The sequence below is a fragment of the Gastrolobium bilobum genome, unplaced genomic scaffold (genome assembly GCF_033153095.1).
Source record: "Gastrolobium bilobum isolate Gb01-03AN ecotype WA unplaced genomic scaffold, APGP_CSIRO_Gbil_v1 utg5259, whole genome shotgun sequence".
Taxonomy (NCBI): domain Eukaryota; kingdom Viridiplantae; phylum Streptophyta; class Magnoliopsida; order Fabales; family Fabaceae; genus Gastrolobium; species Gastrolobium bilobum.
The window spans coordinates 73,273-144,418 of NW_026898073.1; the positions used below are offsets into that span (position 1 = coordinate 73,273).

Consider the following 71,146-nt stretch of genomic DNA (forward strand, 5'->3'; position numbering starts at 1 on the left):
ATATTAATGCTTATATAAAAATCAATATATAATAAATAAATAAATAAATAAATAATAAATAAATAAGATAAGAATAATTAAATCAGAATTTAAAAATTGGATAAAAATAAATTTAAACATAATAAAATTTATTTATTTATTTTTTTACCTAATCTCAAATATTTTTTATGTCTATTTAAATATTAATATATTATAGAAAAATAAGATAGGAAGAATAGAATTAAAATTTAAAAATTAATTACAAAGTAAATTTAAACATGACAAAATTTAATTTATTTTTTAATCAATCTCAATATATTTGATACCTATTTAAATATCAATATCATTATATCAACATAAAACAAATAAAATTAATTATATTTGATAATCAAATTAATTGTATCTTTATATTATATTATATTTATCAATCGTTGATCTTTTTTTATCTAACGACTCTTAGATGAGATGTCAAATTTGAAATTTGACACTGATGTCAAAAAATAATGTCTCATATATATATATATATATATATATATATATATATATATATATATATATAAAATTTAGCCTCCTCGTAAAATATCCCAACCCCACTGTGGGCTGGCTGTACGAGTATTGTCATTTATTGTAACGGATCCTCTGCAAGCTAATAAATGATACAAATATTTTTAGTGTTCAAAAAACACAAGTTATGTCTTTTTAGTGATTTAAGTAGAGTACGATCGGTTCTACTCTGTGTAATTCTGAAAAAGTGAATTTTTTTTTCACTTTACACGTCAGTGATGTGACTTAGGAAAGAGAAAAAAAAGTAACTTTTCAATTTTACACAAAATCCTACCGGTCGTACTTTGTGTAAAACACCTAAAATGACACCAGCGTCATTTAAAAGGATACTTTTTTTCCCCATATTTTCATCAAAACCATCCTTATTTATTTTATATTCTCTAATTCCGGTTGATTCATAAGACCCATCATTTATTAGTATTCTCTCCTTTTTCTCACACGATACAAAATGATTCCAATTCTCTCTCTCTCTTTTCTTGGTTATTTTGTTGGTTTGAATTTTTATTTTATTACTTATAGTTTAATCGATGTTATTTAAACATTATATAATAATTCATTGGATATAAGCATTAACCTGACAATGCATCAAATGGTTTAATTCATGTTACCACTTACCAGGGGCAATTGTCTTGCTGACCATTCCTTTTCTTAAAATATTTTTTTGTGTGTGTTTCCTCTCACATTAATGACTATAAGATTTTCTTTTCTCGAAATAATAAATATGAGATTTTTTTTCCTAATCCACACAAACAAAAAGAGTTGAGGACGCTTATAAACTTCTACTGTTTATAATCATGAGATTATGGATCTGAATTCTCTTATGTGAAAATTAACATGACTATGTCTGCATAGATTTTAACCAAAAATTAATTACGCGCCATATCCTTTTTCATGATAAATGATATTTCTCAAACTATTAGAACCGTCCCTAATTTACAGGTAAACAACATTTCAATTTTCAAACCACAGTTTTAATATTTAATTTCCCAACTGAAAGATAGCAAAAAGAGAATAAAATAAATAAAGAGAAATATGAGTATTATGTTACATGACACATTTTGTGTCATGTCATAGACACAACAAGATGTGAATTTCATTAAAAAAATAAAATAAAAACAATTAAAAAGATATGGATCCCATTTTTTGTGTCTATGATATGGCACAAGATATGTCATGTATCATACACTCACACTTTTTGTAAATAAAAAAATCTCAATAGAATTATTCTCAAAACCCAATTTAAAGATTTTATTTTGAACTCATATATTTAAATAAATAATTGAGGACAAAAATGTGGGAGCATGACCGTAAACAAACCATACTAAACAAACATACCACACATTAATTACTATTTATATGTTATTATATGAGTAACTAAAAACCAAAAGAAGGTCAACGAGGAAAATCTATAAGTCTCGTTGTTAATGTAATTTATGACCCCTGATTGTTGCCATTAGCCACAAACAAAGGAGTCCCAGATAACAAAATCAAGTTTTGTTTGACCTACACGCACACGCACACACACCCCACTTTATAAACAGAGAGCATCTTCTACATAGTCTTCCACGAACTATAAAACCTGTCTGTCTCTCTGTCTCTCTGTCTCTTTGTTTCTGCTTAATCTTTTTTTTTTTTTTTTTTCTGGGTTTCTCCACCCAAAAGTATAGGTTTTTTTTTTTTGGCAAGGTGAAGAGGGTCGTTGTAATCTATGACTGAGAATTGGAATTGCTTCACGGTGGACTTTATCGTCCTCAATGTGGCTCTGGCTTGCTTCGATGGCATTCTTGCCATTATTGCATTTGCTCAGGTTTCGATCTTCATTTGTTTGTACCTTGGTTGTTAGCTTTCCATTATAATGTCCTGTGATTTTTAACAGTCAATGTGCTTCAAATATTGTCAATGGTTTGGTGTTTAAGTAGTATGTTGGGGAGGGGGGATAGTTTTTTTTTTTTTTTTCCCCTTCAAAATCCCATTTTTCAGAGGTACATCATTCGGGGTATCTTTTAGATGCTGGAATTTGGAAACAAGGCAAATAGGATTTTTTTTTTTTTTTTTTTTTGGGATGAAAAAAGAAAAGTTCATTCACTTGACTATGTAGTATCCCCTTGTATAAAATTCCATCCCTTCTTCATTATAATATTGCCCACGTGTTTCTCCCAAGAAAAAGGGGAGTAAGAAAAACTTTACTTATTATGTGATACTAGCACTCCCTTGATCACTAGTTGAAGTATCTGAGGTGGCAGTTCTGTGGTCTTGCTAACATGTATAAATAAATATGTATAAAATATTTTTCACAATTCTGCTTGTAGTGTTGATTTTACTGGATGCTCATAAGCTTGATTAGTCAATGAAACACAAAACATGAATATGAAACGTTTTTAATATTGATTTTTCAAGTTCCAAATCTTGTTGCTTTTACTAACTTGATATTAATATATTATGTCTGCTAGTCAGGAGTTTTCTTCTTTTCCTTTCTTTTTCCTCTTGTAATAGCATAAAAGGGTGAAAAAGCTTAACTAACTGCAAGTAAGCTTGGAGTTATTCTTTTCGTTTTATTTTTCTTATTTGCATGTCCTAACTAAATCAATGATACAATTACTCTTGCTTCTGTTGTTGCCACTATGTTATGTGACATTCAACCCAAGTTAAATAATATTCAAGAATAATTAATTTTCCAAAATTATTTCTTGTTTCATTCTCCCAGTATGACATAATTTAGCATCATCACATGGCAGGTCCTCAGGATTCATTTGCGAAGTCAACAAAATGTCTGGACACGCCAAAAAGTTTGTGGCATCTTATCAACTTATTTTCAAATTATCTTTATTGATTCTGATGTTTGAAGTACATTCTAATAATTTTCTGTCATGAATATCATATTAGCATTTATAAATGGATAGCTTATTTTGAGTAGCTTATTTGGTGTCTTTGGTGAAACCTGGTGTGTCCTCTTGACTTGGAGTAATTTCTTTTGATTACCTTTAGAAGATTTAGTAGGTCGTCTAAGGAGGGAAGGGTTTTTCTTCATTTTGCTGTCTATGCTTCTTTTTGGTGTATTTGGCCTGAGAAAAATGCTTCAAGAATTAAACTCAGCCTTTACATTTGAATATGGGACAACATAGTTTTTGGACAATGATTTTTATATAAATGGATTGGAAAGGTTATTGTTTTGATGTCTTTGTTTGAATTCCCTTTGTTTCTTTGTTGTTCCTTGCACAGGAGAAATTCTTGCCCTCCACTTTTTTCATAATATCTCTTTCATCTCTCTAATATTGTTATTTTCATCCATAAAATAGGTTCTTTGACATTTGACAATATTGTCTGCTATTTTTCAGGTACTTCATCTCATGGTCGGCACTTCCAACTTGGGTATGGTTGAGATTCTCTGTTTGATGCAACGAACAATATCCCCTGTTTCACATTTCATGATCATTGAACTCATTTCTGACATTTTTGTGTGTGGCAAAAATGGATCATTTTAAAGATAGAATCCCTTTTTTCTTGTTTTACTATTAAAAACTATTGAAACTTAGTTTTATGAGACACTTCACCATGCTGTGTTGCTAGCTTGCATCATAATGCAATATGTCTAAAGTTAAGGAATAGGAAGCTCTGCATGTTAGCGTACTCGGTTCATTCAACTCCATTATATTTTTATCAAATTTTACAAACTTTCTTTGGCAGTTCTAGTGAAGATGTTTACTAAGGTATATCAAGTTGATTTTAAAGAAACATGTAGAGATTCTCATGTTTTATCACCCTGTTGTGACGTAGATGTAATATAATTTTTTAACAACGTTGATCTTGTTGCCAACTGCAACTACAATAATTTTTTAGAATAATTTACATCTGGGCCAAGCTTGAGGTTGTCATTTCCCCGTATTTCTTAGAATGCAAGGTCATGCATGTGAATCTATTTTTGTCATGACTGGATGACTCTTACTAGAGATTACAAACATGGGATTCAATATTTGTGTTGTTAAAGAGAGATAATGTATAGAAAATTGACAGCAGCAGTTGACTATTTTTTCCCATCTATTCACAGGGTACTTTATCTATTTTACAAGTACTGTTTTTGCTATTTGTAATGGGTGGCTTTGTTGGTCTGGTGCTTGCGGTTTTATTCTTATGGGTATGTTTTATTTAATCTTGAACGTATGTGTAACCAAAATTTATGTTTCAAAGTCTGTTTGTTTAGACTTGATTGTCTACCCTTCATTCTTACTAATGAATTATTGCTGCAGCCTCCCCCAAAGTTCTGTTTTTGGCTGCATTTCTCCTCCTGCTATCATTCTGGTATGTCACAGTATCGTTCTTGTATGTTCATATATATATATATATATATATATATTGTCCCGACTTCCAATGTTCCATGCCCATATTACTAGTAGGTAATAGTAAGATCGGTGATCAACAAAAAGAATGACGTAGGACAATTTTGCTATGGAAAAAAGATTGATTGTTCCTTTATGATAGAATATCAGGTGGAAGATAGATAGTTTGAAAATCTGTATAGGTAAAATGGGCTAAGGATGACTTGGAGAGATAGAGATTAGAGCAGGAAGTGGAAGTATGTTTGGAACTTATATCGTATCTTGGTGTAATTTATATTCTAGACTATAATCCAACTTTATGTTCTGGTGATTGGAGATTAGATAGTTCGCATTTTTAAGGATTTTGAAAGGTCAGAAAGCAGAAGATATTTGACAAGGTTTGGGGTGATATGAAAGGAGCAGAAGATTCAGCAATCTTCTTTCCTAGGCAGTCAGAAAGCATCACTCTGGAGGTGTGATGTGCTCTTTTAATGATTTCTTATACTCCGTCTTTGTCATATGAAGCTACAGAAAACAGAAAGAGGACAAAAGAAAAGATTAGTATCTTTGTGATATCGATGTTGCTTTGCTTTGGAATTAGTTTTACAATGCGTGTCCTTTTTAGTATTTTCTCATATGGCCCACTAAATTTGAAATTTGTGATATAACTATTGTAATTAGGATTGTTAGAATATTAGATATGATATGATTAGATATGATTGGATTCCGTCTTATCCGTAAATATTCTGACTGTATCCTGACTGTATTAGGATTAGGTTTGGGCCTTTCACTTAAGCCCATTAGGGTCTCTATATATTGTAACTCTCTGACACAGATCAATACACAACATATTATTCTTCTATTATTTTATATTCAAGTTGGTATCAGAGCTCTTTCGTTCTAGGAACCCTCGCTTCCGCTTAGAAACCTTGTTTTTTGCTTTAAAACCTAAGCCCACTGCTTAGGAGTCCTCTTTCTTGCCGTGCGTCCTTCTGGCAAGCCTTCTAGGGCTGTAAACAGCCTTTGAGTGATTTTTCCAAACGCGTTAGCACCTCCGACGGCCACCGGAACCACCGCCCGCTGTCAGAATCACTGTTCAGGCAACCGGAGACTTTTTCCGGCGACTTTTCCGACCAAACTTCACGCGATCAGGACCCTCTCTTCCCGGCGACCAGGTCTGTGGTGGTCCGGTCAGCAACGCATCTCCCACGCGCCGTCACGCGCCACCTGTCTTCTCTGCGCGTGGGCTTCACGCGCCACCTTCTGCCGGCGCGTGAGCACTATTCCGGCGACTTTTTCCGGCCGGTCTTGGACAGAGAAGCTCGCCTTCTCCTCCCCTTTCTGGATCTGTGATTGTTTCTCTGTGGGTCTGACCTTAGACGCGTGGTTCTTCTTGATTGGATATCGTTTGCCTTCGTTTACGGCTTTTATATTTTATCTTTAAATGGCAGCAGCATCTCCTGATCTCTCGGAGGTTAACTCTCCTTCTATTGTTGCAAATATAGCTCAGTCAGACAATGCATCATTTGGTTCAGGTTCGGACTATGCTGCACTCCAAACCCCTCTCAGGAAGGCTTCTCCTCAGTCTCAGCCTTATACTGGTAATCCTGTTGCTTGTGTTTCTCATTCTACATCACTTGGCACTTGGATATTTGACTCCGGTGCTACCGATCATCTCTGTGGTAATAAGGAACTCTTTACATCTCTTACTTATTCTGATCATTTACCGTCTTTTATCCTTGCGGATGGAACCAAAGCCCCAGTTCGTGGGATTGGACAAGCTCGTCCGACCCCTACCTTGGCCCTGACATCTGTCTATTACATTCCTGGCATCCCTTATAACTTAATTTCTATTAGTAAGTTGATCCACTCCCTCACTTGCACCATTACTTTCTCTAACCATTCTGTTTCTGTGCAGGATCCGGGTACGGGGAAAATGATTGGAGTGGGTCGTGAGTCACGGGGGCTTTATTATCTGGATGTGCCTCGTCCTTCAGTAGCATGCTCTCTCACAGAATCTCCACAACTTATCCACAGTCGCCTTGGTCATCCAAGTCTTTCAAAGTTGCAGAAAATGGTTCCTCTTTTGTCCGGTCTTCAGTCTTTAGATTGTGTGTCATGTCAACAAGGGAAGCATACACGCTCCTCTTTTGCCAGTCGAGTCAATAAACGAGCTGATGCCCCTTTCTCTCTTATTCATTCAGATATCTGGGGTCCAAGTCGTACCTTGTCTGTCTTAGGTTTTCGGTATTTCGTTACCTTTATTGATGATTTTTCCCGTTGCACTTGGACCTATTTAATGAAAAATCGTTCCGAGCTATTTTCCATTTATAAAAAGTTTTCTACTGAGAGCCATACTCAATTTGGTGTTTCTATTCGTATTCTACGTAGTGATAATGCTAAGGAATATGTTTCTATTGATTTTTCTAATTTCTTGGCCACACAAGGTACTTTACATCAAACTACTTGTCCTCACACTCCACAACAAAATGGGGTGGCTGAACGTAAAAACAGACATCTCATTGAAACTGCCCATACCTTTCTTATTCATATGCAGGTTCCCCTTCACTTCTGGGCAGATGCTGTACTCATCTCTTGTTTTCTCATCAATCGCATGCCTTCATTTGTGCTCCACAATGACATTCCTCATAATCTATTGCTTCCAGATGTTCCTCTTTATCCTCTAACTCCACATGTCTTTGGTTGTACTTGTTTTGTTCATGATCTCACTCCTGGTAAGGATAAGTTAACATCTAAGGCCTTTCAGTGTATCTTTCTTGGTTATTCTCGTCTTCAAAAGGGTTATCGTTGTTATTCTCCCGACCTTAAGCGTTACTTAGTTTCCGCTGATGTCACTTTTCTTGATCAACAACCCTTTAATTCTATCCCATCTCAGATGTCACAGGTTGATCATGTACTTCCTGTCCCTTTTCTTGACTTGTCTTTGCCAACTGCAGGTGCTTCTATTCCAGATGAGCAACCTATTACTTCTATACCTGTGGACCGTCCACTTCTCACCTATCAGCGTCGCAAAACTGTGCCTCCTGTCGACTCAACTCTTGCTGACTCATCACCCACTGCTGTTGCTTCTTCCCCTCCGGATCCTTCATCAGAGACTCTTCTCATTGCTCAAAGAAAAGATACACGTACTACTCGTAACCCTTATCCTCTTTATACCTTTTTGAGTTATGACCGTCTTTCTTCACCTCATTTCACCTTTGTTTCTAGTCTTTCTTCTATTTCTATTCCTAAGACCACAGGTGAAGCACTTTCCCATCCAGGGTGGCGCCAAGCAATGCTTGATGAGATGACTGCACTTCATTCCAATGGCACTTGGGACCTTGTTTCTGCTCCTCCAGAGAAGTCTATAGTTGGTTGTCACTGGGTTTTTACTGTGAAAGTTGGACCTGATGGCCATATTGATCGTCTCAAGGCACGTTTAGTTGCCAAGGGTTTTACTCAAATCTTTGGCCTTGATTATAGCGATACATTTTCTCCGGTCGCTAAGATGGCGTCAGTCCGCCTCTTTCTTGCCCTTGCTGCTGTTCGTCACTGGCCACTCCTTCAACTTGACATCAAAAATGCCTTTCTTCATGGTGATTTACAAGAAGTTTACATGGAGCAACCACCTGGTTTTGTTGCTCAGGGGGAGTCTGGAAAGGTGTGTCGTCTTCGGAAATCCTTATATGGTCTCAAGCAGTCTCCTCGAGCATGGTTCAGTCGCTTCAGTTCTGCTGTTCAGGCGTTTGGCTTAATCCGCAGTAAAGTTGACCATTCTGTGTTTTATAGGATTACATCTCCTGATAAGTGTATCTATTTGTTAGTCTATGTTAACGACATTATTATCACCGGAAGTGATCAAGACGGAATTCGTGAGTTAAAACAGCATTTGTTTAGTACATTTCAAACAAAGGACCTTGGGAAGCTGCGTTACTTCTTGGGAATTGAGGTGGCGCAATCCAGACAGGGCATTTCTATCTGTCAAAGGAAATATGCCGTGGATATCCTAGAAGAAACTGGTATGTTGGGGAGTAAACCAGTTGATACACTTATGGATCCTAATGTCAAGTTATTGCCCGGACAGGGGGAGCCGTTATCTGATCCTGGACGTTATTGGAGGCTAATTGGGAAGCTCAACTATCTTACTGTGACTAGGCCAGATATTTCTTTCGCTGTTAGTACGGCTAGTCAGTTTCTTGATTCCCCTTGTGATTCACATTGGGATGCTGCTGTGAGGATCCTCCGATACATCAAAGGAGCACTAGGAAAAGGTTTGTTGTATTCAGATCAGGAAAATACAGAAATTTGTGGTTATTCAGATGCTGATTGGGCAGGATCACTCTCGGACTGGCGCTCTACTTCTGGCTATTGTGTCTTCTTTGGAGGAAACTTAATTTCGTGGAAGAGCAAGAAACAACCTGTTGTTGCTCGATCCAGTGCAGAAGCTGAGTATCGTGCAATGGCAAATGCTACCTGTGAGTTAGTCTGGTTAAAGCAGTTGATTCAGGAGCTTCATCTTTGTGAACAGAAACAACCCATGACACTCATCTGTGATAATCAAGTTGCGCTACATATATCCTCTAATCCTGTCTTTCATGAGAGGACCAAACATATAGAGATTGATTGTCACTTCATTCGAGAAAAGATTCAGTCAGGAGAAATCAAGACTGCTTTCGTCAACTCCTCTGATCAACTAGCGGATGTTTTCACTAAAGCTCTTAGAGGTCCTCGGGTTGAATACATTTGTAACAAGCTTGGTGCTCATAATATATACGCATCAGCTTGAGGGGGAGTGTTAGAATATTAGATATGATATGATTAGATATGATTGGATTCCGTCTTATCCGTAAATATTTCTGACTGTATCCTGACTGTATTAGGATTAGGTTTGGGCCTTTCACTTAAGCCCATTAGGGTCTCTATATATTGTAACTCTCTGACACAGATCAATACACAACATATTATTCTTCTATTATTTTATATTCAAGTAGGATATAACTTTATTTTATAAGTTTTGATTACTTAGGACTTCAAATATTTCTATATTTTTACTGACAATTCCATCTTATTAGAATCCATCATCGTGTTGATGACAATGATAATTTTGTTTCTGAATTTATACAATTAAATGTATTTTTTTTGCTCCAAGCTTTTCTTCAAAATATCAATGAACTAAAAAATATATTGTACTGCACATAACATTTGTTTGATGCTTTGCAAACTGTACATGATTTATGCCTCATATGAAACTCCTTCTATTATGGAACAGTAATTTATGAATTGTATGTATGCTTCTATGGGCAATAATTTTGTAGGGTCGACCTTTTCCATCAGGAAAATGAAGAAGAGGAGGAAGAGGATAATGTTGAGAATAGGACCCAGCAGGCCTTGTTGGAAGGTATCAAGAGGGAACGTGATTCATCTCCCATGAGAGAACACCGAAGATGCTGCTCAATCCAACGCATTGGTAGCCGTCAAAAATATGCCATAGTGGTAGATGAGATGGATCTAGGAATTGTCTTCTTATGAATAAGTTTAATCACTATATTTTTTATCCGAAAAACAAAGAATAAATTCTTCATGTCATGTGATTTTGAAGCTTTTCGTCCTCCAGATTGTGGTTCTTATCTTTGGTGTGATGATGTCATTCGCTATGCTGATATGGATGGGAGATAACAAAATTCCAATAAATCCTTCATTAGTTGCTCGGGTATGAGACGCTTCTCCATGCATCATCTAGCTTTTTATCTTGTGGGAGATATCTAAATTAATTTCATGAGTTTGTCTCTGTTGTGAATGCTGAACATTTCATACAAGGTTGTTGCCTATCGTAGCATATGATTTCTGGTAGAGAATAAGGGTGTTAATAAATAAACACATAAAGAAGGTTATTGGCACATTTAACATTTACAAGTTGGAAAACTTGCACTTTCACCATAGAAGAAAGAACTTGGGTTTAACTGGTTTCATGGTTTTTTCTAAAATCATCTTTTGATGTACAGATTTCGCTGTACTGCTTTGATTTAGAAGCTACTTGTGTCATATCACCTGCCTAATTGATATTTGAGTCATATGGATAGGCATGTAGGAGTAAAGACCATAAGGCACTTGACCACCACATGGATAGTATGGTGGCTAAAGGAATATTCACTATGGGAATAACTGTATTCTCTCACATGGCAGGGAAGAGTGGGGGAAGGTGTGAGTTTGGTTAGAGAAAATGATTAAGAGGAGAGAGAGAGAGGGGAAGTAGGCATAAATTGAGAGGTTTTGTGCATCTGCAGAGCTCTAGTTTTATCTTTTATTTTCTGCATTTTTCTGTTCTTATAAGGAGCTAGTTTCCATTGCTTTTTACTTTTTATCAGTAAAAATTAGTTCCAATTACATGACGATGCATTGGTGTATTAGGGATTACATTCTTTACCTCGGATTACGTTCTTTACCGCATAGAATAGTTCAAATATATAGAAGCAATTGAATAATTGGCTTGAGTAGAGGACAGCTATGTTTTTGCATTCATAATTGAGACTTGAGGGTGGTAGAAGTTATGTGGAACCATATACGGTGAAGTGAGAAGCAACCATGGGGAAAAAAGTTAGATTTATTTGGTGGTTTAGAGTTTCAATTAAGGATGTACGTTTAACTTACATATAAATACATTTGGTGTCTGTTAAATCACTGAGGGTATAAATTCTTTTGCTTATATCCAAAACTTCATAGATAAAATTCATTGCATTCCATCTGGATTGGCATGACAGCTTTACTGAAGTGCTAAAAACTCAATCTACTATAAAAGCAAAAAACAGCTTCAAAGCTTAGTATGAAAAGCATTAATATTATCAATATAATTTGAGACAAGCACATTATCAATTTTCAAACTGTAGCCTGTTATTTCTCTTTTTTATAGTCAATTTACACATTATTATGCATAAAAATCAACTTCAAAGCTTCCCAGGGCTTACAAAGAAAAAGGATTTAATGTTTGTCTTTTGTTGGTGAAATTAACCATAGTGTTGTTGGAAGGCCTTTGTATGCCAGTTATTATCTGTCAGTTATTGCAACTTTTGTAGGTATATGAAACATTTCTGGCTGTAATGGTACTTATATTGGCTGGAGCATTAGGCTACTATGGTAAGCTACCGAGTGTTCTTGCTCTCCCTTACAACCATTTGAGTCAGTAATTTTCTTCTTCATTAATCTATTCCCCTCTATAGGTCTCCTTTTATTCTTCAGATTAAGGAATGTACGATCTGAGAAAGCTTCATCAGAAATGTGGAAGGTTAGTTGCAGAACCCATGCTTGTTAACTTAATTTGCGCTTAATCTATATGCGTTTTACATGTTCCACTCCTATTGAAAATTATAATTACTTAAAATGTAGGTATAGCCACTTTCTGAATAGATTGTTGTAATGACAAATTTGCTTCACACGCAGGTTGTCAGTTTAGCAATTATTTCAGTTATATGTTTTTCATCAAGTGCACTAGTAGCTCTGAACACAGATATTCCTGTAAGTAGTTGGTTGACTTCATTTTTGTTTTTTTCTTTTCTGGTTTCATTAATAGTAAGTTTCTGTACTTATGCTGTTTTAACTTTGTGCCTTTTGACAGCTTTTCTATCATTGGCATTTGAAGATCATATATGGAGTTAAAGCTTTTGTTTTCTTGATCTTGTACTATTTTATTGGTAATCACTCTGCCTTTCATAATCTTACTGAATGTTAGTAGTATGGAAACATTCTACTAAATTCTGTGGAAGCATTACTGAGACTTCATACTTTGCCTTTCACTGTCCCCTGTTCTTACAGCTTCTCTTCCACTAAATTCGCCCTCAAGTCTGTTTTTCAAATCTTCAGTTTATTTTGTTTAGCAGCTGCAATTCCTGCTCAAATTTTGAAATGTTTATAAAATTATGCAACCATAAGATTGGTTTAATATAAAATTTTATGATAAATGCAAGTTTTAACCCATTTCTTTGCCTGACTGAAATCTACCTCTCCTCAATTACTTGGTTTATGAAGCAATACAATAACTATAAGCTCTTATAAATTATCTGTAGATTGCCAGGCCATGAAATCTCTAAACTGAACCCACTCTCTTAGTGTGACTGCTATGTTTCCTTGCTTTCTCTTGGTGATGTTGTACAGCATCTTTAACAATATACCTTAAGAAAAACAAATAAAGCTACACTACTTCAGATTTCATAGACCTTCCTTCATTGTGCTAGTGTTTATTTGAGCTTTGATTGCTATGCACAATACCAGCAAACTACTAAAGGATTTGCAGGTTCTTATTTCTTACTAATTATGGCAATTGGAAAGTGACTTTTTTTGTTAAATTTGTTAGGTTCTACTTTGCCGTCAGCTTATTTGTTATGGATCATTAGAGAATTGCCACCTGCTGTCACAGATAGTATACCAGAACAACCAAGAACAATTACTTTCATCAGCCATGCGGACGGGGCATCTGACTCAAATCAAACTTTGTTATGGGTTACTAGAACAAGTTCAAAGAATCAGGTTCCTTTATTATCTATCTATTGCCTTTTAAATAGACTATCTGAATTGAAGTTTCCATACAGCAGCCGAGCTTCATCCAATCGTATAATAAAATTTCATTATAAAATTTGGTTCACAATATTAAATACATATGTACTGCATTTTTTTATGATACTTTCTACCACATGATACACTGCCTGAACCAAATTCTTTAACAATTTGGGGATAACTGAACATGACAAGTATACTGCCTGAAAACAAGGTGGTATATGCTACATTAATATTACTAGTCTCCATATCTGGTCAATGATGTATCTTTGTGAATTATGAAGACTGGCAAGCTGCAGTGATCACTTCATTTTTTAGTTTGAGTGTATCAAGTATAGCAGCATTTCCATTAACTTTTCCCTCTTAACCAACTTAAACTAGATCAAGTTATTTTTTGAAATGGTATTGAAACCTGTTTATTTAGATAATCTAGAGTTTTGTGGTTGTCACCTCCAACTTTATACTTAAATTTCGGTATGATATAGTGGTGAACTGAAGATGCTATAGTTGTGAGACTTGGTGTGAATCTGTTTTGTCCAAATTACAAGGCCAGTGGGATTTTACTTTAAGTGGGGGCTATTTGCATGTTATTACTTGCTGTTATTTGAGAATGGCTATACACAACCTTTTATTCAGGGTTGTGTGCACAACAAATGGTAGAGCCGTTTGGTTATATATGGATCTATGAAGTGAAGTTCTGATGAAACTCCTGCACAGATCTGCATGTAATCCAATGGTGCAGAAAGGAGTGTAGGAATAGATATATAGATATCATTGTAGGCTTAGAACTACTCCTGTTATAATCATAGTCTCTTGCAAATCATGCAGACTACATGCAGTCATGTTGAGGATATCACATGACCTATCTATGTTGCAGATGTCAAGAGCGAGCCCAATATGAGTTAACTTTGTGAATGATTGAGCTCCTCATGCTTCAACTGCTGAACAAATATTCTAATGACATACATGACCTGACAAAGTGATGAAATTGTGACTCTGACATGGCACGAGATGCTGCACAGATTAGGCTGGCTTCCTACATTCAAGTGAAGATGCATGGCTACCTTATACTTCTCCTGATATGTGTTAGCGTGCGTGCATGGATTAATGGAAATATATATTTGTATATAGGTTATAAATTTCTGCTCATCTCTTGTTTAAAGCTCCTATGAGTCTATCATTGCATGCCCACATTGTACATTGTGTATGCATGTAATTTAAAGTAAATGCTTTGTAAATTGATAGTGAAGAACATTATTGAAGCACACAAAAGAGGGTCACTTTCTTCATGTCCATGATTGAACAACCCATGCGTCAAATATCATGTTTGGTATGTATATACCCCACGTTAATAGAATTACTGATTTCTCATAAAAATGTTTAACTCTACTTACTCTCTTGCCATCTTTTAGATTCAGGTTTTCTTTTTCTTTTTCTTTTTGAATTTTTGATGAAGTAAAATTCTTCTACAACATAACAACAGTTGTACTTTCCTTCAAAAATTTATCTAGTGAACCAAAATTTTGTAATGGCACTGTTTGACCGGATTGCTATGGTATGGTGACCAAAGTATGAGAACAGAGTAATTGTTACCAAAGTTTCATATTAACCACGGTTACATTTTTATTTTGTTAAAATAATTTTTCATATTTTGAAAAGTTTTAATCATTGGTTTTTTTTTTTTTTAGCATTCAGTCTGTGTTTGTCGTTACGTGTACAACAAGTATATAATTGTAATGAATACAGGGGGCATCGTATTTATTTCTTTTCGTCGTGCAACATAGTATGTCAATATATATAATTTATTATGTCAGTAGTTAAGACAAGCATTATATATTCATTTAGAAGTGGAACGCGCGGAACGGTAAGATGTTGATTCTAAACCAACATTCAACCCGCCTAAATGATCAGTATAATTATAATTGAACTTCTAATACTTAGGAGAGATTTTTTTTTTTTTTTTACTCCGAATAAAATTAAAAAGTCTTACTTTTGGTTTTAGCCATTAATTTTAATCCATCTAATAATTGTAATTTATTTAGAATTAATATTTAATTAATTGATATAATTCAATAAATTATAACCGTTAGATAGACAGAAATTAACGACTAAGATAAGGAATAAGACTTTTTAGTTTTACATCAGAATAAAAGGATCATTCATCTTCATTTATAATAATATATCAATTCAGACATATTTATTTATTCTTGAAAGATAAAAAAAAATAAGAAATAAAATTATTTTCTGAAATCTCAAAAGTGATGTAATCCATAACAAATTCTGGATTAAATAATCCAAAATTTTCAACTCATATAATAATAGATAATTTCAATACTAATTATGTAAAAGGGAAATTGTTTCTCACGTTGCTGGAAACACATTGTAAAAATTATTTATCAAGTTTTTTTTTGTTTTTTTGTATATATGATGGTGAGCTTCACATATTTTGTCTCTATTACATAATACAACAAGTCTCTTGAAATAGGAGATTTATATTTCCCTTATTTAAAAAAAATAAGGAAAGTTGCCAAGTTTGTGTGGATTCATACTTTAATAAAAAAAATTATGCTTAAAATCAAAGTACCTATTTCTTCCCCAATTGGTGGGTTTTTTTGGCCCTCAAAACCAGAATGGTAATCTAGGGGCTTATGCCCTCTTTTTTAACCAAAAAACAGAAAAGAAAAAGCAGAATGGTACTCTGAATCTGAAACGTAGGTTTAATCAAAGCGTAATGACAAAATTACCCCTCAGAACCGTTGGAATTTTGAATCCTGGAGCCGTAGTTAAACATTGATTAAGGCATCACATTATCCATTAAAAAAGGAAAGAGAAAAAAATCTGGGAACCTAGTATAGCTGATAACTGTCATCTATAATATATGCATTTTTCAATAAGTTGACAACTAAAAGCTTCTGACTTTTTAACACATTTAATGCGAAAGGGAAATTTAGCTATTGCTGCTGGGCATGAATTAATTTTTAATAATGACATATTAAACTTCCCTACTTTCCCTTTTATCCCTTCCTTTTTTCACATTTTATGGTTATTTTTTTAAAAGTTTTTTCTTACTAGATTTGCACATACTGGGTAACCTTTTTCTTTTCACCCTCAAAACATTTATTCCAGGATTGAACCTATCAAGGACAAGCAGTGACAAGCAACACTAGGAAAGAAAATTAAAATTTATTTAATGCCCGCATTTTAGATAATAATCTTATCCAAATATCCAAGAGGACGATGGATTAAGATTATGCTTTAATTAATGTACTTTTCAAGCTCGTTGCATTAACTGATCTTAATCTTTTTATATACATAATTCTATTAAATGTACATTAAATATATAACTAATTTTACGTTAGCCATGGTAATGCATAAGCCTGCTAAGTTGCACAGCCATTACATTCTGCAGCAGAAAAGTGTTTCCTACAAGAATTTGGGCTCAATGTACACAATACTAGAATAAATATGTTTAATATTTTATAAAGAGAAATAGTTTTCTCATTTTATATGAGAAAATTTTCTCATGCTACACTCTCAATACATGAGTGGGTCCCATCTTGACTTTTTTGTCTTCTCACCTTTTTGTGGATCCCACTCATGTATTGAGAGTGTAGCATGAGAAAATTTTCTCATGTAAAATGAAAAAATTAATTCCCTTTTATAAATCCCTTCAATTTTGGGTTGTGTCCAAAACCAAAATCCAAATTGAATCTGGCAATGTGAAGGGGAAAAATACTAAAGAAGGGACAGGGAGATGATGCCAAGTTTTAAGATTTGCATTAAGATTTTTCTTTTTCACACAAATAGGACTTTTTTTTCTTCTTCTTTTTTGGTACAACACAAATAGGACAGATTGGTAAGCAGACATGATGACATCATAGTAAACTAGATTTGGGGCTTAGCTCCCCCTTGTTGGATTGAGGTTGACCTTGTCTCTCTCTCTCTTCATAACATCCTCTTTCTTTCTCTCTCTTAACTTTACTTTTGTTGCTCATTCATTACAATTTTTTTTTTTTTTTTGCTACCATCCATAAATGCAATCACTGTTCATTTTTCATATTTTTGCTTTTCCTTTACTGTTTCTCTCTCACACTGGTTTCCTCTATTACAAACCAAGCTTCCTTTCCAGCTGGTTCTGGTCCTGCCCACCAACCATTTTACCATCTCTTTCTCTCTCTCTCTATCTGCATTTTTTTTTTTTCAATCAAAATAAGATTTGTGTGTGGCATTCCTTTCCAAGTTTTGTTTTTTTAATATCTTAACCCTGTGAGCTTTTCTTCTCTTTTCTTTTCTTTTTTGTGGCCCACTTGTTACCTACTAGTGTGCCACTGCATCTTTTGCAGCATCTGAAATTTGTTGTAGGGTTTTGTGTGTTGCTGAGGTATTCCTGCGCCTATGTATGCACATTGAGTTTCTTGTCGGTTCAAAAAGAAGTGTGAAGACTGTTGCTTCTTTGGTTGCTCAAGGCAGAGGATCCAGAAGGCTAGCTACCTTAGATCAACACAAAGGTAAATGCTTTGTCTTTCTCAGCTACTTTTTTGGATAATTCACATTTCACTTTCTCTTTTGTTTACTTGGATCATAAGTGATGCTTTCCTACTTCCCTTTTCTTTTGATTATAATTGTTTTGATAATCTAACAGGTGCTTTTACTCAGTGTGCCTTTTTCATTGTTAAATGCGTTAAGTATTACATTTTTTTTTTCTCATTCTAATAACTGGATTCTTTTTTATTGAATGCCATTGCCATTTGAACCTGAGAAATTAAGATCTTGAAATTTAGCATACAGAAAATTTTGTATTCTGGAATTATCTTGAGTCATGATAAAGCTGCAATTAGTGATTGGTTGAATTGGTGGTTCTGGTTTTTGTTTATGGGGTTGTTGCAAGAACTGAAATCTTGGCTGTAAATTAGAATGTTTAGATGTGCGTTTCAAAGCCTTGAGTAAAGGGAGTACTTAACTAGATTCTTGTGCTCAGGTGGGAATGTCTTAACTCTACCAGTTGAAGAACTTGGGGGAGGAAATTGATTGACCTGTAGCAACCGGGATTATGTCATCCAACAGTTCTTTGAATGTGGAATTGTCAAAGAAGACGTCATTTTTTGGTTTGAAAAGATGGGTTTTGATTGGGATAGGTGTTGGTGCATTTATAGTGCTGATTCTTTGTATATTATCTGTATGGGTGATGTTTCGGAGAAAGTCTAGGTCTAGGAGATCTCTAGAGAAGTACTCTCTATCCCAAATACCAAATGTCTCAAAAGATATCGATGTTGACAAGGTTGGGGTGCAGAGTTCTCATGATCAACCAGAAAATGTGTTTATTCCAGTTCATGACAATGCGAATGATAAGAATTCTGATAAGGTATCAGTTCATTTGGGGATGAGCAAATCCAGTGATCCTGATAACGTCAGTCAGTGCAGCTCAATTTATCATCACGAGAGAGGATTTAGTTCGCTTTCAGGGGAAGAAGGAAGCTCTGGGCATGTTAGAAAGCAGTCTACATTGTCTTATGGAGGGTTGGTGACTGCCTCGCCATTAATTGGCTTGCCGGAATTTTCTCATCTTGGGTGGGGCCACTGGTTTACACTTAGAGATCTGGAACAAGCAACTAATCGTTTCTCAGCTGAGAACATTCTTGGTGAGGGTGGATATGGGGTTGTTTATAGGGGCAGACTGATAAATGGAACCGAGGTGGCAGTGAAGAAACTTCTTAACAACTTGTAAGGATATTTTATAATAAATTTTTTTCTCTAGTACTATTTGACACTATTGGTAAACAATGACTTCTTTTTAATCTTTTTATGTGATTGAGTTCTATATTGAGTTCATAGGGGACAAGCAGAGAAAGAATTCAGAGTTGAAGTGGAGGCTATTGGCCATGTTAGACATAAGCATCTTGTGCGCCTGCTTGGATATTGTGTAGAAGGAGTTCACAGGTAAATTTTTTTTATTTTTTTTACAAAATTATTCATTTTATGTTATAGTTGTGCTCTCACAAATCCATTGTCAATAATAGCATAAGCTTTGGGTTTATGATAATTCTATTCTCCTTGGTCTGAAATTGAACAGAAGCTTTTTTCTATGTTATGTTTCTTTCTCCATTATCATGAATGTACTTTCCAATTGATATTCAGGCTGCTGGTGTATGAATATGTGAACAATGGTAACTTAGAACAGTGGTTACATGGGGGCATGCAACATGGCACACTTACCTGGGAGGCCCGCATTAAAGTTATACTTGGCACAGCCAAAGCGTAAGTTCAGCTTGCAACTTAAAAATATGGGCCATGGTAGTCATATGTATTGTATGTTACCAAATTACTTGGTATGATTGTCTTAAATCTCTCGTCTCTGAATGGCTATGATTGTAAAACTGTTTCATGCTCCTTTAATTTATGTTACTACTATTAGAATTTTGTGCATGCCAAAATATATCATAGATGTTATTGACTGCTTATTTTGGTTTCTTGATAATATTTTGTTATAGACTTTATATTTTCATATATTTTGCAATATATTTAAGCCCATTAGGTTTCTGAACAAAGCAACAACACTCTCTTCCCCCATTGGACCACCAACTGAACTCCCTAATCTCAGTGAGCGTGTGACCAACTGAAGTTTTAATATTTTACTTCTTAACTACTTATCAACTTTACTTTTCTTGAACATTGGACCTAAACTGTCTGATTAAACTCTTGTTTTACGGTGACTGGTGGCAGGCTTTCTTACTTACATGAAGCAATAGAACCAAAAGTTATTCACCGGGATATAAAGTCTAGCAACATATTGATTGATGATGAGTTCAATGCAAAGGTTTCTGATTTTGGTTTGGCCAAACTTTTGGATTCAGGAGAAAGTCACATAACCACTAGAGTAATGGGAACGTTTGGGTACACGGAAAATTTCATTATCTCTTTCCTTATATTTTATTTAAAGGATTTGTACATATGTGAAACTTACTTCTATTGTGGATTTCAGTTATGTGGCACCAGAATATGCTAACAGTGGTTTATTAAATGAGAAGAGTGACATTTACAGCTTTGGTGTCCTCCTACTGGAAGCAGTTACAGGAAGGGACCCTGTAGACTATGTGCGTCCCGCTAATGAGGTGCCTAATTCTTAGAACGCTGCCAGCTTGCCAGTTTCTAACCATGCTTTCCATCGAAAGTAATCCACTGCCCGTCACGCAGCTGATGAGATTTTGTATATCTTCATGACAGGTTAATCTTGTTGAATGGCTCAAGATAATGGTGGGGACAAGGAGGGCTGAGGAAGTTGTGGACTCAAGCCTTGAAGTTAAACCATCAATACGTGCTTTAAAACGTGCTCTTCTGGTTGCACTTAGGTGTGTTGATCCTGATGCGGACAAGAGGCCCAAAATGAGTCAGGTTGTGAGGATGCTTGAAGCTGATGAATATCCATTTCGAGAGGTTCCCTTCAATATCCCATCTTGTCATGTATTTGTTCTGTTGTCTGCTTTAGGACTCGAGTCTTGAGTCTTTTATCACATTTTTGCAACTGTTTGACATTTTGTGCTTCTTATCATTATTTTCTTGTATGCATATATTAGCTAACCTTCCAGTTTCCACCAACTAGAATGAATGAAACATCGAATGAAAACTCCAAGAGAAAAAAAAAATGTTTGATTTTCTTCAGCCTACATATTAACAATTTGCTGTGTATGCACCTTTCAGTATATAGCTCAAAAGACAATCAGAGAAAGATTAAACTCTTGCTTTTATCATATTATATAATTGGGAATATACATTTTCTACATAGCTTTCTGATGCATTATATTCTAGTGGATAATATGGGTCCTATTTTGTATGCATGTTTTTTCATGCTTATATATACTAAATATTGAAGTATATCTGTTGACATAGATCGTGATAAAACACTAAAACTTAAGCTAGATAACTGATTGATATAATCACTTTCAGGATCGAAGGAATAGAAAGAGCAGCACTGTTAGCATGGGAATTGAAACAGTGAAGGATATTTCTGGTCCATCTGATGCTACTGAAAAGGTGGATCATTCTTAAAGCTATGTGCTGGAAACAACTCAAGGATAGGATTGACAACCATATGACTTAGCCTGCATGTACAATTGCCGTTGTACTCATTCCAGTAACTAAACTATATAACCTTATATGACTCCAAGTTTGTATCCTTAAGAAAATTTTGCTGCATCTGAGGAGAAAATCAGATCAGAGAGAGAGCCTATTTGGATAATGAAGCATTTTTTTATTCAATGTGACCATTTAAGATCTGGTGTACCAACTTTGCAAAGAGGGTAGAGTCAGTGATAGTGTTAATGCTGTACAGAGATCTGCTTGGTTAATTTTTTTTATACTTTGTTTTACCCTTTTGGCTATCCTTGCATGCTTCTGGTCTCTGGAGAGTGGAGATAGTAGAAAACTAATATTTGGCTTCAATTTCCTTTTCATATTTTGCTTATTTAATCAAGTGATAATATCTTTTTGTTATTCCATTGATGAGAAGTTATATAAAGGAGACTTACCCTTCCACACAAACAAATTAATAGGTTCTGTTAGCAACGTGTGTTTTGAAATTTATATTTTAACAATTTTTGTATTATTCGGGTAAAATTTTATGTTGACTTCATTAATTGAAAATGAATTTAGGTTATTTAGTTGTACTAATATATAATTTTATTTAACAATAGAGCAAATTATGGGAAATAGAGCGTGAAAGTGTTATATTACCAATGCATTCTTCTAAATTAAATTGTAACATTTCATTGGATCTTATTGAAATAATAAAAAGGGAAATTTTTCAAAAAATTGATTTTTTATTTCAAGCCTTGTTAATTCTCTTATTCACCCAAATGGATAAAGAATCTATGTCTTCTGAAAGCATTTATTTGGCATGCAGTCAAACAAATGATTCAAAACTTCAAACGGTGGAAGTGGAATACATAATAATTCAATATTTTGATAAAGCAGTCATGTTTTCACGGATTGCTGTGCCTTTACAAACTTCATGGAGAATGGAGCTCGTTTGAATCCACCCTCTTGCAGCTTTTGACTTCTGCTTCCTGCCATTTTGTCATTCTCATGTACGTTGTATCTACTATGGCTAACTAAATTAATAGTTGATATTGTGTAACAATATTTCAAAAAATAAATGTAATACGACTCACATAACCTTACAAATGAGGCTTCTTATAAGCCAAACAAGGATATTTTATTACTACTTTTATTTAATTTAAGTTGGGATATTTTATTTATGTGTACATATATATTTTTATTAAATCTATTTAAGTGGTTAATGCACATTATTATGTACTCATGTGTGCTTATCCGTGACTGAATAATGGCATTGTAAATTAATTATTTTAGAGAAAATGTACAAATATAGGAATTTTTTACTACATGCAATCGTTATAAGCTTAAGAGGTTAAAACCCATAGCCCCTCTTCCCATTTGGTCAAAAACCCAAGTATGACACTTTTTTTTTTTTTTTTAAATATTCCAATCGGTTTATTGCTTCGCAACTAATCCGATTTGGGACGGGTCCAGGATTAAGGCTTTAAATCCCTCCTAAATGTGGTACTGGGGAAATTCGAACACATGCTCTCACCCTCCCACCTACTTAGCTCCCATGTGCCAACTGAGCTACCACTATTTGATAGTATGACACTTTTTGAACCATGAAATCGGTTCAAGTTTCAAAGTAGTCGGAGTCTGCGAGTCTGTTGTTGGGCTTCAATATTTATCTTGTACACACATCATTTATCTGATGCTGTTTGAAGGCATCTTCAAAATTAAAGTTTTAAATTTTTTTAAAAAAATGATATTGAGAAGGATCAAACATATGTTTCTCACCATATGTTTAGTGCTGATTGAGTTACCGCCATTTCATTGGATACAATGATGTAGGAGCAATTGCATCTGCGGAAGCGTACGAGACCATTGTGATTTGGATGTATATGGATCATCATGGTTTTATCATTTACCTCTTTAATGGCGCAGATGCGAGATGGTGTTGTTCCTCACGATTGAGCCCTTTGCATCACAGCACAAACTCACGAACCATTGAGGTAAACCTTCCAAGCTATCTCTCGAGGATGAAGGGGAAGTGTGTGAGCACTAATCAGATCTGACCTTCTCTCTTTCTCACAAAAGACCTCTGAGGCTGACGATATATGGGTTTCAAGAAACCCTAGCTCATTGGACTCTAAATTTCTTGGGCTCTTCTCATACTAATAGCCCATTTGGGCTTTGGTAAAAGAGCAAAACTAACAAATGCTTCTATGTCTAATTCCGACTAACGATTTGACAAATATGAATTTTTTATAATAGTTAAATTGGTTTCAATTTTTATCAACCAGTTAGAAGAAATTTTAAAATATTCACTGCACTATTAAATTTACTTGAAGATTTTTCAATGTATCTTTGTATTCATCAAATGTTTGAAAAGATAATCATTCACGACTTCTTTTGAACAATTTTATATAAGCTACGTAGCAAGAAAATTATTTGATGCACTTTTTTTTTTAATAAATTACAAGTAATTTTTGTAGGAGATAATTCTGTTCCAACCGGGAACATCTATATTATGGTAGGGCTATTCCAAAGGAAATAAATTTCAATTTTTTTATTTTTTAAGGGGCGTTTGGTACGAGGGTTTTTACAGGATTTTCGGGAAACTGAATTTTTCTAAATTTTAAATTTTCGGATATTAATGTAAACTGAATGTAAAAATCATATTTTTGAAAATTGAAATTTCCAGACAAAAAAAAATTTCTCCTCTAGCAAATGAAATCAAACAAATACCACTTGAACCAACTCGTGGTTATTTGATGCACTCTCAATCGTATCTAGATATGCCTTGCATATCACTCAAACTTGGGTTGGGTGACAACTTTTTTTTTTGTTTGTATCTACGCATGGGGACAAATGAAGAGCCGTCATTGTAGACAAGTTGTACAAGTGGTGTAAGCATTGCTAGATTATCTTTTTAATATGAATGATTTGGTAATTGTTTTCTGCAATGGGGAAAATGATTAAGAAAATTAGTAAAACACTAATTTCCTTTATGGATTGTGTAAACCAAATTCGTCTTTTTTATTTAAAAAAATCATATTATCTATTTTCTTAAAATTTTCACATGTATAGAAATTAATTAGTATGGTATGGATCGGTATGTCATAGATAAAATTCAAACAATTAGTGTCTCAATTGTTTTGATTAGGTTTGCTCAATTGTTTGAACAATGAACCCTTTGGCTAATTAGTTTCTATGTTTTCTGATAGTAACAATTACATTGCATGTACTTTTTTCTTTTAATATTTTGTCTCTAATATAACACAAGGACGTTTGGACCTCTCCAATTTCCTTTATTTTCCTTTTTCTTCTAATATTTTGAGTGTAAAACATAATGAAACTTGGAACTCTCCATTTTCTTCTATTATACATATTTTCTTTATATTGATTTTTTTCCTACTTCTGTATGTATATATGATTTCCACGCATCATAATTAAACATGAAGATTCTTCTGTTTCCCGATCCATCCAGAAAAACTTCTGCAATTTGACAAAAGTAGTGAATGTGATCTCGTCTTGTATCATGCAGCGTTTTGACTTCTTGATATGAAATCCATTTATTCTCTATTTCACCGGTTCGAGTGTCTAAATTTTTCTTACCTTGCCTTTCTTTAACTATATCTTGTCTTTATTTATAGGGAAAAATGTTTATACAGTTAATGCAGATAAGTTATCTGCATTTATTCCTAAAACGACGTCGTTTTGGTATTGAAATCTTAAAAAATTATAAATATAAAGACTATTATAACCCTGAAATAAATTAAAATTACAAAAACACCATGATTTCCGCCTCAAAACGACGTCGTATTGAGCTTACTGCAGATAACTTATCTGCAGTAACTGCAGAAAAAGTGAACCCTTATTTATATCGGTGTGGTATATATGTTACTAGCAAAATAATGCTAGATGAGTATAATGCTAGTCTTCTGGCTAGTCAGAAATTTGGTGTTGTACCTTACGATACTAATACGCCGGTTGTTACAAATGCCTAATCAAATCAGCTTTTAGGTAAAACAGCACAATAGAAGCTCATGATTCATGACTCTCTATATACACGGGGCACGATCAACTTATATTAGTATAATTATAATAATAAGTTTTATATCAAATTTTAATTATTGATGGTTATATTTTATTGCGTTACATTTATTAATTGATTATTAAATTCCAGTAAATTATAATCATTAGATTCACAAAAATTAACGGTTAAGATTTAATGTAAGGCTTATTATTTTTACACCAGTGTAACTTAATTATATATATATATATATATATATATATATATATATATATATATATAAGGGCAAGATATTATTATAGAGGTGTAAGAATAAAAAGTCTTACATCAAATCTTGGTCATTGATTTGCTTCTATCTAACAGCTGAAATATCTAATACATTAGAATCGTTAGATATAAATAGGATCAACAGCCAAGATTAAGAGTGTAACTTACACTATGTAAAATGATATTGACACACACACACACACACATATATATATATATATATATGTGTCAATATCATTTTACACTAGTGTAAGTTATATTTTCAATCTTGAGCATCGATCCCACTTATATCTAAGGACTCTAGTTAATGTGAGCCATTGGATACATGTGGATCAATGCTCAAGATTGAGTGTAAAACTTCTTACACCGGTGTAAGAATATCTTGCCCATATATATATATATATATATATATATATGGGGCAGGCTATTCTTACACCGGTGTAAGAGTTAGAAGTCTTACACTCAATCTTGACCATTGATTAACTTGTATCCAATGGCTCAGTTTACTAAAAAATTAGAACCACTAGATATAAGTGAGATCAACAGGACAATATTAAGAGTGTAACTTACACTGGTGTAAAATGATCCTGACCATATATACACATATATATATATATATATATATATATATGGAGCGGTTATACTTATTACCATTTTAGGCTTACTACTATTTACCTTATAGGTTATCGTTAGATCAATTTGAAATCAATGATAATTAATTTTTCTCATTTATTAATCGTTGATTTCAAATTGATCCAACAGTAACCAGGTAGTAAGAGTAGTAAGATAAAAATGATAATAAGTATGATCTTCCCCTATATATATATATATATATATATATATATATATATATATATATATATAGGGGAGGGATCATTTGACTCCAGAGTAAGATTTAAAAGTCTTACTCTTCATCCCAGCCCTTGATTTCCGTTCATCCAACGGTTATAATTTAGTAATTTAATGAATTAATTAATTATTAATTTCAAATAAATGATAACCGTTGGATGAACGGAAATCAATGGCTGGGATGAGGAGTAAGACTTTTAAATCTTACTCTGGAGTCAAATGATCCCTCCCCATATATATATATAGAGGTAGGATCCTTTGATACCGGTGCGGTGTCAAATTTAAAATTTGACACCTCATCTCAGAACTATTAGATCAAAAAAGATCAACGACTCTAATTTGCAATCATGTGACATCATTGATCTTTTTTAATCTAACGACTATCAGATGAGGTGTCAAATTTGAAATTTGACACTGGTGTCAAAGGATCCTACCTCATATATATATATATATGTGTGTGTGTCATTTTTTTGCAGTTGTAGCCTATATGTACAACAATTAAATTTGAGAAATCATAATCATACAAAGGTGGGTGAAAGCATTAAATGTGGGAAGTCAAGATTAATTGCTCTACATATAGCCGCTGAAGAAATAATTTTACCTATATATATATATATATGTGAAAATATTTTATCCTTTTAAAGGATAGGTATATGGTTATGATTTCTCACATTTAATGTTTTCATCTTTTGTATGGTTATGATTCCCCACAATTAATGCTTTCACGTATTTATATAGCAAGTATTTGATTGTTGTATATACAATAGCTGCAGAAATATAAATCCCATGAGTCAGGATCATTTTAACCAGTGTAAGTTACACTCTTAATCTTGTCCGTTGATCACACTTATATTTAAGGGTTCAAATTTTTTAGTAATGTGAGCCATTGAACATAAGTGGATCAATGGTCAAAATTGAATGTAAGACTTCTAACTCTTATACCTACGTAAGAATATCCTCCCCAAACCCCATATGGGATCCTTTCATCTATAAATACATTGATATGTTCAAAGCTTACTATTCAAAATCCGAAAGTCGTTGCTACTGACTCGGATATGGACAAATCATGAAACAACTTTTCTTTCTTGGAATGGACTATAGAACGACTTTAAAAGTCGGTGTTTAACATAATTAATTGCTTGCAGATACAATGGCAAGATAATTGAGAAATTATGAATAAAATAAAAGCACACGAGACAAACAAACTGTTGAGGGTTCAAAGTTTGTCGTGAGAAAGGTGAAGCTTATTGAAAGCATGTATGGCAGCAGAGCAACCAATAAACGAGGCACTCAATGATTCATTCATGAAATAAATTAAGACCGTTTTGATGGTAAACTGTTTGTTAGTTCCGTTGATTATGGTAATCCAGATTTGTAGCCATAATGATATATTTGGACTTCTGCCATCTACAAAAGTTTTGTGATCATGTTTAATTTTGCAAAACAAACAAAACAAACAAACATCTTTGTGATTTTTGGTCTTCTGATCATTTTTATATATAATATTTTTGTGAAATATATTTTTTCCTCATTAAGTTATCGAAATGAAATATATTTAATATTTGAATAATAAAAAAAACTTAATTTTGAAACCCTATGGTAAATCTTTTTTACATTATTTAAAAAATTACACATTATTAAACCATTAAAATCAAAGAGTCTCTTTTGAGTTAATTATTATGAAAGTAAATTTTTTATTAATGTATAATATATTAAAATTAAATCTTTATAAAAATTATTCAAAACGGTATTGAAACGGTAAAATATGTATCTTGAGATTTTGAATTCAATTTTTTTTTTTTTTGGTCACTGGGGAGGGAGACGATGATAAGGGATGGAGTAAACATTATAGATGTCTCATAATTTTTTTTTTTAATTCTTCTTTTATTTTTATAATAAGATAATACGATATTATTTTTTTGATAGATTGATAACACGATATTAGATTAAAAGGGGCTTAAGTGCAAACTATTTAGTACAACACAAAAGAAAATAAACAACGCCATCATTTCCAAAAGTAGGAGTGAGACAACTTGAAAGGCAGAGAGAGGACAAGAAGTTTTTAAGCAATTTGCGTTCTCATTTTATTTTTTTTTGCATGATTAATTTGATATAAAAATATACATTTCAATGTCCACATAGTTGGATTACTATTCATCGTAGTCAATTAAACAATATACATTCATCGTAGTCAATTAAACAATATACAAACTGATTATGAAATTAAAATAACTGGTAAAACATAAAATAATTGTTTAATAATGAACATGAAAAGTGAATAAGTAAATGTCACAACAATCAACAGATACCTTAACTAACTACTACATATTCCCCAAGCTACGCCACTTGCTACATTACTTGGAAATCTAAAACATTACTAATTAATTTCTAATGTCCGTTAATATTGAATGTTTCAGAAGAATATAATATGTTATGAAATTTTATTATTATTATTATTATTTTAAAGTCTTGGAGAAACAAGTTTCGTGAATATAGATACCTGCAACATATCTTTCTTAAGAAAAAGTAAAATCTCACAAATATATTTACTTCTCTTGCGTTTTTTTTAGTGTCTTCGTATTATTTAATTAGCTGGCTTGGCATGGTGGATAGAATCTGTTATGTATGTTCATGTGTTCATCATGTCGCACGAGCTCTCAAGGATCCCAGGAAACAAATAGAGACATGCATGGAGTGACGTAATGGATGCAAAGTACCTCTCTCATAAGGAGGTTGTGTATTGACTAAGGTTTAGTTGAGATTTTGGAGCGGGTCATGCTCGCCCATTTATGGTACTCAAATCGGATTAAACTAATTTGGATATAAAAAAAAGTACATAAAAATTTAGCAAAGAATTTACAGTGTTCAAATGTTTTTTCATTAATAAATAACAAGTATGGGGATGAAATAGAAATGAAACATACATTCACCTTTATTTGAAAGATTAATAACAAAACTCTCTTACTCTTATTAGCGAGTTACATTATAAAAGAGCAAAATGAAATTATTATACTTCTTAAGTCTATTAAATTTTTAGTTCCCTATTTCACCTTATTTTTGGAGCAAAAATTGGTTCTTTCAGGCGAAAAGAGGAGAAATAAAATCCCTTGAGTTCTCTACCAAATAAAAAAAATCCCTTGAGTTCATTTCCCTTTTTTTTCTATTTTTAAATCCTGTATAAATAATAAAAAGGAAAAGTATTCTGATACCTCTTGTTAATTTTATTTTATTTTTAAAAAAGATACTGAATTAATTTCTACAAATTAGCTTATTCTTAAAGCCAAACAATAGACTCATCATAAATAACTTCATTTTAAACCTTGATATATAAATGGCTTAATTGGGAATAACTTAATTATTGCTAATTTCAGCTTGCATTTGAATCTTCTATAGCTATATTGATTCTCCCATTTGATTCATGGAAAATAAAAAAGAGAAAAATAACACTAGTAGGTTAAGATCATATCAATGGTGAAATTAAAGTTAGGTATACATCCACAAATATAACCAAAAGTATAGTTACACACGCAAACACATGCACTAGAACTGAAGCGCCGAAATACACACATATATATACACATATATGGTTCCCCTCCAAACAACTTTCCATATACATACAAGTTCCTAAATAATCCCCCCACAATTGGAATAAATAGCCGCAAAATTTCAAACGTATATAGCCACACAAATGGAGACCACAAATAGAGATATTAATTAAATTCGCTGCAATTTTAGTTGATGTTGCCAACCTGCCTCTGAAAAACCTTCCATATTTTCTAGTTGCATAGTCTTGCACCCTCCTTTTAACTGAGTTAGTGATCCAAGAATACCATCAAGTCCTATCAATACCTTTCACTGAAAAAGATCAATCATACAAAATATGCTAATTGTCTTGTCAAACCATCCTTCTCCAATACATACTCTCAACTTTCAAATTACTCAAATGGAATTAAAAAGATGATCAATGTCACATGCTGTAATTCTAAAATACTCATTTAAGGCTCTAAGATCCCCACTGCTATATATATATATATATATATATATATATATATATATATATATACATGTCTTACATACTAATCTAGGTACATGACATAGAGAGAAGAGGAGGAAAACAAGTAAAGGGAAGCTACTACTTACTACATATATATAGTGTGTGGATACACTGCAAGCCCCACAATATACTAATAGAAATTGGATAAGATTTCTTTTGTAAGTTCATGGCTCTTGTCTGCGTGGGAATGATGGCAATAGGTCTTGTAACAACCCATAGTCATGAGGGAGTTGGAACTGCTGCTGTTGTTGTTGTTGTTGTTGAGGCTGAGAATGGCCAAGGTTTTGGTTGAACATGGGGTTTTGGTGATCATCTTGGCTATAACTTGGAAGCAACTGAGCTAGGAAATCTTGGGGTAAATTTGGCCTCAAATATGTGGAACCAAAAAGGGAAGGTGATGACAACATGCCGGCGGCATTTCCCCGGAGTGTCGCCGGACAGTGATGGTTGTGCTGCCCTTCATATGTTGTGATCACGATTGCTGGGTCTTGGAATGATCTCTCCACCCTTTTCTTCACAGTGCACTTCTGACTGGTGCATCTGTAATAGCTCCTGCATCATAAATAAGAGTCTAGTCAGATTTGTACATATACTATATATACTGTAAAATGTGCAATTGTTTAATATATATACGTGTAATATGATAATATATATGATATATGTCTCCAATTTCATAATTAGATTGTTATAACAAAAAACATGCTTCAATAAGTACTTAGAAATAAAATGTACACAAAACCTTAATATGCCAAGGATATGAATAATTACATCAATTATATGACAACAAATAAATGATAAGACTTAATTTGTATGTCAATATGTTGATGATTTTGGCACCCAAATTCCACAACCCTTCATCATTTTTGCTTTGAAAGGTGGTTAATGTACCAAATAGATAAGAAATTTCCAAAATTGGAAAACAATGAACCTTGGGTATGGACTATTCTTGACTGCTTTCTGTCCATATTTTCTCCATCTGTATCCATCTTCAAGGTGATCGATCTCACTTTTAGTCAAGAAGGCAAAGCGTGGCTCTCTTGGCTTTTTCTCTTTCTTTTTGGGCTTGTTCCTAAACGCTCCAAAACATTAGTCAAATTTTCACTGTAATATATCTGGCAGATAAAGATCACAAAACTAATAATCAATATATATATTAGGGTTAAGTGCCTATCCTTGTTCCACCATTTTAATCATACACAAAATCTACATAGCATTCACAGCACTGTATGGTATATATAACTATAAGGGATATATAGAGTATAGACAAGATTGACCAAGTTCATTTCATATGGGACACTGAAAGTCATAGTTGAAAAGACAAGGAATGATAGGTTATATAATATAATTGCAATAGTAATTCAAAGAAAATTCAAAATTCTACCTCAAGAAAATAACAAAAATTAATAAGATATTGAGATTCTACGGACCAGTTGAAGGAAGACAAAGTTAAAATCTTTGAGGAAAAATCTTCTTACCCTTCATTGATCTATCAGAAAAGCACGAAGAATTAAAGAGGGGGACAGAAAAAGAAGAAGAACCGGAAAACCTACTCTTTCGTAGAGTCTTCATTTCCATGATCTTCACACCCTTTTGACTGCTTTTCTTTCTTGCTTTTGGTTGAGTCTTCTTCTGTTACTGCTTCTGCTTCATTAGATGAGGAAGACACAGAGGAATTGGGTGTTGATAATTGCTTCCCACTGATCCCCACTGAATTTCCTAGAGTGGGTTTCTTAAGGTTGTCGTCAATGGGGGAGATCACTTCAGATGATGAGCAAGACAAGTCAAAGGCTCTTGAGAGAGTGTTGTAGTCCATGGAACCATGTAAGCAATCAGTGAAACTGGTACTAGAGGGATCAAACCCTTGAAAATTTTGTGAGGGTATTGTTGAATGGTTGTCCCTAAAGAATGGAAAGCTTATTGAGTGGTTGAGTTCATGGTTGTTGTAATAAAAGGGATCGAAACGATCCTTTTCATTCTCCATATGGAAGAGAAGAAGAGGTGGAGGAGAATTAAGGAGAAAATTAAGTGAAAGAGGAAGGACCAGAAAAAATGAAGTTAGATAGGTAGCTTTGAGAATGAAATTTCAGCTAAACACTACTTAATTTTGATGGTTGCTTCTCATGGGAAAGGGAGTTTTTGGTTTAGAAATTTGTTTCTCTTCTTGCTTTTATTCCCTTCTACTTTATTTTACACTCTCCCCTTTTGTGTTTGAAGGTAATTCAGCAGTGTTTCTCTATCTTAATAATCTTTCTAAGGTCATGGTGTGTTTGATTTATTTTATTTTATTTTATTTCAAAGGAAATAATTTTTCTTTTCTTTTCTTTTTTTAAATAAAAAGAATAATTGCGAAGCGTGACTTGTTGATCTATTATTATTACACACCGTGTATCCTCAAAACCAATTGGTTAAGTATTAATTTGTCAATTGGATGAAAGACTTATTACCTATTTAGCTGATAGCGACTTCTCATATAATTAGAAGTACTCCTCTATTAATTTATTTGATCGTTTTGAATCCAATCAAAGAGACAGAATAATAACAAGTTGAGTAATGCATGCATGTTAAGATGGTTTTCTTTTCTTTTTTGTGGATTATTATTGTGGATTATTATTGTAAAAATATTCTATATTCTTTTAAAAGGTTTTAGCTTGCTTTGTAATGTTTTAAGAAGAAAAATGAATTTAAAACCTTAACCTCAAATTTGCATTTTGTGATCATTTGAGCTCCACGTAAATGGTTTGTTAGGATTGTATGATATAGTGATTGATAATATTATTGTGGTCCATAAACAGGAATATATATCGACATGACCCACTGCTACAAACTATTAGGTCCTTGATTACATCTTAAAAAATATGCACATAATACATGCATGTATACATATCATTTCTATCATTGTTAAAGATATTTTTTTAGAGAGAGAGAGAGTATGTGTGTGTGTGTGTGTTGTGAAGGGTCGTAGTCACGTTGTTAACAAGGGATTGGGGCGAGTCAAGAATTCCGACTATACGCATTTTGTTTTTGTATATTTGGGAGGATTAGGCTTACACGTGTCAAACTATTGGGCACCGGCATTTGACCGGGGAGTAGCACGTGCGAGATATTCGTATACTGGTATTCTTCTATTCCTCCGCAAATTCTTCGCTAATTTAAAAGAAAAATCTTGTTTTATATTATTGAATATATATAAAATATACTCACTTAGATATATTAAAAATATAAAAGTTATCTGGTATATATAAGAGTGTCTATAGTTACCTTTTTAAACTAAATCTGATTACTAAAACATAAAAATTACATTTTCTCCCTCTGCCACGTCAGCCAGCAATATCTGAGGAGAGAAAAAAAAATAACTATGTTTTACTAGTTAGACTTAGTTAAAAAGGAGTAGTTATAGATATTATTATCTAAGGTGACTGTAGAAATATATTTTCCTATATATAATTAGGTTTGTGTCATTAGAAGATAAATTTATCTACTACACACATAAAAATTTTTCTCCTCACATTCATTCACATAAATTTCATGTGTATATTTAAGTAAACTTATTTCGTACAAGAAATATTAAACTCGTATTAAGATAGTATAAATTTAATAATACAGAATATTTTTTGTCTCGATAACAGCTATGAAAAATGCTATGCTGTTGCTGCTGAGTGGGGTTTCACGTCACCAAATTCCATTTTTCCTTTGGTTGCTGCCCGAAGTTTGTGGCACGCCTCTGGTTACCTTTCCCTTCCCTTGTGCCTTATCATATGCTCACACTATCACTTTCACATCCATCAAATCATAGAGAAAAACAAGATGGTCAACATGTGATGTTTCCAGCCCCTTCACCCACTCTCTTTAGCTGCGCGTCTAATAAACTTCTTATTACTACACGCTGTTTATAATCAACTTTTAACAAGACAATTACCTAAATTAGTTAGCAGATCCAAACAAAGTTATGATTATATATACATGTGCCAATAGGATTTTATGAAACATTGGTGTGGACTGTGGGTAAGTATTGAGGTTTCATGTATGGGTTTTAGTGTCCAAAGTTTACTCACCTTGTTTCTTTATTGATTGATTAGTCAGAAAATTGAATAGGGATAGCTAATAAATACAGGCCCTCTCACAAGGGTTAATTATTACTGAATCAGAGCCTACATTTTGTTACCCATTCACAGCAATCCAAAGTCAGGAAGCCGCTAAACTCAAATAGCACTTATAATAACATATTGACCCTTCAAGTGTGTCCTAGCCTGTGAGGTGGAAAAGAAAATCTAACACCGAATAGTTTCTAAGATATATGATAAAAAAAGTTCAAACGCCATTAGTTTAAGGGATAAGTTATTCTTTTTATTATCTTTTCTGTCTGTTTTTGTCTAACACCGTTAGATATTGGAGAGTAATAGACAAAGATAATCAGAAAAAAAAAAAAATTAACATATCTCTTAATTTAATTATATATAATGTATTTTGAATATACAAGTTAAGAATAATTAAGTTGATTTAAACCCGTATTTAATGTCATTTTAATTAAAATCCTTATATATAATAAGATATATTATATATTTATTCATTATTCTCAATTATATAAGACATCTTATAATTTTAATATGATAATAGTTGTTGAGAAACCTATATATCTGAAAATATTATTTTCTTATTTCATTAGGATTTGTGTTAGGTCTGGGCTAAACTCATTAGTTTGTCTATATATTGGACACCTTGTATCAATTTAATACTACATAGATTTATTTTAATGTTCCTCTCTTCTCTTATTATTTAACAAAAACAATATAAAGTTTTACATATACACAACAAGAAAAATATTTTTGCAATTGTTGTAAGAAAATTTATCTATTACAAATTTTTTTACACAAACTAACTGTATTAATTGAATGGAATTCACTTTTTTTTAAGAGTAATAGATAAACTTTTCTGCACCCATTGCAGAAAAGTTAAACCCATATAGAAGTCAAATTTAATAGTTGAAAATATGTTTTACTTTCTGACATTCTTTCATGTACAGTAATGCTGAAAACAAAAACCTCAATTCAATCCTCAGATCTATGTTCCCTAATCACTAGTCCCTCATTCTCAAGCTGCTAGTTACTATAATAATTGCAAAACATGAGAATTGAGACCTATCAAAAGCCCCACTTTTCTACCAATCTCCACAAACTGGTTAAATCATCCCTTAACCGACAGGGTACTGAATTTTTTTTTGGACATTACAAGAAATTAAACCGCATACCTAATATACCCTAAACACATCCAACACCACTAAGCTATCCCTAGTGGTGCTGACAGGGTACTGAATCTGAATGTGTGCTCCTTCTCAAATTGTAACCTCCCATTGTCATGTATCACAGTCCTGAGAAGTTGGTAAACCAAAGACTTTTCTTGGGTGGGTGCAAACCCAACACAATGAGCACCACCGATTAAACAATCATTACATTCAAAAATGGCCCCACAAAACCCAGCTGAAAGGAACGTAATAAAAGGACAATTCAATTTCATGGAAAAATATTAAGTAAATACTATTTTCGGTCTTTACTAAATTTTATAATGTTCATTTTAGTTTTTAATAAATAAAAAGATTATTTTTAATTTTTAAGAAATTCAAGGTGGACTCATTTTAGTTCTTTCGAGGTATTAATATAAATCTTTTTTTGAATTTGTGAGGGACCACGATTTCAACTAAATAGGTCCACTTTGAATTTCTTAGAAACTACTAATAATTTTTTTATTTGCTAGGGACTAAAGCGGATATCGTAAGATCTACTGAGTATCAAAAAGGATATTTACTCAAAAATATTTCATTTTTAACGTGCTATGTACGGACTAACATCTTTTTCTCTTTCTTGAATGATATAGGAAAGAAAATGAGATAGGTGATAAAATAAAAGTATGACATCTAAAATTCTAAAAAGTCACTTATATGTTTTTTTTTCCTTATATTTCTCTCTATTTTTTTCTCTCTCTCAATCCAAACCTAAAAATAAAAATAAAATAAAAAATCAACACATAGAGAATAATTGTCGTACTAGGGACACATTGTCTTAAATACTTTTAGATTTATATTCTATGTCTTTTAATTAATTTTTATTTTGAATTCTTGTATCAATACAAATGTAGATAATATAATAATTAGAGGAATAATATTATTCTGTAAACAAAGATAAATTCTAATATATCTGTATTATCTGTAAATCTAATTAAGTTGGGATTCATTTTTTACGTTAATTTTATATATTACATTTTAATTGGCCTGTGTCTTATAATTTTTATAATTTTGCTAAATCGGCATATTTGTTTCACAATATTATGTCTGTATTCTATGTTTGTATTCTTGTTTCTTAAATCGAAACATAAGGTTTATGACAAATATGAAAAAACATGGTTAGTTATGTTGTATATTAGTATTAGTGGTGTCGAATTCATTTAAGAAGTATTTTATGTGAGAGTTTTAATATTTATATTAAGAGCTTGTTTGACACTCTTTTTTAAGTTAAAAGTTATTTTTAAACTGAAGTTAAAAAAAAAAACTTAAAAAAGAAGAAGCTAAAAGTTAGCTATTTGATGATTATATAAAGTTGTTATGATGATTTTGAATGAGGGAAAATAAAATAATTTATTATAATAATGAATTATTAGTGTAAATTATAAATTTTATAAATATAAATTTAAAATAAAGATAAAATTATAAAATAAATGAGGAGTCAAAAAAATTGATTAAAAAAGCTCCACTTTGGAACTTTTAGCTTTTAATTTTTTTCTTCGTTATAAAAGAAAGATTTTTTTTTTTATAATAAGAACTTTTATAAAAACGAAACACCTAACTTCTACTTGTAAAGAGAAGAGAAGTTAAAAAAAATATTTCAAAGAGGCACTAAGTTTTTTTCTTTTATTTCTCACCACTTTTGAGAGACTTTTTTCAACTAAAAAAGCATAAATGCCAAAGTATTTTAAAAAATAAAATGATTAACAAAATTGTCGTTTACGTGATAGCGTTGTATCTGGAATACGATGAGAGTATTTTATATCACAAATAAGAAAGGAGAAAGTACTCAATGGGTAGCTCAGTTGGTTCCTTGGCGCTGAGTTAGTGAGGTTGGACATGTGTTCGATTCCCGCTGAATGTATTCTTGGGGAGAGGGCTGAACCTTTAGCGATCACCTGACCCCCGCACTCCGGATTAGTCTCATAGCCGGCTCAAAGAGTCGATACTTGTGGGGATACCGGAGGGAGCCAACTCGCCTCAAAGAGGTAATTAGGGTCGGGTAACTCCAAAAAAGAAAGGAGAAAGTAGTTTTGTCTTATGAAAAATTAATATTAAATATAAGGGAAAACTTCAAAAACTCCCCTACGAGTTTTCTTAATTATCACTTTTCCCCTCACAAATTTTTTGAATAGTTTACATTCTTATTTAGATTTTTTTTATCATTTACTCCATTGATTTAAAGTTTCTTTATCACTTATCCCCTTCACTTATGGGGTAAATGATAAAAAAGCTTTAAGTAAGGGGTAAATTATTCAAAATTTTAAGAAGGGGGTAAATGATTATGAAGAAAGTGACAGCGGAATTTTTAAAATTTTTCCTAAATATAAATTGAAGAAAATTATATATTTTTATTAGTCAAATATAAATTTTACGTATTTTTTTTTTATAAAAAAAAAAGTCTAAAGTTTGGAGGTCATAGCATCATCGTTTTTCCCTTGACTCCGACACTGATCCTACGTGAACCCACTGTCACTGCCCACAAATTTCGTTACAGGGTTGAATCTTTTTAGTTTGCTGGAAATATTCTAAAATGAAAAGTGCTGAATTCCCATATTGGTTAGATAAAGACCAAGAAACGATTATATAAATGCAAAAAATTTATAGATCTACAACCTTAAGATTTTATGTGCTGTCAACTCAATTATTATGATTCATCATTTGGGTTATTGGTGGAAGAATTTTTATAAGAGTTTTGAGCTTCCCGTTATTATTCTCAACAATAGTATCAGAGCATTATCATTCTCAACAATAATATTAGAGCCAACGATTTGGCTGCGGATCAATGTGGGCCTCACATTTGAGAGGAGAATATTAAAAATAGGGAAAAGTTCACCAATGACCCTATGGTTTACTCCAGAATCATTTATGCCCCTGTGTTTTTTTTCGATCACATATGCCCTTGTGCTTTGTAAAAACTAAGAAACCACAGGGGTATATGTGATAAAAAACATACCCTTTTACAAACCACAGGGGCATATGTGATAAGAAAAAAATCACAGGGGCATAAGTGATTCTAGAGTAAATCACAGGGACATTGGTGAACTTTTCCCTTAAAAATATTCAAATATGAGTAATGATGAAATCATATATTGATAAACATAAACAAAATGAGAACCATATAAGTGCAAGCATATTTATTATAGTTTATCATTTATTATTTAGCATATTGGTTGAAGAATCCTTGTAAAAGTTTTGATCTGTTTTGAACTGCTTGTGGTTATTTAACTTAAACTAAATTAAACTACATTAAATTTTATTGGCAGAATAAATTTTTTATTTCCAAGAAATGACATTGTACCACTTAATTAAGTACAAAGAATCAAAAGTTTAATAGTAACAAAAAAAGTGAAATTTTTGTTATTATGATGACACGATCTTTTCTTTATTTATGGATTATTTAAATAATCATGCAATATAAAAAATTACATTTAAACTTGATTTTCTTTAATATATTTGTTGTCTTGGGAAAAAAAGATCACAAGAAATGGATGGTAAGTGCAAGATTTCAAGGGTTCATCATTATCCTTCTTTTTTGACAAATGAAAACTCAATACTTGAAATTGTTGACATGTTTGTCTAATTCTGACTTTTATGAGTTTTATCTGTCTCACCTTGTATGATGGAGCTACTTCAAAACCCATCTTGCATTGGGAGAAGGGGAATGCAATTTTGGAGTTAATTTGTTTCGTTACACATTTTACATCTACATAAATATTATGTTTACTTTAATTCTTAATAAAAATAATTATATTGATTATTTTAAAAATAATTTTTAGTTTATATTAAATGATTAATTAATTTTAATGTAATAATTAATTATTGTATAAATTTATTTCAAAATAGTTATAAATATGGAACACAACAAGCAAGTACAGGTTCAATTCCTAAGAATACACGGAACAAGGTTCGGTTGAGCAAAGAATCAATCTTGTCTCACTTCGTTGCCTAGATTATGTATCATAATCAAATTAATACATGTATTTGAGAAACAATTTTTGTTATTTACACATACAATTACTGCAAAAAACTTTCACTAGCCTCTTTTTATCTCATTTATTATTATTATTTCTCTTTAAATTAATGGCTCACCTTTGCTTCTTTTTCTTTTTTCTTTTTATAAATCTGAAAATATTTTCATTCAACCTCCTCCGGTCATTTTATTCTTGGACTACGATCCCAAAGGCTATTTTCTCATTGAAAAGGCAGGTGCATTAGGTTATGTCACCGGAAGAAGGAAGAAGGAAGAAGGAAGAAATTAATCCGCCCTCAAAAAGAGAGGACATCATCTGGCCTCCAAAAATTTTCTAAGAAATTGCATAATTCAGGATTTAAACCCTAATTATTTATGTGCATGGATTTTGTATGAACTCAATTGCCTTTGCTTTTTTATGTGCTCTTTGAGATAAAAGAAAATATGTGCCATAATTATTTTTCTTTGAAGAATGTTTTGAACATAGATTTTGTTTATTAATTCAAACTTCACATATCAATATTAATAATTAATATTGGTAAATAAAATAAAACAAAAAATAAATATTGATAAATAAATTTGTATAAATATGTGAATTTTTTTTTTTTCAAGTGGCATCACCCATTACATTTGGATTGTCAAAAATATTTTGTCAACAAGGCAGGTTGTTTGTTAGGTTTGGACAGTACGAAGAATCTTTTTTATTAACAAGGACGTCCCACCTGAAAAAATAAATAAATATAAAATAGGAATAATGCTTGTAGCAGTAGCACAAATTCGAACTAACCCCAAGAAAAAGGTAATTATGGGATTTGATTTTGATTTTGATTTTATAATAGGAAAAAAAAAATTCTGATTTTTTTTGGGAAAATTGAAATATCTATTGAGCTATATATGGGTCCAAGTTCTCACTACGCTTTATTAATATCTCACATCTCTCACGTTAAGGTGAGACGACAAAATCAAAATATAAGTATAAAAAACAATAAAATAACCAACTAAAATTAAATAATAAAGTAATACATATCATTATTGGGTTACCTATATCAAAACTTAGATTCGGATGCTTCCTATAGCTCTTAGCGTGGCAGTATATCTAGTTATCTTCGTTTCCAAACTAACCCAATTGCAAAGATAGCTATCTAGCCAATAAATTTGGATACACTTTGTTCCGGATGGCCCAAGCACCGGAGTGACCTAGTTACTCAGACCCAATCCTCAGCCTTAGTTCACGTCAGCTCAAGGTGATCGCCCTAAAGGTAACGCCCAAAGGATTTAACTTGGCACCATCCTACGGTTGATGTCAAGCTGAGGGGCTCCTGTTCCGGATGGCCCAAGCACTGGAAGCGGCCCAGTTACTCAGGCTCAATCCTCAGCCTTGTTCCGCGTCAACCCTTAGGGCTGACGTGGACCCTCACGATCTCCAAGACTGCAACACGTCCAAAAGATACACCAAAATGTCCCACTTTGGGACATTAACCGCTACAGGCAGTCGCCATAAGCACTGCAAAGGAATCTGCCTCTTTGCTCAGTGCTGACATCGCCTGATGCAGTGGGTGCAGCGCTGCCATTGTGGCAGCGCCAACCGCGCCTAACACTGCCATCAGGGGAACACATCCCAAGGAGGGCTGACCCCCACCTCACCAACCCACACTATTTTCCTTATAAATAGCCCTCATGGGCACAGCAGGAAGATTATCTTTTATGTACTGTTATTATGCTCATTTACTCTTAAGTCATACCCTTACTATTTGTCTACCATTGATATCTGCTTACTTGTTCTTGGAATAATACCTTCTAGCCTGGTCATTACCTCAGCTAGAGGTAGGGGTGTTCATCAACCGATTCAAACCGCGGTGACCGAACCGAAAAACCGATAACCGAATAAACCGGAAATCGAAAAACCGAAAACCGATTAAAAACCGCAAATTTTAATTGGATTGGATTCGTTTTTGGATGGATTGATGAAAACCGATCAAATCCAAACCGATCCAATATATTAATTTTCCTCTACCTACTTGGGTATTTCTCTAATCATAGCCTAAAAATTTCTAAACCCAAGACCCATTAACCCATCAACTAAACCAAAGAAAAAATCTAGTCATATTTTATCAACAAAATTTTATCTTTGTAGAGCTTCATATCTCATTGCCAAAATTAAAAAAATTATATTATAGTTTACTAATGCTTTTGTATTTCAAAAAAAATATATATATATTTTTTTTTTGTAAATAAAGAGGGGCTAAGCCAATATATACAAAAAATAATAATTACAAAGCCAATATATACAAAACATTTTATTTGCACAATAATCATGAAATAAATTTTAGTATTTTCAAAAAACCGAAAACCGATCCAATCCAAACCGAAAAAAATTGGATTGGATCGGATCGGATTTGAAAAAAAAATCAAAACCAAATAGATGATTATATATATGATCAAACCGAAGGGATTGGATTAGATGATTTTTGCTTCTAAAACCGATCCAATCCAGACCACGAACACCCCTAGCTAGAGGTACCATCCATATAACAACATTACCCTCAAAGGGTACATAGTGGGCTCACAGAGCCAAATGGTACACACTTAATTAAGGGTTTGGTTCATATCTTTTAGGGGCGTGAATTCAAATCGAGTTGACTAATATGAAAATTTTATTGATGGATGATATGTAATCTCTCAAAAAAGATGGGAGTTCTTATATGACTCCATTGGGATACTAATATTTAACACCACTTAAAATTTTTATTAGCCATTCCGACATCACGAAACTGAGCAATAGCAAATATAGAATTAAATAAAACAAATCAATTTTTTTTAAATCAACTATTTTATCAGGGTTTTATGGTCGTCCACATTTAAGAATTTTTTTGCCATATAAAGAACATCTCAAAATAGTGGTATTAGTCTGTACCCAAAAAAAATAAAAAATAGTGGTATTAGAGTTTTATATATGCCTATATGTTTAATTTGTATTTCTTAATGTAAAAACACAGGGTAATTAGAGACTTTAAATATTTCAAAAATAGATGTATATTGACATTCTTAATAAAGATTTATAATAAGACTTTGTAGCTCAGCACAATATATATATATATATATATATATATATATATATATATATATTTGATAAAATATTCGACAATTGATCTTATATAAATTACATATTGAGTCCACACCAAAAAAAAAAATAAAAAAAATTACATATTGAGCCATTAGATGTTAAATTGCCTGCTATGCAGTTATATTTTAATTGCAGATATCTATGTTACACCGCACTTCAAAAAAATTGAAGTATTGTATTCGATACTTCTAGATATCGCGACACTCCCTGATATTATGACACACACTGACATATATAATATTTAAAATTTTATTACATGTCATGAAAAATTAATCGATATTTTATCAAACTGATATAATAAATATTAAAAATAGGTATCGAATAAATCTCACTATAGTGTATAAGAGTTTTTCAATTTAAAAATATAATAGTAAATATTTACATTTTATATTTCTTTGCAAAATTAATAGGTATTATAAATTTTATTATTATTTTAATAAATTATTAAATATTAAATATAATATATATTACATAAATTAAAAATATTATTCAATATTAAAATATATCTTAATGTATCAAAATTTAACATTATTTTTTTTTTCTTTTTTTTGATAACATTAAGGGGCGAAGCCCCAAACAAAAACAAACAAACAACCAGAAACAAAAAAAAAAAACTATCCAGGGTCTATATCCCTACAAGACGAGATTCCCTGAAGATCGTGATCAAATAACTGAGCAAGGTGAAACGGCATAACTCTATGACTCCAGAATCCAGTATCTTTGTGAAGAGCATACTTGGCTAACCAATCAGCACAGGAATTAGCTTCTCTTGGAATATGAGAAAGCGTTACCTCCCAATCCTGACCGATGAGTGCTTGTATCTTAGCCACTATACGAGGCTGACAAGCTGCATTGCAATCAGCAAGCAAAGAGAATACTTCAGAAGCATCTCCTTCTAGTTCTACCTTCTTAAATTCCAGTTGCCAAACCAATTCCAGACCTTTTAGAGTTCCCCAAAGCTCCGCCGTTTAACATTATTTTAGATACAAAGTATCGGAGTATCCCATGTCATGTGTTGTGTGTTGTGCAACATAGGCAGATATCATCCTGGTCCTTACATAAATGACTTTCTGATCATGTTAGGCAAAATGACAATTTACCCTCTGTTTCTGATCATGTTAGGCAAATGGCTTTTCCGCATATACTTTTCATCATAAATAATGCAGCTCACCTACTCTACCTATATACACATAATTAAGTAGATTGCAATACGAACAATACCTTCAAACATGTTGACAATGATCATCATATGAACTAATATTTTAGGTACAAAATAGCTTGTTTTTCTTGCCCAGGATATTTATTACATAAATGATGATTTGGTTAGTTACAATGGGTTTTAGGGTATTGCTCCTGTGTTTTGCAATAAAGAAAGGACCTGTCATTGTTTAAGGGCCGATTTGCTATTCCCTTGAAATTAGAAGTACAAATTTCAGCTATAGATTTTTAATAAAGTTTTATATTACGTTTTAGGGGGTCATTTTGAGCTGGTTTGAAGGTGGCTGTGAGTATTGACGGAGCCAGCCTTCCAACTTAGTTAAGACTAAGAAAAATTTAGTTGATACTAAATATTAAAATATAAAAAGTTATTTTGTCATAATTATCTAACCATATTTAAAATGCAACTAATAATAAAATTTCAGCTAGGGCCAAGGCCCTACCCACATTATAAGTGGATCCACCATTGGCTGTGAGGGTGCTATATTGACATTTTTTTAATTATCCTCGGAGAAATATATGGAAATTAATATTTTTGTGACACTCCGACATTCAATTAAGTGATTATTCTTCAAATAGGTTTAAATGTTAAGGAAATAATCGTATACATCTCATGGATGCACTTAGGAGGTGTTTGGTTCAAGTTTTCTTAGAGGATGCCTAGGCATTATATATTAAGATTTTGTGTGATCCATGTTTGGTTCAAATTTTTTAAGAATATTAGTAGCAAATCAACTTGCCTAGACTTTTAGAATTGTTTGAAAAAAATGATCTAATGCACTATGCCAAAATGTCATTTTGGAGATAGTATTGCAAGATGCGTGGCTAAATGGAGAAGTGTGAAACAAAAGCATGACAAAAATACTCTCCTATAATTTGGAGGAGAGATAATTAAAAAGGAGTTAATTTAGTAATCTTACCTTATTTCTCCATCAATATTTTACCTTAAATCAAATATATACTTATAAAATTATACCTAATTTTTCTATTAAATTTTTTGCCAACCAAACAAATTTTTTTAATTTTTTTACCAAACTTCTTTTTTCCCCATATCTCTAGTAATTATATTTTTTTAATAAAAAAAAAAATTTTATCTACCAAACGTGCTTATATTATTTATAATGTACAAGAAATCAGCTGGCTTGAGTGAACATATTTCAGAACTTTTGTGGGCTTTGGTCTCCTATTGGCTTCTTTGGTGATGACGCTGATGCTCATGCCATCATTGCAATTTGCAATGCCTATTTGTGGACTGTGGCGACCTTTTTATTCAAGATGCATTTATATCCTTCGAGCAGTCTTGTCATTGGCTAGTCACTAAGTCGGAAGAATGACTATTTTGTCATTGTTCATTATAATATTTACCAGAATGTCATGTGTACACTAAAAATTCTCAAAATATCACGCGGGCTAATTCGCTACACAGTGTAGTGAATTATGTCTGCTAATGTGTCACCTCTCTAGTGGTCCACGTATTTCGTTACACAGTGTAGCGAAATATGTGGTCAAATGGTCAGACTGCACAATCATCATGTTGGACACGTGTCACATTCCTATTGGATACATAATTCGTTACTCTGTGTAGTTAATTATGTGTCAGAGGGGTCAGTTCATGTCCACTCAAAGTCAGGTCACGTGTCAAAGCCCCACATAATTCGTTGTACTATGTAGCGAATTATGTGGCCATATTTGCAATGACTCATAGCGAAATATAAACGTATCTAACCCATCAGAGCCAAGTGGCATATCCCCTGTAATTCGCTATTTTACGCATGATTGGTTAAGTCTAAATAATTTAATTTTTATATCAATGGGGGGTAGCAAATTAATGTTCATAATTCGCTAGGGGCATTGCGAATTATGAACATTATTAATTTGCTACCCCCCATTGATATAAAAATTAAATTATTTAGACCTAACCTTTTATGCGTTAATATAAATTCACATGATTACCAAACTAAGGTTTCAAATATTAAAATTAAAAAATATTTATAAATTATTAACATTTAAAAATTAATTAAAAAATTTAAGTATGCAGACCTAACCATTCATTTATGCGTAAAATAAATTAACATATTTATTAACCTAATGGCTCAAATACCAACATTAAATAATATTAACACATTTTACTAGCCTAAGGTTTCAAAACCCTAAACCGTAAATAACATTAAAAACGTATTAAAGCATAAATAATAAATAAACAAATTATACCTAAGCATTCTAGCGTGAATAATATTAACACATTTTACTAGCCTAAGGTTTCAAAAAAAAAAATTCAAATAACATAAAAAATGTATTAAAGCATAAATAATAAATTAAATAAATTATATCTAACAATTTATGCATGAAATAAAATTATCGCATTTACTAATCAAAGATTTCAAATATCAACATTAAATAATATATCATATTTACTAACCTAATATTTCAATAAGCAATATAAAAGAATATAACACATTTATAAAAGCATAAATAATAAAACAAATATATTATAAAAGCAAAAAAAAAAAGCCTAACCTTGTAGAGTGAGAAACCACTTAGAGAGAGAGGAAGTGAGGTAGAAATGGTGGGGTGAGGGGTGGGGACCGTGGGGCTTAAATAGAAAACCGAATGCACATAATTCGCTACCTTGTGTAGCGAATTTGTGCATGGTTGACACGTGTCCTACATGCGCAGTGTAGCAGGTTACCGTTGCTACATATTTTGCTACACAGTGTAGCAAAATATTGGTGGCTTGACACGTGTCCAACATGGTGACTGTGCAGTCTGACCATTTGACCACGTATTTCGCTATATTGTGTAGCGAAATACGTGGACCACTGGGGATGTGACACATCAACATGCATAATTCGCTACACTGTGTAGCGAATTAGCCCGCGTGACATTTTGAGAATTTTTATTGTGCGCGTGACATTCTGGTAAATATTATGATGAACAGTGACCATTTTGGTCACTGTTCCCACTAAGTCGACCTAGCACAACTTTCATATCTCAACTATTCTTTGACATTTGGAATTGCTTTATTTATAGAGATTTATTATTCTTATGTTACGTAAGAAATAATTTATTTTCTACACATATAAACTCAAGATAGATTTCATCCTACTTTTTCTCTGAAGGTGGATTCCACTTACATAAATGAATCTGTAGGAGATAATAGTTATCTCCTATTACATGAGAAAACTATTATATTTAATTAAAAGTAATAACGAACGCAGTTAATATTGAGATTTTAAACAAAATTATAAAAATACAAAATATAAAATTAAGACATAAACAAATCATAAAAATGTAAAATTATTTGGAATGTTGATAAAATCGCTTTAATGGAAAAAAATTGTAAAACGTAAAATTATAATAATAAATTAAGATTTTAACTACTATATTTTGCAATTCGTCAATCCACTAAAACGGGATAAGTTGGGTTATATATTTTGACTCGCTAACCCAACACGATGTGTCACGTATGTAGTGAGCTAAAGCGAATTACGGGGCTGGTTAACCCGCATGTTGGTATTTATTTTTTCAATTAAATTTATCATTTACATGTGTATCACATTACTTCTTCACTAATATATTCATGACTTTAATGTCATATACATTAAATCGACACATTTGACTTTTATATGTTTTAGTTTTATTGCAAAATATTTCATTAAAGTAATTTTATAATAATAATATTTGTATAAATTTACACACACATATATATATTTCTCATTTAATTTCACAAATCATGAGATAACACGAGGATTCGAATATAATTTGTAATATTAAAATGAAACATTGGAAAAGTAATTTTTTATTTTATTTTTGTAGATGAGTTGAAAACAAAATTGGTTAATATTTTTAACCCACTCATCAATGATGAATCAACCCGCTTGACTCCATTTTTTGTATATTAGAGTCAAGACGGGTTGATACATTTTACAAGCTCTACCTAGACCCGTATAGATTGGACATTTCATATTGTGGGCCTCTAATATTTGACTTGAAACAAAGATAATTTATAAATCAACATGAACATGTTCACAAATATAAATTAACAGCACATTTGAATATTCAAAATGTTATACCAAATAATGTGAAAATATATTATTTTTAAACCCGTTTGACCTAAAAAACTTGCTTGGCTTAATAAATCTAGAAAACCCAATTTTACTCCCACTTCTAAAACACATGTGAGATTATACCAAACATTTTGAAAAGATATTATTTTTAATTAAAAATAAAGGAGAATAGGCTCTCATGTTGCAAGAATTATAAGATTTCATGCAAATTATGTATTCCGAAAAGTACATAATTATAATATTAATTTTTTTCATATCACTCATAACTATGTAATCTGAGGAGTACATAGTTATGATATTAATTTTTTTTTATATTATAAATATGTACTCTCCGGAATATATAATTTACGGGAAAACTTTAAATTCTTGTAACATAAGAAAAAAGGGAACTAAAAATATTGATATATTAGAGACATGCTATTAAAAAATTGTTAAAACAAATACACCTTATATTATTTTATTTTATTTTAGGGGTGTCATTATCTATTTGAATGAGATTAATTTTTCCCTTCGTGATATATAGTGTGAAGATTTTTGCATCTAATTTCAAGATGTTTTCCCTAAAAATTGAACGAGTAACATTTGACTAATCACCTTATATTATTTTTATACCCCCCTTTATATCATTTTTTAATCAGACAAATATTTCTATAATTAGTGCCTAAATATTTATCCACCACATATTATCCATTCTAACTTTTGAAATAAATTCTGGGACCCATTCCTTATTTTGTGAGAGTAGCGGGCAATCATTTTATACTCTAAGTGTATAAAATTAAACTGAGAAAAAATATACTTACTACCAAAAAAGTTTACAACTTTTACAACTAATCTAATCATTATTGATTTCCGTCAATCTAACTGTTATAATTTATTAAAAATTATTAGGTCATATTTATTAATTAATTATTAATTTTCAATAAATTATAACCGTTAAATTGATAAAAATTAACAGTGATTAAATTGGTTATAAATGTGATAAAAAAATTTGGTTGTAAGTATATCGTGTCCTTTTTTTAATATAAAGAAAACAATGTTCTTAATTCTTACTTTGCTTACAAATAATAATATATTAAAGGGAAAAACTATCTTATGGAACATAAGAGTAGTTTTATCTCCAATAAATTCATCAAAAAATATGATACTCTTTTTTCTTTTTATAATAGCAAGCCCCAACACATATATGCCTACAACATCAAATTAAATGAACTCTATATTAAATGCCATAAACAAATTGTAATTCAAATAATAATAATAATAGAATTAAAAAAAGAAAAGAAAAAAGATTGAGGTTAATTACTAATTATTAGTTATAGTTACCCTCATCGGTAAGAGAAATAGTGCGTGCTGATTTGGTGTGTGTCTGTCTCCGTCTAACGTTGTTGTGGATTGGATTGGAGAGGGATGATAGTGAACTGTGTTAGAGTCACAGCCATGGCCATGGCTGTTCCTTCATTGAGATTGAGACCCATATGCTGCTGCACTTCTTCAACCATCAACACAGACCATCTTCGTTCTCAACTCGATCACCTTCATGCTGAGGCTCACACCACCAGAACCAAGGGTACCCTTATCACCTTCATGCTCTATCCTCTTATTTCTTATAACTCACAAAACATGAGTTTCTGTTCACTCTTAGTTTTTCTCTCTCTTTGAATCAGTCAATGTTTCCCGGAAAATACCCGTTACATTCAGCCCCATGAATTATGTAAAAAGGCTTGATTTTTATAAAGGTTTCTTAAAGATTTGCTTTTGATGACGACTATGTTGCTTTATACCTTTACTCATTCACGGGTCAAAAAGATAATACACGGCACTTTTTTTTTTTTTTTTTTTTTGACATTTAATATAATCCAATTAGTCCTTATTAGTCACTAAATGCCATTGGGGTAAACCTGTTAGTTGATACTTGCTATTCAAATAAATGAACTCTTTTCTTGCTAATTTATCTCCTGATAGAACTCTTTACCAGTATGCCTCTCAAGATTATATGGTTAGAATTACACACATTGTTATAGCCTTAACCTTTTTGTCATTTTTATGTTAATTTGAAATTATATCAATTCATCAGGAGAAAAAAACAATGAAAAGATAATATTACATGGATTCTGATTTTTTTGATTTTCAGATATTTTACCTTTGCTAGAAACCTAGTTAGAGAGAAAAGGCTCAGTTGTTGACCTTTGCTAGAGAGCGAGCGAGTGGAAAAATTAAGACAAAATAAAGTCATTGTATTGATATAAAAACTTTTATGTGGTGGTTGACACAGCAAATAATGCTAGATTGAGGCTTCTGCGATTGTCAGAGGCTGCAGAGAAGCTTCAAAAACAAGCAGCTATAAGCATTCAGAAGGGGGAGGAAAATGATGGAAGGGAAATGCTTTTTCAGAGGAAGAAGGTGTTGCAGGCTTTGGAGAAATCCAAAAGCCGCATTGAATTGCTTGATAAGCTTTCCACAAAGCTAAGTGAGGTAAAGTAATTCATCAGAGAGGATCATGTTCACAATTACGCATTTCGTTGTCAATATGACATCATCATAATCATAAATATCAATATGCTGAGGGAGAACAGCTTGTTAGCTAAGTTATGAATTGTTCATTTTATCAGCATATAAGATTCTTAACCTAATGCTTGGCCTGAATGTCTGAGGGAGAGATTTATTTTAAGTGTTTGTGAAAATGTTGTGACCTGGTTACATGTATAGCCATGGGCACCTGCAGAAGGGACTGTATATCCCTCTCATGCACATGTTTTCTTCTGTCTGCATTTTTCTATTCACCACTTTCTTTGCTTATTTGAGGAGGATTCCCAATTCTCATCTCATTTATAAAAATGTATTAGCTATGGAAAATAAGACAAATTACAATTTTTTATTTCTCAATAAAAGGACAAAAACATTTTTCATATTAACAAGTTGCACTTAGAAAAAAATCCTTTGTTCACCCTTTAAAATTTTGTTTTTTGAACTGATTGTATCTCTATAGAACCATTTGTAGTCATAGAATAGCAACCAAATGATCCTAAACAGAGCTGTATTTTTTTTTATAGAAAGTGATGATGAATGATAAGTGGGTTCCTTCACTTCCTTGTTTGTGCTGAGCCTCATTTCCAGCTATCCTGTCAAATACAGTATATACTATGTGTATGCACCTGATGAAATCATTTATGTATTAGTCTCTAGGAAGACATAGTTGATGGATGAGGTATCATTAACTTCAGTATTGCGAAAAACCTAACGGTTTTTGCATTTACCTGTCACAAATTATTTGAAAGACATAAATTTTCCTTGGTTTTGCTTGGTCTGAAAATGGAGTTGCCTAGACAAACACCAATAAAATGTTTGTGTAGGCTTTAGATAATTATGGTTTGTACAATGACATTTATTAATTAGCTCAAAATACATAAAAACATACACTGCTTGCATTAGATAGTTGGGTTTTGCTAGAAAACCCATGTAAGACATTAAATTATGTACTAGGATTTCAGATATCCCCATTCTGGAATTAAGCTTTTTAGACTTATGTAACTTGTAGTTGTAGTTCTAGAGGTATAAGCTGTAATTATGTAGGCCACATTGCCATATATAAACTTTATGCAAGATAAATTCAGAAAAAGAATTGCTTACCTGTAATTATGGTGTAACTTTTTCTATCGTAAATCTGTATTTGGGTATTTTCCACTGCCTGATGGTCATAACTATGCCTGTCGATCCAGATTGTTAGCCTTGAATATCTCTTTTTTTTTTTAATTGTTTATTTGGTTTGCATCTATGTATAATTTTCATTCTCATGTGTGTTCTTTTATGCTACTGTTTTATTTTCCTTGAAGTATTAATATGTTATTAACTGCATTATAAAAAGAAACCTATTGTGGTTTCAGGCAATATCTTTGAAAGAAAGTCAGCTAATTGGAAATGTCACTACGAACATTGAAGACACAACAGAAGATGCTTCAAGTCCAGTTCGAATCATTGCTCCAAAGGAGGAAGTTCAAAAAGATTTTACCAAGGATGACTCGAATCCCAATATGAAATTCAGTGATATTCAAGACGTGCAACTTTCTACGGAAAGTGAAGGGAATCCACTGGATGACATGGAGACTGAGAATCTTAGGCGATCCCTTAGCATAGGCAGTTGGAATGAAGACAATATAGGCAGAAACTTGTCCTCAGGAATATCCTCTTATGAGGATTTCATGGAGCATATAGATCAAAAGCTCAGTGAAATTGAAGCTGAACTAATAACTGTTTTGAATGTCTCAAGCTTTGTACTCGATGGTGAAGAGAGACCAAAGAATTCCCGGTTGCAACAAATGATGGAACTCCTTGAGAGCATCCATGGCATTAGACAGAGGTACTACTATTAAATCTAACAAAGCATAATTCTTATTGTCTCCTTTGAAGATTTAGATATGAAAATCAATTTTTATTAGGTGCTTTCTAATGGTTTTAAATTATTGTCAAGAATGTTCATATGAAGAGAGAGAGAGAGAGAGAGAAAGAAAAAAAAGTAATGTAAGACTTTTCAAAATTTCCAAACTCACAGAATCAGAAGTACCGAGGAGGCAAATTGGAGGGGCTGATCAATTTTGTTTTGTTCAACTGATCTTCTGCTGCCAGGTGAGAACAAACTTCATTTGTAAGAAAAAACTTCCACAATTTTCTTGTAGCCCTTAATTACTTAATGTGGGAACAGGAAAGACACATTTGAGATGCTTAGTGAAGTTGCTTGTCCATGTCTTTAATTTGCATTGCAGGGTTTTCTGTCTTTATTCTGTCTCATAAATGAACGTGCTAGTTTAGTATTTGGAGGTAGACTCCCTCAGAAGGACCTTTCTGTGAAAGGTGATGTAGCATCCTTAGAATTAGCCTGCACTTTACCACCCAAAGGTCTTGATTATTGTCATGAGGAATTAGTATCTTCACTCATACATCTACTTTGTTTCAGGCAGGCTAAAAGGTGTGGCTTTTTTGGAGTTCAGAATTATTGCTTCTATGATTCACATATTTTATAAATTTTCTCTTTGCAATACCGTAAATTTCAATGGTGTTCGAGTCTACACAATCAATGTATACTGCCCGTGAAGATTTGGCATTCTTGCTACCCATGATATCGGGAGTTTCTGCAACTACGGCGGATGAAATTCTATTATATGGTATTGTTGCTATTATTTTAGTTGTTCATTTTCAAATTCCATTATGGTGATGTATGGTGCAATCCTAAATTTGCATACCCTAATTGAAATTGTCACTACAATATTTGAAACTAGTTGTTTAATACTTGTTACCAAAACTTTGTTATCGCATAAGTATATCAGTAAACTGTAATAAATATTGTGAACTAACATTTATTGGTAAAGTTACTTGTGCAAATTCATGTCATGTGAATATTTATTAATATAGAGATAGACACAAAATTTTCATATCATCGATCATGTCAAATTTTTAACATGAAAGAATTCATTCATGGCAAATTAACTTTCTCACAAACCCAGAGCCTCCAGGATGTTGCACTCATAATATGTGAACATGAATTATTTTTCCATTTTTCTGTGAGTCTTTGTGATACCTTCATCGATGCAAGAAACATTTCTCAAAATTTTATTCATAACAGAGTACCATAAAAATCCAAATTTTGTGTTCTTTTCACATTTAGGACGTAACATCAGCAAACCAACAGAACTAGCACCAACAATAATAATTAATGGACAGCCGTGACATGAGGCCTTTCAGTTTTCAAGTATTAGTGCAAATAAGGGCTAATATTTCTATTCATTGAATATCCACATTCCATGTGAATGGGCAAAAGGTAATAAAGGATGAGCTAATAGTAAGACTGCAAACATGGGACACTCCCCAAACTCCACAATAGTTGTAGTCTCATGCATTGATCCGCCCTCTTAGAAGAGATGTTTGACTTAGATAGTATCCATGAGGTCAGCAAGAGTAATCTTTCCATACATGCCACATTCCAAGGAATCAAATTGCTTGCTTATTTGTATAATGTCTATCTCAGTTATCTTCCCCATTTGCTTAAGCTTGTATATAACAAATTCAGATTTACTGCACCAATAAAGATTAAAAGGTTAAAAAAAATAAAGCTAACATAATCTATTTTCTAGGGAAAATTGGCATAGTGCACTTCAAAAATTTAAGGTTATCACGATCTATTTTCTTATGCTGGAGAGAAAGTGTGTCTTCTATACAATGGTCTATTTAAGGCTAAGATGTGAATGAGGAATACAACTCAGTATTCTACATTGAACTGAAATTTTTTTGCGTCTAGGTTTGGAGTTGCGGTAAGGTTGCTTCTTATGATTGGAAGGTCAAGAGTTCGAATCTAGGAAATAGTCTCTTTGCAAAAATGCAAGAGTAAGGCTGCATACAATCGACCATTGTTCCAATATACTAATACTATATGAGATTACCAACATTCATTACCTGATTGAACCATCGTTATCAAGGTCTGCAGCTACTAAATCTGATAAGGTTATCTTCTTGTGTAGAATCCATTTTGCCACCTGACGGTTTCTCTTGTGCATGCTATAATCAGTGAGGTATAAAAAGGCCCGTGTAACTGCCAACGGGCTTACCAAAAGCCATATAATAGCAAAACATCTGCCGGTTACAGTTTTGAAAGAATAATCCCCATAACCAACTGTTGTAACAGAGGTAATGGAGAGATAAAAGCTGTCATCCCAGTTCAGATCCTCAACAAAATGCACCGTAAATGTTCCTATAGCAATGCAACCAATGACAACAACCAATGCCAGACAAACTTTGGTTCTTATCCTCATTCTCCCTTTCTCTTCATCAACCATATACGTACTCAGAATTTTCTTATATCGATTCTCATCCATCATATTCAATAAGAATGCCTCTTGTGTGTCACAAATGTATGCAACTAACCCATTGAGCAGAAAACCAATAAATCCAAACCCCACTAAAATGAGACCACATGTAAAGATCTTGGTAAATGTGGTGTCTGGAACAATATCTCCATACCCAATTGTGCAGAGAGTTACCATTGTAAAGTAAGCAGCATCTACAGGCATGAATGTGGTAGTGCCCTTGAAACTTCCACTTCCACTACTCATATACACTATAACCCCAGTTGCCACATACAAGAAAACACCAATGAATGATAGCCTAACTATTAAAGTTGATGACGACTTACGTGAAGGTTTGGGTTCAGAGGGCTCATGAAAATCTACCCGAGTGTCAGTGAATAATACAGATGGAGCAGAGCGAGAGCGATGATTAATCTTCCCTTTCCTGATGCTCAAGTTGGCTATGAGGTTAATATAAGGAGGAGGATTCTTGGCTTCATTGATGATATGAGGTGAACTAGATTGGCCTAGTGATGAAGCAAGAACATGATCATCATGGACAGATTGTTCCTTGGGTGATGACGTTCTTGGTGATTCTGCTGCTTCTTTCCTGGAGAAAAGACTCAGAAGGGGCTCCTGCATGGTGCATTTAGCTGTTAGTTGGAGACTGATGCTAGCAAGCTACTATCACAACTTCAATATTCAACTGCCAGTCAAACCAGACGAAAGGTGGGTTGCTAATTGCCGCCAAATGATCGCAACTCTCAATCAACTGAGAGCTCATGCATTGGTTTATTTCTTATTATGTACTAATATAATATATAGATTCCATTTTTATGCAAAGATTTATCTGCCATAGATGGTAAATATGTATATGTTGCAGACAAAGTATTTCTACTGCGGAGGCAGAAATACTTTTGCCATAATATATATTAACAAAATTTGATTTTCATGTTTTTTTCCCTGATAAGGAGAAAATTATACTCAGTGGAAGTTTTAAATTTAAATTTAATGACTACTAATATCAAAGTGTACCCCTGAATTTCATATGGCTACATTACGTGGAACAAGAACCCCTTGGGAAATATCATGGTCTATAAGTTATAGAGGATAAGGTAAGTTTACTACATCTGCTCTTCCTTGGTGATATTGTAATGCAGTAGATGGTCGATTAAGACTTTGAAGGGCAACGGTAACTCATGAAATACCATGTTGTCGTTTCTTCTTTTCTTTTCTTTTTTTTTAGGATTGCCTAGAATTGTTCCTTCAATAATACAAATATTAATTGATATTACCAAACAAAAAGGGGCATTATAGATTCATTCGTTCTCATGTTCATCTAATCAATGAAAAATTATATCTCAAACAGATTTCAAGAGACGAATCATTTCTCAGATAGACCTCGGAAAATTTAATTTTAACTAGTAAGTAGTAACCGGCGTCACCTAATAGGCTAATAACAGAGATACAGAATGATGATATTATCCGCGAAAGTCTTAACATGTAGAACCATACAACAGCACTACAAATATCTATAGACTGAACAACTTTGACAGCCTGAAACGATGATATGCACCATTTGGTGGCCTAACTGCTGCAGTTTGAGGAACGTCCTTGTTAGGCACCGTTTTTCGTACTTGCGCATGAGTTTCTGCTTCGTGTTGAAACATCCTGACCAGCTCTTGAAGCTCTAATTTTCTCACTGCAACATTTTCTTCAATAATAGGTTTTTTCAGCCCAAGATAAACCAATCCAATTCCAATTAGCACTGCTCCTAACACACAGAGCATCACAGAGAATAGAAGAAACGCATAAGGAGCTCCTTCAGATCCGGGTATTCCATCCACATTTATGCCAAATAGTCCAGTGATGATGGAGAGAATAAGGCCACAACCCCCAAACACTCCTAAGTTATGTGAAACCGTGAGGCTTCTGTCCTAAAATAAATAGAAAGGAGTGTGAGGCCATGCAAAGATCAACACATCTGAAGTGACATCACATCCACAGAACAGAATGCACGTGTATGTGATCTCCAGTGTCACATTATTCTTCTATGGTTCAATCATGACTGGCAAGCATAACATATACCTGTATTAAAATATTATGACAAAACTGGACTCAAATCTTTTGTTTCCTCTCCTTGTTCTTAATCTTGTCCCCCAATAAAATACTGTCAACTAAGCAAAATATTACATCTCTGTTTTGAATTTGTCCCCTCCTCTCTATCTTAGTTGGCAGTATTTTATTAGGGGAGATGAAGAAGGGATAAAAGGATTTTAATTTGACCAAGCTTGGGCTTGGTTGGTGTCTTTTGGTGTCACAAAGATCTAAACCTTAACCTTAAAAATAGGAAGTTATGGTTAGAGGGTGATTAATTGACATTACAAACTCCCTGTTCTCTCTCTATATTCTAGATAGAATAAATATCAAATGAATAATTGGATTGACACGCACATGAATATACAAGTATACACTCACACACACACACTTCTATTGTAATACTGTAAAGTTTTAGTTTGCATTTTGAATGCTACAGTTGTAATAAAGCCAACTAAGTAAATATATTGCAAGTACTATTTTTAAACTTTATTTTTTTGAATAAATCTGTATTTTAGTCCTCCAAAGATACAGAGGCCAATCCAAGTGAACTACCATTTTTCCCTTGTTGGGGAAAAAATTAAAATAAATCAGGTACCAGAAAGAGTTGCACACTTATACTAGCAACTGTGTGAAACTTAGGTATATATATAAATGAATTTAATAAAGCACTTGTGGCTTACTAGTATAAAGATTATAGTTCAATAGTTGGTAAAGATTACAAAAACCTGCAACCATGCACGGACTGCACTTTGCATGACATCTTGGATTGTGAATAAGCGACCTCGAACTGCTTCTTGCTCCTCAATCATTTCTCTTGTACTCTTTATTACTCCTTGCAGCAATGCTTTTGTTGCATTTCCTCTCAATTGTTGAAGAAGTTCAAAAACAATTTCTTGTCGTGCATGGAGTGACCATTTCACTCTTATAACCTGTTAGGTCATAGAAAAGGTAAAGATGTAAAGGGACAACCTGGTCCTACCAAGCTCCTGCTCTACGCAGGGTCTAGGGAAGGATCAGACCCATTGTGTGGGTATAAAATAGGTAGCAGTACCTTGCATTAGCAAGAGACTGTTTACATGGTTCGAATTGTGACCTCCAGGTCACATGGAGACAACCCTAATAGTTGTGCTAAGGCTCTCCATAAAAGGGGCAAACCTTGATGCACAAGACTCTCCAACTTGCATGGGTGGGGATGAAGGTCGATTGTATGCAATCTTACCCTTGCTTTTTTCCATACTCGAACCCGTGACCTTCCGGTCACGGAAAGTAATCTTACCGCTGCTCTAAGGCTCTCAATAAAAGAGATAAAAGTACAACTATAAAATTTGTATGTACACAATCTACATAATTACTTATGAACCAACCAAAAATTAGATTATTACTTATATAATAGTAGACGATTTAAAATGCCTATAGAAGTCCGATCATTCAAATTTTGTGATATGTAAAGTTTTACTCTTTACAACATTTCTTATTTATTTAACAAGGTACATATATTGTGACAAGAGAAGTAATAAAATTTTAAAACAAACCATTTATTTCCCATACATTATAGTAACTCCTTTCTTCAAATTAAAAGAAAGAAAAGCATATTGAAAAGACACCAACATTTTTTACTTACATAGTCAAGCATTATGAAGTAACAGACAATCCAGCCTTAAAACTTCAAACAATACTTAGTCATTAACTGCTAAATCAATTGCTCAGATGTACACTTCTACTATACATGGATTAACCCACCCACCCCCAGTTTAGCTGTTTTAATAAAATCAGTGTCACGGAAGCAACCACACTTAAAACATCTGAGATCTTCATGATATGGCTCAATGCTTCCAAAGATTTTCAAATTGCATGATGGTTACATTAAATATCTATAATGCCCCCTGCTATTCATAACCATTCTCTTCTTTTCTTTCATCTATTTTCTGGCACTTCATGCTACAAACAATTTAATGGAGGAAGAAAAAGCTTCAGGTACTCTTATTGCAACTTATTCAAATCATTTCTTGTAGGCTCAGAAAAGGGAGTAAAATAAACACGGCAGGGGGCAGTAGAATAATTTCTCAATTCTCAACACAACAATATGAGCTAAGCACTCAAAAGTATAATAACCATCACTAGTAGTTGTGGATTTAATTTTGAAGAATAATTAGAAGTAAAAGAAATAAAGTCACTTTTGGTGAAAGAGGAGTTAAAATGACAGTTAAGTGGTAAAAATGCGGGTAAACAAAGTTATCCAAAAAGTGAAAGTAAATATAGAAAAGTGACTAGAAAAATATTCTAGTCTTTTGGGTGAAGTTTGGTAATAAATGGAGGTGCATAGATAGATAAGCTTATACCCACTAGTAAAATAAACTCACTTGAGTGAGTAGTGAGTCACTGTTTCCCCATTCTTCTTCGTCGTCGGACAGAGAGCAAAATGAGAGAAATGGAGGTTTTGAATAAAAACCTTCCAAAATTCGTAGAAGAGAGCTAGAGACCTCCAAATCACTCCGTTCCAAAGCCAAACTTGTGAGAAATTTCGAGAGGAATCCATTGGTACCAGTATTTCTGGGTGGGTTTCACTGTAGAGAGAGATCTTCATCATCTAAGATTTCGAATTTCATGGATAATGGTGATTTTGATGGAGCTTGAGGCCATGGGAGCTTAGATACTCATATCTCCTTTGTTTTAGAGTGCATTGTGGTAAGAAATTTCCTTCCTTTTCATGTTTTTATGAAGATTGAATTTATGGTTTCATTTTGAAAATTTGGTTTGATTGAGCATGTTAGAGCTTGATTCAAGTTTAGCTCATGTTGAGAAAAGTGTTTAGATGAGAATTTTAACGGTGAAAATGTATCTGAAAAATTAAAGATACCATATTTTTGAATAGTGTTGTATACGTGAATAGTGACGTATACATGAATAGTATTGTAGAGATGAACGGTACCGTAGTACCGTATATATATGAATTAATGAATCTTGGATTAGAGGGGTGTGATAAGCTTGAATTTGATGGACTAAAGCATTGGAATCATGAAGTTGGCATGAATTCCTTTACGTGCCTCTTAGCCATTTACAAAGGAAGTATGTGCTATGAGTTACTGTTTTACAAATCGAGCATACTTTTATGCGTGGAATAATATTCTAAGGTGTATGGACCTTCGCTTTGGTGAAATAAAAAAGAAAATAAGGTAGCTCCTTTGTATGACCTTAAAATGAGTTTTAGCCATTTTCAAAGGAGGTATATGTTCGGAGATATTATTTCGCAAAGTGAGAACACTTATATGCGTAAAATAATTTATATAGGTGGCTAAGCTTGGGTTTAGGCACTAGGCAAAGAGAAATCTTATAGCTCCATTGTAATGGGCATTCTGCCTTAAGTTGGGACTATCCTAAGACTAAGTGAATGTTTGAAATTTTGTGGGGATTTATTGAACAAAGAACCACCCACTCATGACTTAATATGATTTAAGTAAAAAGAAAATAAACAATAAAGTGTGTGTCTTGTATATTTACATGGCATTATATCATTTTATTGAGTTTTGTGTTGAATTCCTTCTCTAGGTGTACCTACTGTGAACGTTTGGATTCTCGTGGAGCATGATAAGTAGCTTGCTCTTCAAGTAAGCAAACTGTAAAGCTCCAAGAGGTAAGCTCTATGTTTATGGGGTTCGCTCCTACTTTGTGTTCCGCCATAGTGTACGGACTGTGGTCAGGTTGTATGATATGTATGAGATATATGATATAGATGCATTCATATAGAGCTATATGATAATATGATATGTTTTGTTTTGATGTATTTGCTTTGATATGTGTTAATATGATATGTTTTGTTATGATATGACTTCTGTAATATGATTTCTGTAACAATATCTGGCCATTGATTGTATTGTACCCGGATGTTCGCTTTGGGGTCCTCCCTCGGGACTGATGGTGTACGCCTCTGATATGTTCTGGTTCCGCTTTGGGGTCCTCCCTCGGGAACACGTGCGTTGATTTCCGCTTGGGGTCCTCCCTTGGGAATGACTGCGTACGCCTCTGATATGTTCTGGTTCCGCTTTGGGGTCCTCCCTCGGGAACACGTGCGTTGATTTCCGCTTGGGGTCCTCCCTTGGGAATGACTGCGTACGCCTCTGATATGTTCTGGTTCCGCTTTGGGGTCCTCCCTCGGGAACACGTGCGTTGATTTCCGCTTGGGGTCCTCCCTTGGGAATGACTGCGTACGCCTCTGATATGTTCTGGTTCCGCTTTGGGGTCCTCCCTCGGGAACACGTGCGTTGATTTCCGCTTGGGGTCCTCCCTTGGGAATGACTGCGTACGCCTCTGATATGTTCTGGTTCCGCTTTGGGGTCCTCCCTCGGGAACACGTGCGTTGATTTCCGCTTGGGGTCCTCCCTTGGGAACACGTGCGTTGATTTCCGCTTGGGGTCCTCCCTTGGGAATATCTGCGTACGTTTCTGATAAGATATGTGTATATGTTTTGTTTAGTTATGATATTTGATTATATGACATGTTTTATGGGATATGTATGATGATTTTGTAAATGATATTTGTTACATACGTTGATTTCCACTTGGGGTCATCCCTTGGGAACGATTGCGTACGTCTCTGATATAACACGTTTTGTTCTGATGTGAGTATTGTGATGATTTTTGTAAAAGATATTTGTTACGTGCGTTGATTTTCGCTTGGGGTCATCCCTTGGGAATGACTGCGTTTGTCTTTGATAAGATATGTATATATGCTTTGTTCAGTTATTATAATTGCTTATATGATGTTTTGTATATTATGTATCTGACTGTCATGCAGGAAGTGAGCCCAGGGTATGGAGGGTTTTCCATAAACCTGGAGTTTACTAGAGATTCGTCTCTAACCCCGTTTGGGGATATGATTTCAGGAACACAGTGAATTGAAGAGCCTCATGGGACCAGGACACTAACTGTGGCTAGAGGTACTAGTATGAGGATGTGGAGTTTTGGGTGGTCGGATGCTACTATTTGTTTTAGACGTATTTTTGGAAAAGATGTATTGTTGCATAGTGTTCATATTCGATACATGTACATTTATGTATTCAGGCATGAAGATATGACTATGTAGTATTCAGTTAGGTTATGTATTGGATTGCATGCTATTAGATTTGTGGCACGGAGCCAAGTTGAGCATGCGCCCATAGATGGGTATCTGAGTATATTTGCATGACTGGTACTTCTGGAAATATATATTGTTTAAACTGTCTATCAGGAACTCTTGAGAGTGGGATTGGAAAATCCCCAGTTGTCCGATTTACAGAGGTTACTCTGTCCGATTTTCGTCTTCGTAAAATAAGAATTAAATTAGAAGAAGTATGCAATGCGATATGTCATGTGAAAAAGGATTAAAGAAAAAGAAAAAGTTAGTTCGTATTTTCGTAAGTTAAGTCTTCCGCTGTTTCTGTTAAGTATCACATGCATGTTAATTGAACCGGCTCGAGGCTGGGGATGTTACAAAAAGCATGTTGTTAATTAATACAACAATTAAGAAACACATAGCAACGGCCAAATAGAGTTTTAGCCCCTTTGAATATAAAACTCCTACGCATAATCAGCAAAAATACAATTTACAAAACTATTAAGTTTATAGCAGATTCTCTACCAATACAGTATTAGTCATTCTGCAATCTGCATAATTACCTGGCTTGATAATCTTCTTATTTCTTGGTTCAATATTATAGTGAACAGATGCAAATCCTCATGGTTCCTCCTATTAGGAAGGGAAAAAACAGAGTGTATCCAAGTTATAAATGAAAAATATAAAATGACCCACCTAAGTTGCACTTCTCATATATAATGGTCCAAAGCACATGCAATCACCTGTTCATAAACATCAATTCAACCTCATCTGCAGCCCCAAAGACGTATTTACGAAACAACCTATGATATCAAATGCATTAGTAATAAATAATAATGATGACAATGCACATTAAATAGTGATCCCAACTAAGTATGATTTTAGATCACAATAAAAAGTAAAAAAAATAAAAAAAAAAAAAATTCATAAAGATTGGATACTTCTATATAATCATCAAGAAAGCTGATTAATATTGCCTACGACAATATCACCATCAGATTTTATAAACAGGAAATTAATCAGTTCGAGAATATAATTTTAACTATGAAATAAAGATAAAGGAGGGAAAAAAGAGTTAAGGTGAAATTATGACCAAATTCAGACTAAATATATCAAATGTAAATAAAAGAAAACAGGTCCATAAATTAGTACTGGAGCTAAAGCCATGAGGCTCATTACCCAGTATGATGCCCAAAATAGCAGGATCTATGAGGGAAATTCTAACTTTCTGGAGTTCCAAGAACTAAAGTTCAGCTTTGTGATTGAATCAGTGAACACTTATGACAGAAGTAAGAAAGAAGAAAAAAAGGGGGAATTCTATCTATCTCTGCTCAATGCTTTTCTTTGTATTCTTTCCATGGCAAGTAATGGTTCTCTTAAACCTAGTTTCGCGCTCTATTCATGCCTTTTCAGAGGGCAATGTGCCTTTCAATAAAAATAACTGGCTTTCTTATTATTATTTTTTATTGGATAGAAGTAAAAAAGTTTAAGAATCTATAAATCTACAATCTACAAGACTAATTTTTGAAGTTGTACCAATATGATGAAGGCTTATAGTATTCATAATCTTCATTCTTTTCTTCCATGAAGAGCATGGAAAATTCATTAACTGACTATCATAGAGCAAGAATTTCCACTTCACATGCAACATGGTGGCTTGCATAACGCCACTTGGTAAGTTTGCTTTTAGCATATATGCACCTAACTGTCAACTAAGAAAAGGAATAGCCAACTATAAACAGCAGTTGAAACTGCAGTTGCAACACTCTCAGACAACCAAAATGAACCTAAACCATCTTTCGAATTTCACCTCTTCATACATTTCGTCTTAATGTTCTGTCCACCAGATTCCTATATGTTTCCCCTTATAAAAATCTAAAAAACACGTAGATAAAGCAGTTCCATATATTCTCCCAGATTTGACACGCATTGGTACATTCAACTATTCATTAAAAAATACTTTGTTTCTCCATTCCTTGTGTAATTCAATCATATCTAACCGTATACCTACATATATCTGCTTGCATTTGAGATAGCATCTGCATGGCAGATTTAATTTCAAGAATAGCCTTCTACATTTTACCTTAATAAAAAGTTTTGTCTAGAGCAGCACCCTTTGCTTAACAATTTATTTACTCACAGTTCAGGTGTAAATTTAATTACCCCGTTTCCAAGAGATTCAATTAATATTATTATTCAAGTAATATTATTATCATTATGTCTATCTTTTATATGAAGGTCATATATAGAAATACCAGTGGAAAAAACAAAAGTAAAATACTAATTAAATGGCAAAGAGTAAAATTAACAGCCAAACCAATGAAAAATTTCTGTGTTGGTAACAAGATATAAATAATATTAACCTATCATCCCATCGTGCAAGACGGCAAGCTAGGTGTGCTACAACCTCATGAATGCAGCGTGGTATGTTAGTACCTCCAGCAGCCAGCAGTTCCTGCATTAATTACAAAATTGTACACCTAAAAAACATTGTTGAAGACAATTAAGGATACAAATAATAAAAGAATTATGCTTCAGGCAAAATAACTGTCTGGTTTACGAGGAGGAAAAATACTAACCTGTACTTCTACAATACCTAACACATTGACGTTTGATGCAGAGCCCTTAACATGCAAAACTGTCACCAAAAAGTTTTGTGCCTGCCACGCTCGTAATACAATGGGAATGTCATCTTCCTCAGCAAATGGATCACCAGCAGACTGACCAAGAAGTTCAAATAGTAATCCACCAGCAACTCGAACAGGGACCTGCAAAAATAAAAATTAAAAGCTTATTTTGTAAATTTGAATGCTTTTGCATATCTATACATGGAATCATTGATTTCGCAGAAAGAAGTGCAGCAACCAATAAGGTAATCGGGAAGGACACAAGCAACCACAATATGTTCTCGAAGACACCTATTTGCAAAATGGTAATAGCAAATTGGAATATTCTCAATAAAAAAAAATTAGCAAATTTCACTCTCGAATAGAACTAGTTCATTTTATCATTTACCTCATATAGAAGGTGTTTCATTCGATCACTTATTAATCTACTTTCGTCTTGCAAAGCGATGCTAATAGCAGGATGTAACCAGTGAGAACTACCAAGCCATGTAGTAATAAATGGATGAGAAGCATCCAAATGACACCACCAGGTTGGCCCCACTGGCCGTTCCCAGTAAGGAGTTGCTACATCTGCAACAGGAACATCATTTTCATCATCTGTGAAATCATGTGGCCGTGAGGCCCATCCAGCATCACTATGCACTGCCTGGACAAGTTCAGAAATTCTAGCCCAACCAACTGGTCTCCAGTAACTTCTTGGAAGGCCCTCTTTGCCATAGAATTGTGGTGACTGGTAATCCTGGCAACAGTAGTGATTATCATCTAAATCATCAAGATCCCCAACTCCAGATTCAACTGGCAAAGATGCTTCATGAAAGCTGTTTCTACTAGGCTTTCTAGTTCCTAAGGATTTCTTTTGATTGCTTTGAAATCCCTTCTTCTTGTTCACCTCTCCAACTGGTGGTGCTGACTGTATCTTCCTAGATCCACGGACGAACTCAAAAGCACAAATAAGTCCATCAGTCCAAAGTTCCCCGGCATGCATGGAGGAAGAATGGATTCTCTGATGGCCCTGCTTCTTCGTTTCATTGCTAAGCGAAGCAGAATAATCCCCATCCACAGCTTGCATATCGCACTCAAGTAAAGGAACTAGAGCCTCAACTACCATTGATGAGAGAGAGTCAAATACTAATTAAAAAGCCATAATCACTGCACCATCACAAGAAAGAACGATGTACACTTGAGCATAATGATTCTATCACACACAACAAAATCTAAGAAACTAGCCAAAATCAGTATCAATCACAATGTTACCGTAACTGAACCTGTTCCACATTATTATTACTTCAATTTCAACGGAAAATACAAACGGAGAATGATCAAATTGACATGCAAGACAAATGAGTAAGTGAGTCTCAATTTTCAGCAACACATTATTTGTAATTTGGTTCGAATTTTGTTGAGCAATTAAAAATGGGAGAAGAGGAAGTCATACCAGAGGAGAAGACTAGGGTTGAGTTCGGTGAGCAAAGAATGCATTCGAGAATGGTAAAAAGGAAATGAACCGAACGCATTTAGAAGAAGAACCGCAAAGCAATTATGATTGTCCGCACGTGGTGGTGGATTTGTGAGACACCGAATGCCACTGCCGCTTGGTGCAATTCATGCAGATTTATATTTTTGAAAAAGCTTATTATAAATTAAGCTTTCCCTTTTTTAATATTTTTAATAAAATAATCAGTAGCATTTGTTTTTAATAATATTATTTCTACATTAAAATGATACTTGTATATCAAAATTTGCATACTAGCGATTTATGATTGGATAAGAATAAGACCCCTGATATTTGGATATTGCACCGTCAATCGAATTCTATTCGGAGTTAACCAGAATTTTATATGTTAAATGGTGAGAAATTAATGTAAAAATTCTGATGCACATATACTGACATTGTTTTTAGGCGAATATGAATTCCTTTGTTAATGAGTTTATGAGGGATTTTATGAGTTTGTTTATATTGATTTGATTTATCTTCTTCGCTAGCTAATCTTATTTTATGAATTCTGATGTACATATACCAACCATTATACTTCTTCACATGCTGCACACTTTTAAGCTTTGCTATTATTTATTCACTCTGCTTACTAGATTTTATTGTCATTCTTCTGACCAACATGGTGGCTTTTCTCCATGGGGTTATGAGGTTCAGTCAAGATCTTTGTTTACTCCAGGGAGCACACAGTATAGTTTCCCATTGGAACAAACAATAGCAATAAATACCATTCTTCTCATATTGCAAACATACATGCCATTCTATATTACATTCACCGGAGGGGGGGTCCCTAAAACTGAAGTATCCTTATAATTTGAGAAAGATGGTGTAGTAGGTGGCTAAGAATGGGAAGTAAAGTGTAATAATTATATGCCAATCAGATATCGGTTGGGGAAGGCAAAATTGACATGAGGCAAAGTTAGTCAGAGTTAGGCAGAGAGTAATACAAAAAACAAATATTTACTGTGGGGTTGGTATTACTTAACTCCATCCTAAAAGACAATCATTCTTTTGGGGTCCTATAAAATTTTATTGTCATAAAGCAGCTACTTAAGCTTCAATGTAGCAGAAGATAGCGATTTGCTCTTTGTTACTGCACATTTGAACATTAGCAATATCCCAAACTACCTTATGTTTGGTGAAATGGATCAAAAGCAAGAGCAAGAAGAGGGGAACACCAAAATGTCTGGCTTTGATGTTACTCTAATATCTCCCAAAGTTCCAAAAGCAGTTTCACCAGTATCTTCTGCAGCAGATGGTGAAACCTTAAGGCGACCTCGTGGCAGGCCAGCTGGCTCTAAGAACAAACCTAAGCCACCAATAATTGTGACAAGGGATAGTGCTAATGCACTCAAGGCTCATGCCATGGAAGTTAGCTCTGGCTGTGATGTGAATGAAAGTTTGTTGAACTTTGCAAGGAGAAAGCAACGTGGCCTTTGCATACTTAATGGTACTGGCTGTGTAACAAATGTAACATTGCGCCAACCAGCCTCATCTGGTGCCATTGTTACCCTTCATGGTCGATTTGAGATTCTCTCATTGCTGGGGTCAATCCTTCCTCCACCAGCACCACCAGGGATCACTGGTCTTACAATTTACTTAGCAGGTGCTCAAGGGCAAGTTGTTGGAGGTGGTGTTGTTGGTGCTTTGATTGCTTCTGGCCCTGTTGTTATCATGGCTGCATCATTCATGCATGCTACTTTTGATCGTCTTCCATTGGAAGATGATGAACTTGCTGCTGCTGTAATGCAGAATCAGCATTACCAAAATGGACGCACCCATCATCTTGATATCCCTGACTTATATGCAGTGCCACAGAACCTGCTCATGAATGCTACAATGCCCCCGGAGATATACTCCTGGGCACCCGGGAGGAACTTGTCCAAAACCTGAAACTTTAGCATACTATTTGTTACTAGTTGTCTCGCATCCACACAATACACTATAGTGTGGCTATTATGTGGCCAGGTTCTTGTACTAGAAGGGGTCTTCGAATGTTGACATTGTTGCTAAAACAACATGATATGCTTATTCTACTGTATTAATAGTTGGTTTAACAAATTAATGAGAGTTATGATTTTAAATACATTAAGATCTACTTTTCAGAGTTCAATATCGTATATGCAGTCTTTCCACTTAGAATGTCAAAGCAAAACGTGCATGCAATGAAGCTGAGATTCCTTCAGCAGGCCTATTGGTAAGTATCCACATGATAGTGCAATGAGTAAAATATAAAACATCAATTACGAGTCACCACATGTTTTCTAATTAATTACTAAGATGACTGGCATATTTCGGGAAGACATACTACAACAATAAAAGACCGGGGGGGTTGGAGCGGAAAGAGAGGAGAGAAATTTGAACTTCATGCCATGGCTATCTTTCCATTTTCATGATGTCCTTTTACTTCTGGCACTTTATTTTTCTTAATAAATCTATAAATCCCAGTAAATCTAAATGCTTTTATTTAACTGTATTGACAAGGAAATTGGATATTTGGTCGCATTATGTGATTCTCATCTATTATAACTCTTCTCTATTTTACAGCTACTTCCTCTATATATACAGATTGATTTTTAAATTTCACTAGTTCTATCATTTCAGAGATAATCAATCTTTAAGTGCAAAACTAGAGTCATTCAGTAAAGAGTAAATCTCTCGAGTTTTAGGATGTAGCCTCCCCCCAGCTAGGAACTCATGAACCTCTCCGTATAGTTCAATTGAACTGCATCCTGGTTCTTTCTCTGTCAAGCTTTCCTTCATCAAAAGCCTGTGCTCCATTGCCTCTTCAAATTGGTTGGATGCAGCCTGAACATTAGACATGAGTACATAACCACTGGCATCACTTGGATTTAACTCACAAACTCTTTGGGCAGCCCGTTTTGCAATCTGTACATTCCCTTGCTTCCTACAAGATGAGAGCAAAGATCCCCATATAATAGCATCTGGCTGTATAGGCATACCCTTTATTAGTTCTTCTGCTTCTTCCAGGAGTGCAGCTTGACCAAGCACTTCAACCATGCAAGTGTAGTGTTTTATTGATGGTTCAATCTCATACTTATTCATCATTGATGCAAAATAGTCCCTTGCTTTATCTATTGCTGCCAAATGTTTACAAGCAGTTAAAACTCCAATGAAACTTACACGGTCTGGCTTTAATTTTGAAGACTCAAGCTTAGAGAAGAACTCAATTGCCTCTCTTTCATGACCATTCATGGCTAGCCCTATAATAATGGAGTTCCAACATGATAATCCTCTTGTGGGGGATGCCTCAAACACTTCAATAGCATTTTCAATAGATCCACACTTGCAATACATGTCAATTATTGCTGTGAGAACAATGACATTCAACTCAAAATGATTCCTTTTAATATAATCATGAACCCATTCCCCATGTTGAAGTGCTCCCAAGTGAGCACAAGCATTTAACAAACTCACCATTGTAAATTCACTTGGCTCAACCCCTTCTTCTTGCATCTTGCGGAAAAGCTCTAATGCCTGCATTAGCCTCCCATTCCTAACATACCCACTAATCATAGAATTCCAAGTAATTGCAGTTCTTGTTGGCATGTTATCAAACAACCTCCTAGATTCATCAATTTCCCCACATTTAGCAAGACCCATAATCACTGAATTACAAGCCACCACATCAAGTTCCATGTGCTCATCAAACACTCTTCTAGCTTCACTCAATAGCCCACTATTAGCATACATGTATATGATAGTATTACGAATAAAGTGGTCCCTTTCAAGACCCAATTTTACAACCCTCCCATGAAGCTGAGTTCCATCATGACCAGCACCCAATTGAGCATAAGCTTTGAAAACCGAAGGGTAAGTCAACCGTTGGGGTTCAACTGCAGAATACAACATATCAACAAAGAGTGATATTGCAAATTGTGGGGTTGAGCTCCGGGAAAAGCCTCTGATAATGGTGTTCCAAGAATAAAGATTTGGGTTTGGCATTCGGGTGAACACCACGTAAGCATAGTTAATGTTACCAGATGAAGAGGCACAGAAGGTGAGGACACGGCTAGCAGCAATGGGGTCAAGAGCAAGACCAGTTTTGATGATGTGAGCATAAATCTTTTGGAAGTCTGTCATGGTGGTACAGTGTTTTTGGAGCATGGTGAGACATGGGTGATCAGAGATAAACTTGGAGATGGAGGGTGGTGTTGATGGAGAAAGTGAAGAACAAAGCGTTGACATAGCTTGTGGTCCTTGGTGAGAACAAGACATTAGAAAACATTGAAGCAGATGAGGAATCTGCAAGAGTCACGGAGTAACTGTTGATAACTGTTTATCAACAACCTATACGTAACGAGTGGTCTTCCCTTCTCTTTCCTTGGATAATGTAACAAAAACAATGAAAAACATTATTTTTTTATTATTATTATTTTTTATTTTTATTTTTTTAGTATAACAGATATCCCTATTCAACTTCTTGGGATACTTTGTCTTCAGGACCTGTAGGCTAGTCACTGAAACAGCAGCGAGGAAGGATGAGATTAATTCTCTATTTAAGGAGAAAGACATTTACTTGAGAGTTTAAACCCTTAACTTAATCAAACTCTTGAAAATTCAATTGCTAATTGAACTAGCTTGTGTTTTTATTATTATTATTATTATTATTATTTTAGTGAGATACCATTTGCATCATAAGAGCATGAGAGATGTCGTAATTCAAAAAAAAAAAAAGA

The 71,146-nt window shown here is 33.5% G+C and overlaps 8 protein-coding genes across 13 annotated transcripts; 4 read left to right on the forward strand and 4 right to left on the reverse strand.

Annotated features, from left to right (window-relative positions):
* The first annotated feature begins 2,125 nt into the window (after positions 1–2,125).
* Positions 2,126–14,672, forward strand: LOC133312619 (tobamovirus multiplication protein 1). The gene is made up of 13 exons (XM_061513853.1): positions 2,126–2,350; positions 3,279–3,329; positions 3,879–3,912; positions 4,589–4,675; positions 4,788–4,839; positions 10,172–10,349; positions 10,471–10,566; positions 11,927–11,987; positions 12,071–12,135; positions 12,291–12,365; positions 12,466–12,541; positions 13,201–13,373; positions 14,229–14,672. The coding sequence occupies exons 1-13, from the start codon at positions 2,252–2,254 to the stop codon at positions 14,259–14,261; spliced, it is 1,080 nt and encodes a 359-aa protein (XP_061369837.1). The 5' UTR covers positions 2,126–2,251; the 3' UTR covers positions 14,262–14,672.
* A 2,836-nt stretch (positions 14,673–17,508) lies between these two features.
* LOC133312639 (probable receptor-like protein kinase At2g42960) lies at positions 17,509–21,734 on the forward strand. The gene is made up of 8 exons (XM_061513873.1): positions 17,509–17,908; positions 18,379–19,121; positions 19,233–19,337; positions 19,536–19,655; positions 20,121–20,291; positions 20,380–20,509; positions 20,622–20,831; positions 21,342–21,734. Exons 2-8 carry the CDS (start codon positions 18,451–18,453, stop codon positions 21,441–21,443), a joined length of 1,509 nt encoding a protein of 502 aa, XP_061369857.1. The 5' UTR covers positions 17,509–17,908; positions 18,379–18,450; the 3' UTR covers positions 21,444–21,734.
* Positions 21,735–30,081: 8,347 nt separating this feature from the next.
* On the reverse strand, positions 30,082–32,852 carry LOC133312616 (WRKY transcription factor 71-like). Of its 3 annotated transcripts, none has more exons than XR_009751716.1 (4): positions 32,209–32,852; positions 31,587–31,727; positions 30,745–31,210; positions 30,082–30,443 (listed from the first exon to the last, which is right to left on the reverse strand). XR_009751716.1 is itself a non-coding variant. In XM_061513848.1 (3 exons), the coding sequence occupies exons 1-3, from the start codon at positions 32,637–32,639 to the stop codon at positions 30,823–30,825; spliced, it is 960 nt and encodes a 319-aa protein (XP_061369832.1). In that variant the 5' UTR covers positions 32,640–32,852; the 3' UTR covers positions 30,082–30,822. The 3 variants fall into 3 exon arrangements, 1 of the variants encoding a protein (XP_061369832.1); XR_009751715.1 differs by having other exon boundaries at positions 30,082–30,459; XM_061513848.1 differs by having other exon boundaries at positions 30,082–31,210.
* A 16,731-nt stretch (positions 32,853–49,583) lies between these two features.
* On the forward strand, positions 49,584–54,849 carry LOC133312612 (uncharacterized). 4 transcript variants are annotated; one of them, XR_009751712.1, is made up of 7 exons: positions 49,585–49,876; positions 50,582–50,781; positions 52,191–52,663; positions 52,856–52,929; positions 53,067–53,154; positions 53,258–53,465; positions 54,596–54,849. XR_009751712.1 is itself a non-coding variant. In XM_061513838.1 (5 exons), the coding sequence occupies exons 1-4, from the start codon at positions 49,717–49,719 to the stop codon at positions 52,890–52,892; spliced, it is 870 nt and encodes a 289-aa protein (XP_061369822.1). In that variant the 5' UTR covers positions 49,584–49,716; the 3' UTR covers positions 52,893–52,929; positions 53,258–53,650. The 4 variants fall into 4 exon arrangements, 1 of the variants encoding a protein (XP_061369822.1); XR_009751713.1 differs by lacking the exon at positions 54,596–54,849 and having other exon boundaries at positions 53,262–53,651; XR_009751711.1 differs by lacking the exon at positions 54,596–54,849 and having other exon boundaries at positions 53,258–53,649.
* LOC133312611 (two-pore potassium channel 3-like) lies at positions 53,903–55,988 on the reverse strand. The gene is made up of 2 exons (XM_061513837.1): positions 54,751–55,988; positions 53,903–54,372 (listed from the first exon to the last, which is right to left on the reverse strand). Exons 1-2 carry the CDS (start codon positions 55,779–55,781, stop codon positions 54,228–54,230), a joined length of 1,176 nt encoding a protein of 391 aa, XP_061369821.1. The 5' UTR covers positions 55,782–55,988; the 3' UTR covers positions 53,903–54,227.
* Positions 55,989–56,241: 253 nt separating this feature from the next.
* LOC133312624 (uncharacterized) lies at positions 56,242–66,062 on the reverse strand. The gene is made up of 7 exons (XM_061513860.1): positions 65,343–66,062; positions 64,907–65,095; positions 64,691–64,782; positions 63,071–63,130; positions 62,891–62,960; positions 57,965–58,168; positions 56,242–57,076 (listed from the first exon to the last, which is right to left on the reverse strand). Exons 1-7 carry the CDS (start codon positions 66,060–66,062, stop codon positions 56,672–56,674), a joined length of 1,740 nt encoding a protein of 579 aa, XP_061369844.1. The 3' UTR covers positions 56,242–56,671.
* A 1,165-nt stretch (positions 66,063–67,227) lies between these two features.
* Positions 67,228–68,352, forward strand: LOC133312602 (AT-hook motif nuclear-localized protein 16-like). The gene has a single exon (XM_061513825.1). The coding sequence runs from the start codon at positions 67,578–67,580 to the stop codon at positions 68,337–68,339; it is 762 nt and encodes a 253-aa protein (XP_061369809.1). The 5' UTR covers positions 67,228–67,577; the 3' UTR covers positions 68,340–68,352.
* A 67-nt stretch (positions 68,353–68,419) lies between these two features.
* LOC133312601 (pentatricopeptide repeat-containing protein At2g42920, chloroplastic) lies at positions 68,420–70,729 on the reverse strand. Its single transcript, XM_061513824.1, has one exon. The coding sequence runs from the start codon at positions 70,683–70,685 to the stop codon at positions 69,057–69,059; it is 1,629 nt and encodes a 542-aa protein (XP_061369808.1). The 5' UTR covers positions 70,686–70,729; the 3' UTR covers positions 68,420–69,056.
* Between the last annotated feature and the right edge of the window lie 417 nt (positions 70,730–71,146).

Excerpts from the sequence above, each read along its gene's own strand:
- LOC133312602 (XM_061513825.1), top strand. The coding sequence starts at position 67,578 with ATGTTTGGTGAAATGGATCAAAAGCAAGAGCAAGAAGAGGGGAACACC.
- LOC133312639 (XM_061513873.1), top strand. The coding sequence starts at position 18,451 with ATGTCATCCAACAGTTCTTTGAATGTGGAATTGTCAAAGAAGACGTCA. Across the intron at positions 19,338-19,535 it reads TGTGTAGAAGGAGTTCACAG|GCTGCTGGTGTATGAATATG; the intron begins GTAAATTTTTTT and ends ATTGATATTCAG. Across the intron at positions 19,656-20,120 it reads ATACTTGGCACAGCCAAAGC|GCTTTCTTACTTACATGAAG; the intron begins GTAAGTTCAGCT and ends GACTGGTGGCAG.
- LOC133312624 (XM_061513860.1), bottom strand. The coding sequence starts at position 66,062 with ATGGTAGTTGAGGCTCTAGTTCCTTTACTTGAGTGCGATATGCAAGCT. Across the intron at positions 63,131-64,690 it reads CTTGCACGATGGGATGATAG|GTTGTTTCGTAAATACGTCT; the intron begins GTTAATATTATT and ends TTGATATCATAG. Across the intron at positions 58,169-62,890 it reads TAAGAAGATTATCAAGCCAG|GTTATAAGAGTGAAATGGTC; the intron begins GTAATTATGCAG and ends ATGACCTAACAG.
- LOC133312612 (XM_061513838.1), top strand. The coding sequence starts at position 49,717 with ATGATAGTGAACTGTGTTAGAGTCACAGCCATGGCCATGGCTGTTCCT. Across the intron at positions 49,877-50,581 it reads TCACACCACCAGAACCAAGG|CAAATAATGCTAGATTGAGG; the intron begins GTACCCTTATCA and ends TGGTTGACACAG. Across the intron at positions 52,664-52,855 it reads ATCCATGGCATTAGACAGAG|AATCAGAAGTACCGAGGAGG; the intron begins GTACTACTATTA and ends CCAAACTCACAG.
- LOC133312611 (XM_061513837.1), bottom strand. The coding sequence starts at position 55,781 with ATGCAGGAGCCCCTTCTGAGTCTTTTCTCCAGGAAAGAAGCAGCAGAA. Across the intron at positions 54,373-54,750 it reads GATAACGATGGTTCAATCAG|TAAATCTGAATTTGTTATAT; the intron begins GTAATGAATGTT and ends TTATTGGTGCAG.
- LOC133312616 (XM_061513848.1), bottom strand. The coding sequence starts at position 32,639 with ATGGAGAATGAAAAGGATCGTTTCGATCCCTTTTATTACAACAACCAT. Across the intron at positions 31,728-32,208 it reads AATGAAGACTCTACGAAAGA|GAACAAGCCCAAAAAGAAAG; the intron begins GTAGGTTTTCCG and ends TGGAGCGTTTAG. Across the intron at positions 31,211-31,586 it reads AAGAATAGTCCATACCCAAG|GAGCTATTACAGATGCACCA; the intron begins GTTCATTGTTTT and ends TTTATGATGCAG.
- LOC133312619 (XM_061513853.1), top strand. The coding sequence starts at position 2,252 with ATGACTGAGAATTGGAATTGCTTCACGGTGGACTTTATCGTCCTCAAT. Across the intron at positions 11,988-12,070 it reads TGGAGCATTAGGCTACTATG|GTCTCCTTTTATTCTTCAGA; the intron begins GTAAGCTACCGA and ends TCCCCTCTATAG. Across the intron at positions 13,374-14,228 it reads GAACAAGTTCAAAGAATCAG|ACTACATGCAGTCATGTTGA; the intron begins GTTCCTTTATTA and ends CAAATCATGCAG.
- LOC133312601 (XM_061513824.1), bottom strand. The coding sequence starts at position 70,685 with ATGTCTTGTTCTCACCAAGGACCACAAGCTATGTCAACGCTTTGTTCT.